This window comes from Callospermophilus lateralis, chromosome 3, assembly GCF_048772815.1.
Source record: "Callospermophilus lateralis isolate mCalLat2 chromosome 3, mCalLat2.hap1, whole genome shotgun sequence".
NCBI lineage: Eukaryota > Metazoa > Chordata > Mammalia > Rodentia > Sciuridae > Callospermophilus > Callospermophilus lateralis.
In genome coordinates this window covers 158,327,237-158,399,325 of record NC_135307.1, presented here as the reverse complement: position 1 = coordinate 158,399,325, position 72,089 = coordinate 158,327,237, and the positions used below count along the sequence as shown (strand labels likewise).

At 39.4% G+C, this 72,089-nt stretch overlaps 1 pseudogene; it reads right to left on the bottom strand.

Moving 5' to 3' along the window:
- Positions 1–43,587: 43,587 nt before the first annotated feature.
- Positions 43,588–49,144, bottom strand: LOC143394853 (zinc finger BED domain-containing protein 4-like; annotated as a pseudogene).
- Positions 49,145–72,089: the final 22,945 nt, after the last annotated feature.

Below are 72,089 nucleotides of genomic sequence, written 5' to 3'. Positions count from 1 at the left end.
ATTACAGGGATACTGCCACATCGATGTTCATAGCAGCACAATTTACAATAGCTAGACTGTGGAACCAACCCAGATGCCCTTCAATGGATGAATGGATTAAAAAATGTGGCATCTGTACACCATGGAGTATTACGCAGCACTAAAAAATGACAAAATCTTGGAATTTGCAGGGAAATGGATGGCACTAGAGCAGATTATGCTTAGTGAAGCTAGCCAATCCCTAAAAAACAAATACCAAATGTCTTCTTTGATATAATGAGAGCAACTAAGAATAGAGCAGGGAGGAAGAGCAGGAAGAAAAGATTAACATTAAACAGAGACATGAGGTGGGAGGGAAAGGGAGAGAAAAGGGGAATTGCATGGAAACGGAGGGAGACCCTCATTGTTATACTAAATTACATATAAGAGGTTGTAAGTGGAATGGGAAAATAAACAAGGTGAGAAATGAATTACAGTAGAAGGGGTAGAGAGAGAAGATGGGAGGGGAGGGGAGGGGAGGGGGGATAGTAGAGGATAGGAAAGGTAGCAGAATACAACAGTTACTAGTATGGTATTATGTAAAAATGTGGATGTGTAACCCATGTGATTCTGCAATCTGTACTTGGGGTAAAAAAGGGAGTTCATAACTCACTTGAAGCTAATGTATGCTAATGTATGAAATATGATATGTCAAGAGCTTTGTAGGGTTTTGAACAACCAATAAAAAAAAAAAGAAAAAAAAAGAAATTGATCTGTTTAAATTGTGTATATTACCCTGATTCAATACGGGCAAATCATATGACTCTAGAAATTTGTCGATGCCTTTGATATTTTTTATTTTATTGGAGTACAGGTTTTTAAAATAATTTTTAATTATCTTCTGTATTTCTATAGTGTCTGTTGTAATATTTCTTTTTTCATTATGAATTTTAGTAATTTGAGTTTTCTCTCTCCTTCTCTTCATTAGCATGGCTAAGGGTTTGTCAATTTTATTTATTTTTTTCAAAGAACCCACATTTTGTTCTGTCAATTTTTTCAATGTTTCTTTTGTTTCAATTTTATGATTTCAGCTCTGATTTTAATTATTTCATGTCTTCTACTGCTTTTGGTGTAGATTTGTTCTTCTTTTTCTATGGCTTTGAGATGTAATATGAAGTCATTTATTTGTTGATTTTTTTTTCCTCTTTTAAGGAATAAACTCCATGCAATGAACTTTCCTCTTAGTACTGCCTTCATAGTGTCCCAGAGATTTTGATAAGTTGTATCTGTGTTCTCATTTACTTCTAATTTTTTTAAAAAAAATTCTAGCTGTAGGTTGTCATAATGACTTTATTTTTATTTATTTATTCTTATATGGTGCTGAGGATCAAACCCAGTGCCTCACCCATGCTAAGTGAGTGCTCTACCACTTAGCCACAACTCCAGCCCTCTAAAATTTTTTTAATCTCCTCCCGATTTCTTCTGCAACCCCTTGTTCATTCAGTAGCATATTATTTAGTCTCCAGGTATTGGAGTAGCTTTATTTTTTATTTTATCATTGATTTCTAATTTCATTCCATTATAATCTGATAGAATGCAGGACAGTATCTCTATATTTTTATATTTACAAAGAGTTGCTTTGTGGCATAATATATGGTCTATTTTAGAGAAGGACCCATGTGCTGCTGAGAAAAAAGTGTATTTGCTCATTGAAGAATGAAATATTCCATATATGTCAGTTAAGTCCAAATTTTTTATTGTATTATTGAGTTCTCTAGTTTCTTTGTTCAACTTGTGTTTGGATGATCTATTCAATGGTGAAAGAGGTGTGTTAAAGTCACCCGGAATCATTGTGTTGTGGTCTATTTGCCTCTTGAACTTGAGAAGAGTTTGATGAATGTAGATACTCCATTGTTTGGGGCATATAAGTTTATTATTGTTATATCTTGTTGATGTTTGATGAATGGTTCCCTTAAGCAGTATAAAATGTCCTTTTTATCCTTTTTTATTAACTTTGGTTGAAGCCTATTTTATTTGATATGAGGATGGAAACACCTGATTGCTTCCACAGTCCATGTGAATGGTGTGATTTCCCAACCTTTCACCTTCAGTCTGTGAATGTCTTTTCCTATGAGATGAGTCTCTTGGAGGCAGCATATTGTTAGAGGTCTTTTTTTTTTATCCAATCTGTCAGTCTATATCTCTTGATTGGTGAGTTTAGGCCATTAACAATCAGGGTTATTATTGATAAATGATTTGTATTCCCAGCCATTTTTGTTATTTTTGGTGTTTAACTTGACTTGGTTTCTCCCAGCTTTTCCTTTAGTGTAATACTCCCTCTGCTGATTTTTATTGTTGTTTTTCAATTTCTCTTCATGGAATATTTTGCCAAGGATGTTCTCTAGTGCAGCTTTCTAGTTGTAAATTCTTTTAACTTTTGTTTATTATGGAAGGTTTTTATTTCATCATCAAATCTAAAGCTTAATTTTGCTGGATATAAGGTTCTTGGTTGGCACTCATTTTCTTTCAGAGCTTGATATATGTTGTTCCAAGATCTTCTCACTTTCAGAGTCTGGGTTGAAAAATCTGCACATAATCTAATTGATTTCCCACTTTATGTAATCTGATTCCTTTCTCTTGTGTTTTTTTATATGACAGCAGAATGCATTACAATTCTTATTACACATATAAAGCACAACTTTTCATATCTCTGGTTGTATACAGAGTATATTCAAAGCATTTTGTGTCTTCATACATGTACTTTGGATAATAATGTTCATCACATTCCACCATCATTAATAACCCCATGCCCCTCCCTTCCCCTTCCACCCCTCTGCCCTATCTAGAGTCCAACTATTCCTCCCATGCTCTCCCTCCCTACCCCACTATGAATCAGCCTCCTTATATCAGAGAAAACATTCAGCATTTGGTTTTTTTTTTTTTTTTTGGATTGGCTAACTTCACTTAGCATTACCTTCTCTAACTCCATCTATTTACCTGCAAATGCCATGATTTTATTCTCTTTTAACTCTGAGTAATATTCCATTGTGTATATATGCCACTTTTTAAATCCATTCATCTATTGAAGGACATCTAGGTTGGTTCCACAGTTTAGCTACTGTGAATTGTACTGCTATAAACATTGATGTGGCTGTGTCCCTGTAGTATGCTGTTTTTAAGTCCTTTGAGTATAGACCAAAGAGTGGGATAGCTGGGTCAAATGGTGGTTTCATTCTCAATTTTCTGAGAAATTTCCATACTGCTTTCCATATTGGCTGCACCAATTTGTAGTCCTACCAGTAATGTATGAGTGTACCTTTTTCCCCACAACCTTGCCAACACTTATTGTTGTTTGTCTTCATAATAGCTGCCATTCTGACTGGAGTGAGATGATATCTTAGAGTAGTTTTGATTTGCATTTCTCTAATTGCTAGTGATGATGAACATTTTTTTCATATATTTGTTGATTGATTGTATATCATCTTCTGAGAAGTGTCTGTTCAGGTCCTTGGCCCATTTATTGATTAGGTGTCTCATAGTTTTTAACATTCTCTCCTTATTTTGTATGCTAGGCATTTTGATTATAACGTGCCTTGGTATGGATCTGTTGTGATTTGTACGTTTGGCATCCTGTAAGCCTCTTGTATTTGATTTCCCAATTCATTCTTCTGTTTGTAAAATTTTCTGATATTATTTTGTTGAATAGATTGCTCATTCCTTTGGTTTGGAACTCTATGTCTTCCTCTATCCCAACAACTCTTAAATTTGGTCTTTTCATGCTATCCAATATTTCTTGAATGTTCTTCTCATAGTTTCTTACCATTTTCACTGTGTGGTCCACATTCTTTTCAAGATTATATATTTCGTCTTGATTGTCTGAGATTCTGTCTTCCAAGTGGTCTAATCTGTTGGTGATGCTTTCAATTGAACTTTTAATTTGGTTTGTTGTTTCTTTCATTTCAAGGATTTCCATTTGGTTTTTCTTTTAGAACATCTATCTCCCTATTGAGGTAATCTTTTGCTTTCTGTATTTGTTTATGTAGCTCTTTGTCAAAATGATCTTTTGCTGCCTGTATTTTCTCTTATATCATCCTTTAATTTGCAGAACATTTTAATTATGTACATCTTAAACTCCTTCTCTGTAATTTCTTCTGCTGTGCTGGCCATGGATTCTAATAATGTGGTATCTTGATTTGTTTGGGGTACTTTCTTTCCTTGTCTTTTCATATTGCTTGTGTGTCTTCCCTTCTAGCACATCCATCTGAGGCATTACCATTTTTACCCTATAGGCTTGTAGTGCCCCTGTAGGAATCCAATATTTCTCCTTTGAAGTGAAGGATAATGTTAACAGATATAAACAATATACACCCTAAAAAACAAATGTTTGCTATTAAGATGTTTACAGTTTGGTCACAATGTACAGAAATGGTGAATTCAATTATTACCTACAATATACTCAGTAGGTTTGTAAAAGGGTTTACAGTTTCTGATGGTGGACAAAGAACTGGTGGTGAGAAGTAGGATGATATGCTGAGGAGGTATGAGGTGAGGATATAGAGTTATTATACCTTAGGAAATGTGAAAGAGAAATCTAAAGAGAAAGATTAGTAGCAGGAGAAGGGAGAGGAAGTAATTTTGAGTGGACAAGTAAGTGGGAAGACAGTAGAGTACATAAAGCAAACATACATATATTAAGAAAAATTAAAAATGTTAAAATAGTAGAAACTGGTGAAGAAAAAAAGAAAAAAGAATATACAGCACAACTGTAATATACGATTCAGATATCCCAGTCCTCAAAATCCTAATTCATGCAAAGTACTTGGTTTCACATATGTTGGGGATGTGAGGGTGGGAGAATAGAGAGGGAGCGGGGAAAATAAATCTTGAAGGAAGAAACAGCATAGCTTTTTTTGTTTGTTTGTTTTTTTCTTTTTTTTTAAATTAATTTTTATTGTAGGTTGTTCAAAACATTACATAGTTCTTGATATATCATATTTCACACTTTGATTCAAGTGGGATATGAACTCCCATTTTTACCCTGTATACAGATTGCAGAATCACATCAGTTGCACATCCATTGATTTACATATTGCCATTCTGGTGTCTGTTGTATTCTGCTGCCTTTCCTATCCTCTACTATCCCCCCTCCCCCCTCCCCTCCCCTCTTCTCTCTCTACCCCCTCTACTGTAATTCATTTCTCCCCCTTATATTTTTCCTCCTTTCCCCTCACTTCCTCTTGTATGTAATTTTGTATACCCCTGAGCGTCTCCTTCCATTTACATGCAATTTCCCTTCTCTCTCCCTTTCCCTCCCACCTCTCATCCCTGTTTAATGTTAATCTTCTTCTCATGCTCTTCGTCCCTACTCTGTTCTTAGTTACTCTCCTTATATCAAAGAAGACATTTGGCATTTGTTTTTAAGGGATTGGCTGGCTTCACTTAGCATAATCTGCTCTAATGCCATCCATTTCCCTCCAAATTCTATGATTTTGTCATTTTTTAATGCAGAGTAATACTCCATTGTGTATAAATGCCACATTTTTTTTATCCATTTGTCTATTGAAGGGCATCTAGGTTGGTTCCACAGTCTTGCTATTGTGAATTGTGCTGCTATGAACATGGATGTAGCAGTGTCCCTATAGTGTGCTCTTTTTAGGTCTTTAGGGAATAGACGGAGTAGGGGAATAGCTGGATCAAATGGTGGTTCCATTCCGAGCTTTCCAAGAAATCTCCATATGCTTTCCAAATTGGCCGCACCAATTTGCAGTCCCACCAGCAATGTACAAGAGTACCCTTTTCCCCACATACAGGATAGCTTTGGTTGGAGATCAGTATCTTTCCTGCTTCCCTTCTCATCCAATAGGTGGGGTCGTCTGTGGTTAGCTGGTATCTTCACCCTCAGAATGGTGAAGGTAACCAGGTGTCACTGTGCCAGGGTAGTGGCAGTTGGGGAGAAGTGGAAGTTAGAAACTGGGTACCTGGCCAGCATGAGTTTCAAATTGGGAGTTGCCCCCACTGAAGATGGTGGTGAAGGTGGCCCAAGGTGGAGGCACCTGCTTTCAGCAGTGAGGTGTCAGGTCAGGTGGGAGGAGTCAAGCGATGGTGTTGGACACTGAGTTCAGAGACAAGCTCTGTAGCTTGCAGTGTGTGGCTGTCGGCTGACTTTAGAGCCTGTGTGAGGTTCTCAGGTGCAGGCAGGCCACTGCACATAGAGGACTATCTTCACTGCTGCAGAGTCCCAAGATGGCAGCAACTGGGGGAGCCCCACGTTGGTAGATGGGGGTCCACACAGGTGTGGCAGCTGGAGTTCCTACTTGTTGGAAGCTGCCGGGTGTCCTGTGTGGGAGCAGCATCTGTGATATCTGCTTGGGTGGGGGCCAAAAGTTTTTTTGCAGGTGCTGCTGCCACAGATGGTCTTACTTGGATACTCGATAGTCTTGTGTGGGTGCGTAGTTGGGAGGCCTACTCTGATGCTGAGGCCTGGAGCCCTGGATGGGCACAGGACTGTGATTCCTGTGTGGGAGCAGGAATATCGCTCACAGAGAAGCAGTATTCTCACTTCTTGAGTCCCAGGTCACGGAGTGACACAGAATACTGTCTCCCTCTGACCCGCCATCTTGGATTCTCCCCAACCCTTTTTATCCCCATTAATTCTTCTGGGTTTATAGCATGCAATTGTCATGGTTTGCTCAAAATCAGTGATTAAATGGGTTAAATAGCAACCTCTTAATTTATGATCTAGGAAGATTCTCCTTTTATTATGTTTTTATTAGTACATTATAATTATGCACAATAGTGGGGCTCATCATGACACATTCATATATACACACAACAGTGTTCTCCCTTTCATTCTCTAGTACTTCCTCTTTCCCTCCCTGCCTCCCTCTCCCTGATCCATTCTGGGAAGATTTTCCATAATTTGAGAAAAGACAATAAATAACGATAACTTTATAATCACTGGCTGAATGAACAAATTTCTGTTGACTGCATCTAGAGCAGGGTGTTGACCTGCTCAGTCTTCACTTCATCATGTCTCTAAGTTTAAGAGGCTAGTGAGCACACACTATGCTTTTCATACTTTCTTCTGATAAAGGAGGCAATTAGGTTCTGTCAATTAGACTGTCTCACCCCAGTGAAAGGTTCATGGCGTGAAATGAAGACCATCTTCCTGCACTCACTGTGGCTGTCCTGTGGGTAAACAAGGAGATGGGTGAGGAAACTGTATTTTATGAATTTGATGATAAATGTGTTTTTTTCTTATTGAATGTTATGTAATATGTTAATATTTGGAGGTCTACATGACTTGGTAGTCAGTGTTTTCCAAATATCCAAGAGATAATGTTACAAAAATCACATGTTGGTAACGATCCATTCAAAATGCAAGAGAAATCAATTAATTTTAATGTAACAAAAAAGGAAGAGTTCTGATATATTTACAGATTTCACTGTGCAATTAAACTTCAAAAACTATCTTCAAATTTTGAAGTAGTACCAAAAAGATTAACCACATTTGAAATGACTGTACATTTGTGTGGGGCTGGATTTTCTTCACATACTTCAATCAAAACTATACCTTATACACACTACCTACGTGACTCTACACACATTCAGCCAGAGGGAGGAACAATTTGTGCTCCATTTTGTACAATGTGTCAAAATGCATTCTATTGTCATGTATAACTAATTAGAACAAATTTAAAAAATAAATAACTAAAATAAAAAACCTCTAAAACAAAAAACACAAACCCCATATACTCGAAATAGATGGAAGGTAGTGGCAGGTATGAGAATCCAGGTATCTTTTATTCAGTCATATATCATAGATTGTAAAAATGTAAAACAATGGATTTTTTTTTCTCACTAATTTTATCATTTGGAAACCTATGCTACTTTTCTTAGAAACAGTGTTTACATTCATAGGTAAATGGATTTATTATTGTTCTGTTCATACATAAAAAAATATTAGCATTTTCTCAGTTATAGTTTATAATACTATAAATATGTATAGAAATCACCCATATGCTTTAAAATTGTTTTGAGTCCTCAATAATCTTTAGCAGCCTAAGGGGTGAGGGGTTCTTTGAGGGAAAACAAAAACAAAACTCGGAAAAGGATATTTTAGAGATCATACAATTCAATTCCACAGTTGACCAGGAGATGCCGCTACTAACACACTCCTCACAAGGCTTAAACTCCAGGCTTCAGTTTTTTCAGTAAGGAGAGTGATTTACAACATGGATTTAATGAGTTCAGAATTTTGTACCTTACTTGATAATTGGGAAGGAGATAATAAAGAATGGAAGATCGTCTCTAAGTCTTAAAAGAACCCAAGAAAAGCTTATGATCAGATGGAGGGAGAGAAAGAAGAGAAAAAGTGTGTGGACCAAAGCCACAGACAGGAGGCTAACACTGTTGATTGGCACTTCTTGTTCCAGCCAACACTGACCCCTCTGCATTGCACATCCAGGGTGGAGAACAAAGTGCAAGAGGTTGTAAATGAGGTTGGGCTTTTCCCAAAGGAAACTTTTCCTCCTGCTCTGATTGTTCTTTATACATAGAGAACAATTCCTTACCATAACTTTCTAGCTACCATGAGAATTGGCCTGGAATCCTTGCTAATGGTACACCCGCCATTATCCACAAACTTGATTTCCCTTGCCAAATCCATAGAAAAGTTCTTTGAACAATATTTTACAACCCTGTAGCTATGTTCTGATTAGAAATGTCAATTTCCTAGAATCATAAAAAAATTATATATTCATGGAGTTTATTCCTCAGGACTTTTTTTTTTTTTTAAGCCACATCATTTGGAAGATGTAGTGCTTAGCCACCTGGGGTATTATTGATTATTGTAGGCTATTTTTTGTGAATTGTCCATTCCTAATGCTCCTGACCCATTAGCAATGCTTTAAAATAAAATGTATATTTCTCTTTTGTGTATTCATAGCAGTGAACTAGAATATAAACTGTCCTTTCTAATTCATGGTAGCTTTGATATATATAGGAAATACAATGCTATTCCTATGCTAAGACTTGGTTCTGGAGCAGAGCCATTTCCTCTACCGATCTTTCTTCTTTATTTCCTTTTCTGCATATGAATTCCTTTTGCTGTACTGATAGGCTCACCATTTTTTTTCCTCTAGATTTTAATTTCTCTGTCTTCCTCAAGGGAATCCCTCTGCCTTGTACTGATTTAATATCCTCAGCCTTGCTCTGGATGACTCACACTTACTCCTCTTCCACCCACTGGCTGATGAAAAAAAATGCAGAGGCTATTTCTGCAGAAGAGGAACCTCATCTGGTCCCTGCTCCTACAAAAGAAGGAAGTTTAATGCCCTGGTGTAGCTCATTTATCACAGTCTTTCCCACCCTGCCTTACAGAGATCCTTGCAAACTTGCTTGACTGTCAAAGCTATACCTGGTCAATGTCAAGACCTACTCTGAACGATCGTCTAATGATTTCTGAAGGCTTACATTTTCAAGCTCTGCTCAGTCTCCAGGATCTTGCTTCTTATTCTTCTAGTGTCTGTTCTGCTCTAGGAAGCATGAAACACAACAGCTCCTTTGAATTTTACCAAAAGCCCTCCTGCCCAAAGCACTGGTAAGCACTAGTAAGTTTTACAGGACATTTTAAGGGAGTTCAGAGGAGGGTGGTGATAGAATCCATTTTCCAATGGAACCATAAGCAATATCTTTTTCCTTTATCAGACCTCCCTTCCTTCACCTGGTCCCAGCCACCTTCTACTTTACTCACTCTTTCCCCCCAATTTCCCTTCTTTTCTCTGACATCAACCCCTTGGCTTCCTGGATCACTATGTACTTTTCCTTCTTTAGAAAGGAGCATTGCATTTTCCCACCTCACAGTCTCCATTGGAAGGTATTAAGAGGGTGAGAATTTGACCTGGGATGTGTAGAGATGGGGCCTTTGGCAGGAGATTAGGCTTAGATAAGATCATTAAGATGGATTCCTATGATTGACTAAGAAGAGGGAGAGAAACCAGAAGAGATATGCATACACAGACATATTGCTTCTTGATGCTGGACACCACCCTGGGACTCTTCCAGCAAGAAGACCATCACCATTTTTGTCCCCTTATCCTTGAACTTCCAGAACCATGAGCCAAAATAAACCCCTTTTCTTTATAATTGACCCAGTCTATGGTGTTGTGTTATTAGCAACAGAAACTTGGAGCATATGTACACACAAGCTAATACACGATGATCATTTTCCCTATCTCCTTATTATTTTGGATTTGTAGTTTCTCTTAAATTTGGATTCCTCACATGCAGATCTCCAGTCAAGAACTTTCACAAAATTGATTGTTTGAACGTGACAATGGAAGGAAGTGTTTTTGTTAGCTTTTTCATCACCAAAAAGGACCTGAAAAGAGCAATTTAAAGGAGGAAAATTTATTTGTTACTCATGGTTTCAGAGATCTCAGTCCATAGGCAGCCAACTCCATTGCTCTGGGCCCAAGGGGATGGCAAAACATCATGGTGGAAGAATGTGGTGAAGGAAAGTGGCTCAGGACATTGCAATGAAGAAGCAAAAAGACACCGTGCTTTGCTCAACAGGAATAAAATATATACCTCAAAGGCATATGCGAGTGACCTACCTCCTCCACCCACACACTACAGTTATCACCCAGTTAATCCCTATCAGTGGATTAATGCACTGATTAGGGTAAGGCTATCAGAACCCAATCATTTCATTTCTAAACTTTCTTGCATTGTCCCACACATGAGCTTTTGGGGAGCCTCATATTTGAACCAATACAGGAAGGAAAACAATGGAGAACACAAACTAGCAACTGATATATTTCCACTCTCCAAAGATACTAAGAATATTCATGGACATGTAGGATTTGAAATATACATCAATAGATGTACATTTAACTCTTAAAGAGACTGCCCTGCTTTCCCAAAGCTTTTACATTGGCTTTATCTTGTTCATGTGAGGGGTCTAGTTCTTCCAAGATCTGTAAATTGAAAAATGCAAAGCATTTCTGGGAGAAATGAAAGATCTAAATAAAAGGAGACATAAACTGTTTTTTTATGGGTCAGAAGACTCAATCATGTTTTGTTCATTTTGCCCAAACAGAACCACAGGATCAATTCAATCCCAGTTAAAACTCCATCAGACATTTTTCTAAGCAAAATTGATAACTGGTTCTAAAATCATACAGAAATGCAAAAGACAGTCAAAGCAACTGGAAAAGAACTGGAACTAAATGGAGGATCAACACTAGCTGCTTTCAGGAATTGTTATAAGTACAGGAAATCCTTTAAAAGCTCTGAAGTTAAAGCCACACTAAAGAGCAATTAAATCTCAGGCTGTAAGTGTGCAGCTGAGCAGCATTTGAGTATTTGAAGCTGTCCAGATAATTTCTTTCTGAAGCACAGATTAAAAACAGTCCAAGATTCTTACTTGGACATACTCAATTCAACCTGTAGAGGGCACCCCAGGCTTACAATTTACAATCTAAATAGGTGATGATCCCAAATTCTGAAACCTGTTTTTTCCTCAGCTCATCAGATAATGTGAGTTAAAAGAGGAAAACATCAAGAATTTAAGACTGATGGTCACTTCCCTGACAAAGTCAATCTTGGAAGATTCTTGAAATGAGATGAAAAATTCCAAGTCTCTTGGAATGTTTTGGACTTTTGATATAACTAGACAGGGCAGGGAAATCAGAGGATTTTATAATATTTCAACTGTTATAAAAGAAAGTTGAATATTAAAAGAAGACTGACTGTGACTTACATTGGTAGTAGTCTTTTAAACATATATTCAGGATTTACCTTGCATGGGGATTGGGAACACATTTTTCAGTTTTTGATTCTGTATCAATAGCACCTGGCATGAAGGAGAACTCATAACTCACAAGTTTGAAAGTGATGTTGATAATGAATAGAGCTTTAGATTCGGCCTGGCATTTGGAATATTATAACACTTGGCTCTTGACTGACCTTCTGAGCAAGCTCCTCTGTTTTAGCCACACTAGTCTCATCACCTCTTTCCAAATTTGACAGCTTGCTGCCTCCTACGCCTAAGTGTCCAAAGCAGGGAAAGCTTAAAATGCATCTCACCAGGTTGCTTCTGGTTGTCTCCAGCCCTCAAGGTCCCCTTTCTCCCCAGAGCCCTGTAGCACCTTTCTGGATGGTCATTGAAACTCAGCATGTATTACCCTGGATTATCATATAACCCCTCCTCCCTACAATTCGAATTGTTTCAGACCTTGACTGATCAGATTATTTGCTTTTTGTGTCTTGGGACCCGGTTTTTAAAAACTATCAGTAGTACTTGTATGTAAATTGTTGGTTGATATTTGCTTGTTGAAAATATTTGTTATGATTAGATGAGGTTAATGTGAGTTTGGGGAAAAGGACCATGGTTTATCATTTTATCTCTAGTGCCTGGTACAGAGCAAGCACTTGATACAAGATCGTTGCCTGAGATAAATGCATCCATGTTTAATTTATACTTGCATATGAATGTGATCATCTTCAAACTTATTTATATATTTATTTTTTGTCTGAAACAAATTTATTAAAAAAACATCTCAGAACAATCAGAGAAAGGACAGAGGAGCAGGATTGGGGGAGTGTCCCAGGGAAAACAGTCTCTGATGTCTTCTGCAGGTGGGGGCAGAGGAGACTCCTGATGTCCAGGTGGATACAGAAGCGCTCTCAGCTAAAACACGGGCAGAGGAACCTCAGGTAGTTGGGACATGTTGCTCCTGCAGCTGCTCAGAGTCCGCATGACCAATGCCCATGCAAGGTGTCAGGATCCAGAGCACAGGTTCTCTGGCTGTGCACTGGTTTATTCTGGACACCTCTCCCCTTCATTGGAGCCGCACTTTATGAATCTGGCAAGTTTCTCCTCTTACATTGGAGCCACCTTACTGCTGACACATGGCATGCAACAGCACTGTTGTAGGACATAGGTAGCACTCCTCCCAGTCACCGGCTTCTAGAGCTTTTTGTTGCCCAGAGTTAGTCTGGGAGGCTAAATCAGGTGTGAAGATCCTTGTAGTCTGGTAGCACAAATGGATAGCAGGCCGGCTGGCCTTTCTGATGTGCTTCTGCTATGACTGTTGGGTCTCCTCAGGCAACAAAGGCTCACGGGGTAAGGGGAAGGGGTGAAGGGCAGGCTCACTGGGACACCTCCTTGGGAGGACAGGGGAATTGGAAAGATCCAAGGGGCATGGAGAGGCTTAGCCCTTGGAGACACAGGCTTCCCCTGGAACAAGCAGCCTGACCCCTGGCTTTTCTGTGCTCCAGTATAAGGTAGGTAGCCATGGCCACTTTCAACTTTCTCTTGGCCAGAGACACCCAGGTCTCGTGTAGATCATAACCCACATCCAACATTATTGTTAGTATGTCAGAGTTTGGGTGTTTGGGGAGGGCCACACCAAAATCATGGGGTAAATACTGCTCACTCTGTGTCAGCCGTGGGTGCCGAAGGATCTGCTTGGCTGTGGGCTGCTTCCTGGGGTCCAAGTCAGTATTTGGCAGGTGAGTATTTGTGCTGACACAGAAACACAGGGAGGATTGCAGTAGGTTCCGAGCACAATCTGCCTCAGCAATTCCTAAATGGGTACCTCTGTGTCAACATTAAATACAGAATGACACCTAGGCTCCAGATATCCAGTCGGGGTCCCTCATATGCTTGTTTCAGGATAATTTCAGGGGCAAAGTGTGAGAGAGTGCACCAGAACTCGTGCAGTTTCTGCCCAGTGTGACTGTGGTACTGAAGCAAAAGTTGATAAGTTTGATGTGACCTGTGGCATCCAGCATGATGTTTTCTGGCTTCAGGTGCTACTGCCTTGTCATGGCAGTAGCCCATGGCACATACTACCTGCTGGAAACGTCTGTGGGCCTCTTTCTTCTGCATGCCACTCTGCAGGACATGATCCAATAGCTGTTTCCCACCTGCGTGCTCCATCACCATGTAGATATTTTTATGGGTCTCAACAAACTGAAATGACTGAATCACATTGGGATGCTCCAAACTCCTCATCATAACTGATTTGGAGAGGACCAAGAGGTTCTGCACTGGCTTGGGGTGATGGCGCGCCAGTTTTATCTGGCCAAACCTGCCATTCCCAATGTCCCTCAGGACCTCATACTGGTCCCCCAAGACTGCCTTCTTGCAAGAGCTGGGCCCCTACAATACTACACCAGTCCCACTACTCTGGCTATACATCCTAAGCAGGAACATCACCTAAGGATGCTAGCAAAAAACAAACAAACAAACAACAACAAAACTCAGACGAAACAACAAACCCAAATCAAAAACACAAACAAGACCAAACAACAAACCCAAATCAAAGAACCAATATCCAAAGGCCACCACAACCAACCGGTAACCATCAACCACCAAATGCACTATAACCATCTGGGAGTCTGACAGGTCACCACCAAGAGCTTCCTGTGCTTGTGGACAAAAACCCAGCTGCGGCCACTCTCTTATATACCTGCACTTGATGGCTCCTTGTGACATCAGAGCAAGTCAGTGCCCAATCATGCCTGGCTATAAATCCCAGTGGTCATCTCCCTTTTGGGCCTCCAAAAGGGCTTCCGTTTGCAGAATAAGAATAAGGAAGAACTCTTTTTTTGTTTGTTTGTTTGCTTTAGTGGGTTATGGAGACTGATATTTACTTGTTTAGAAATTAATATTTGTATAGAACTTCAATGTACTTTTCATGTTCAGCCCCAAAATCTGGAATAACTTTTTGCTTTGAAGACATTATGTACAATCAAGATATTCCATTTCTTCTTCTTCTCACTTGGAATAACTGGTGTCAAAAGGGTGACAGCACCCCACTCACATGTTGATATAGCACCAAAATGCTCTGTTCCCTAAGACACCATAGAGCACAGTATTAACACCGTGGGGATGAGAAGGAGGCTTAAAGTTTCATCATAATTTCTTCATATAGTCCTATACATAACGCATACACATCACACTGTGACATCAGTAACTGAGGGGGACAGATAGAGATGTCCAAGAACAGCATTTTCTGGTACTGAAGCTATGCTGCTATAGGTTCACACCTAAAGGGAATGCCCTGGGGAACTGCACACAAATACCTGTATGATATACCTAAAATGAGGATAGAAATTCAAATATTTCGTGTGAAAAATAAACTAGAGAGAAGAGAAGATAATCATTAGTAGATAAAGGCACAGAGAATCAGAAGCACTCCTTATAAGGTTACAAGTCCCACTGAACCAGCCACCTGCCCTCCTCTCCTTATAAGGACACCAGTCACACTGAAACAACAGCTTGCCCTACTTCCTTATGACCCGTCTTAGGTAATTACATCATAATATTGCCAATTATGAAAAAATGTCCTTCTTCTGATGTGTGGGATTGGAACCTATACAAATGCTCTACAAGATATAATTCAACCCATAACATGCTTTATTCTTATTTTTCTTCTTTTTTGATTTGTTATAATATATTCATATGTACACACAATAAACAGCATAATTTGATCAATTTCATTCCCCAGTACTTCCCCTTTCCCTCCTCTCTCTCCCCCGGATCCCCTTCTTCTATTCTACGGGTCTCCCTTCTATTTTTTTAATTGGTGCTAATTAGTTACAGATGACAGTAGAATGCCTTTTGACACATTGTATACGAATGGAGCACAACTACTCATTCCGCTGGCTGTACACAGTGCAGTCACACCAGTAGTGTAATCATACACGTATGTATAGGGTAATAATGTCTGTCTCCTTCCACCATTCTTCCCATCCCCACAGCCCCACCCCTCCCCGCACTTCCCTCTGTACAACCTAAAGTTCCTTTATTCTTCCCTACCCATGCCTCACTATGGATCAGCATCCGTTTATCAAAGAAAACATTTGGCCTTTGGTTTTTGGAATTGGTTTCTTTCTTTCTTCTTTTTTAAAGATTATTTATTTATTTGTTCTAATTAGTTATACATGAGAGCAGATGCATTTTGATTCATAGTTCACAAATGGAGCATAATTTTTCATTTCTCTGGTTGTACACAAAGTAGAGTCACACCATTTGTGTCATCATACATGTACCTAGGGTAATGATGTCCATCTCATCCCACCATCTTTCCTACTCCCGTGCCCCCTCCCTTCCCCTCCCTCCTATTTGCGCTATCCAAAGTTCCTCCATTCCTCACATGCACCCCTCTCTCTTATGGATCAGTATCCACTTATCAGAGACAATATTCAGCCTTTGGTTTATTTGTATTGGCTCACTTTACCTAGCATGATATTCTCCAACTCCATCTATTTACCTGAAAATGCCATGATTTTATTCTCTTTTAATGCTGAGTAATATTCCCTTGTGTATATATACCACAGTTTCTTTTATCCATTCATCTATTGAAGGGCATCTAGGTTGGTTCCACAATTTAGCTATTGCGAATTGTGCTGCTATAAACATTGATGTGGCTGTGTCCCTGTAGTATGCTGTTTTTAAGTCCTTTGGGTATAAACCAAGGAGTGGACAGCTGGGTCAAATGGTGGTTCCATTCCAAGGTTTCTAAGGAATCTCATACTGCTTTCCAGAGTGTTTGCACCGATTTGCAGCCCCACCAGAGTGTTCACCTGACGATGGATGGAATACTCTACACACGTCTGTCTAGTCTAAACCATTGATTATATTATTTGGTTCTGTGTTTCTTTGTTTAGTTTTTGTTTGGAAGATCTATCCAGAGGTGAGAGAAGTGTACTAAAGTCACTCATTATTATTGTGTGATAAATCTTAAATTTGGTCTTTTCATGTTATCCCATATTTCTTGGAAGTTCTGTTCATGGTTTCTTACCATCTTCTCTAGAAGGTTGACTCTATTTTCAAGAGTATATGTTTTGTCTTCATTGCCTGAGGTTCTGTCTTTGAAGTGGTCTAGTCTGTTGGTGATGCTTTCCATTGAAATTTTAATTTGGTTTATAGTTTCCTTCATTTCAAGGATTTCTGCTTAATTCCTTTTTATGATCTCTGCCTCTTTATTAAAATGATCTTTCACTTCCTGTATTTTCTCTCTAATACCATCCTTTATTTTGAAGACCAGCCTAACTCTGTATCTTCTGAACTCCTTTTCTGATATTTCTTCTACTGTATTGTCTATGGATTCTATTGTTGGGACATCTTGGTCTGATTGAGGTGCTTTGTTCCCATGTTGTTTGTGTGTCTTTCCATCTAGTGGTATGCATCTGAGGCAGACAATCTTATAGTGTCCCTAAAGGCTTCCAGTAGCTCACCTTTAAAGGGGAAACCAATATTAACAGCACCTAATGCAAACAATATATACCTTCAAACCAAATAGCTCCTATTAAGGCATCTACAGTTTTATTGCAATAAATAGAAATGATGTGTTCAATTATTGTCTAAAACATAAACAGCAAGTTTGTTAAAAGGGTTTACCATTTCTGATGATGGCGAATGAGAGAACAGAAGTAGTATGAGGTATAAAGAAGTAGTGTAAAGGCTGACTGTTAATATGAGAGAACTGAGAAAAAGAATCCAGGGAAACATAGGGATGAGAAAAAATATATACAGATTTTTTTAAAAAGTAAAATATAAGGACACACAACAAAACTGCAATATACTATTCAGATGTTTGATTCCTCAATAAACTGATCCATGAAAAATATTTGGATCCAAAGATGGTAGCAATGTGAGAAAGGGCAAAAGAAAAAGAGAGAGAGAGAGAGAGAGAGAGAGAGAGAGAGAGAGAGAGAGAGAGACTCAATGGAAAATTGAAGGATAGCTTCCATTGGCTTTCTAAAGTTTTTGAGCTTCCCTTCTCCCCCATAGGTGGGGTTGTCTGAAGTTTGATGGGAGCTCCAGTCTGGTGTCAGACAGGTTGGGTGGCCAAGCCAATGGCAAGATGCTCTCACAGCCTTTTCCAGTCTTCCCACTTGTCATAGCCAGCTTCTTCTGTCCCCATGCACTTCAGGACTCACTGAGCTGGAGAGAGCCTGGTTTTCTCCAGTTTCTCGAATGTGTGTCACAACTGGCCCCCAACTGCCCCTAATGCCTGGTGTTCTGCAGGCTTGCTAGACCCAGACTGGCCCACACAAACCCAGCTGTAATCTGATGGAACTGGGCTTCAGATTCCCCAGCCTCTGCTTTTCTGCAGTCCCAGGATCTCAATGCCCTCTCAACTTTGCAGAGAGACCACCAGGGGTGCACTCACACAAAGGAGCAACCCTGCAAAGAGGCAGTCAGTTGGTGGCCACTAGCACACTCAGCAGAAAGACCTCGGGTGCAACCAGACTTGCAGGTACCCCGATAATATATCTCCAAGTCCTAGCTGGTATCTTCACACTGAGGTGGCTGGGTCCCAAGATGGCAGTGGTGGCGGTGGCAAACTTGCAGGTTTCCCAAGATTGGGGCGGGGGGTGTGTGTGGCTGCGTGTAACCGAACCTGTGAGTACTGTGATAATTGACTTCCAGGCAGCAGGGGGCTATCCCCTGATGATCTGCGGGTGGTTGGCAGGCTAACTGCAGGTGATCAGTGGGTGGAGGTCAGGCGGCAGGTGATGGGCAAGCAAGAGACAGGTACATGGGCAAATGGTGGATGATAGGCAGCTGTCAGCAAGCGATCTGTGCTCAAAGGCAGACAACATGCTGGTAGAGGGTGGGCGATCAGGGCAGACAAATGGAGGTAAACAGCAGGGGATCAGTGGACAGCATGGGCTGCCTTGCAGAGGAACAGAATTTCCTCTGTTTGAATATGCAATAAGAAACACAGCCTTCCTCTAGATGGCCATCTTAGATCCTCAAACTTATTTCTTTTCCCTTCCCCCATCTCATTTTACTTCTGTTTTTTTAAAAAATATTTTTAAATATATTTTTAATATATTTGCTTTTTAAAAATATATTAATTTTAAATATATTAATTAATATATTAATTTAAATATATTAATTTTTAATATATTTATTCTTAAGTTTTTAGGTGGATACAACATCTTTGTTTTACATTTATGTAATGCTGAGGATCGAACCCAGTGCCTTGTGCATGCTAGGTGAGCACTCTACCACTGAGCCATAACCCCAGGCCCCTTTGCTTCTGTTATTTAAAGAGAGACCAGTTGGTGTGGGTACATACTGTTCCCTACCTTTTTGCTCTGGGTTGCTCTCTCTTTCCCTTTTCTCTCCTCTGTATTTCTTACCTATGAAGACCTTCACTGACACATTAGATAGCGAGATTGATTGAAATAGTGATGAACATGAGTAATATTTGAGATCTTTGCAACCACGCTCACGTGGCCTACACATATCTGATTTTATTGATTGGGAAGTTGTAGGCACAGTCAATAACTGCCCAGATTTATCAACCTATAGTCACAATTGCACAAAATGTTACATTTAGTATTAGTGAAAATAAAGAGGTAGTTTACCCCCATATACATTCATCTTAATTCTGCCCAGAAACCCTCAGTGGTAGGGGAGGTTTATGGTATCCTAGGTTAATAACTTTCCTTCTAGAAAAAATATGTAAAATACATTATTTTTCTTTAATAGTCAATGATCTCCCTTCCTTCCTTATTCCTTCCTTCCCTTCCTTACTTTCATTTAAAAAAATTTTAAATCTTCAGAAAAGTTTCTATCTTAATTCCTATGGGAAAGTTGAGACTCCCTCGGTGGTTCTCCAACTTCAGTGTGCGTCAGAATCACCTGGAGGGCTTATTCAACCACAGATGCTGGAGCTTCACTCCTAGAGCTTCTGATTCAGGTGGGGCCTAAGGTACCGCTCTTCTAATGAGTTCCCAGGTGATGCCAATGTTGCTGGTGTGGGATGCCTCTTCGAGAACTACTCCCTTGTACACAGTTTGACATTCTGACATTGTGAGAGTTTGAATCTGGCAAGTGACCATCTTGGAAGAAGAATCTGATTGGTTCAGGTTAGATTGGAAAGAGCTCCTCGGATGTAACCCCTGTGGTAAGGGAGCTGTGGGAGAGTTCAGTGTGGGCACCGGAGACAGGACTGGCGTGGCAGACGCTGTGGTGGTGTTACTGCTCGCTTCTGTTTGACGTCAGTATGTAGGCAGCCTCCAGAATGCCGGTGTATTTCAGCCAGAACTTTCACCTGCATCACCAGGGTCTTTTCTGCACCCAGGTAAAGTGACACCCCTGAAGGCAGTCATTAGCTGATGGGGTAGGGGGTCTCTAAAATCCTCAGTTCTAGTCATGGGTGCCTCTGTGTGGTACTGTTGAGATCCCCAGTTGGTTTGGTGGGAGCACTGGTGCTTACAGAGGGACTACCCACTAACTCTCACTTTTATTTCACCAATTTCACTTTCCCTGCCTCATTCTCTCTGCAGTCTCTCAGGCAAGCCCTTCAGATGAAGTAGATTTAGACTCCTTTTTTGGAAACCCAATTCAGTACATATTTAAATTCTAACCTGCCACTTAAACTCTGGGTGAGCCTGGCTATGGATTAAATCTCTGGCATCCCATTTTCTTGTGGGGACAATGGAGAGAACACTATCATATCCCAGGGTGACTGTGAAGGTGGACTGAGATAATACTCAAGAAGGACCCTGGGCCCATGCCTGGAAGTGCAGTATAGATGCTCGGGTATGTAACTCACTCTGTGATAGTCACCTGTCTATTATGATAGCAGATACCTGAGATTATCAGCTCATAAACAGAGAATACTCATTTCGGATCACAGTTAGAGGTTCCACTCCACGATCCGTTGGCCCCATTGCTTTGGTGGAGCAGCACATCATGTTAAGAGTGTGTGGCAGAGGAAACTGCTCACCTCAAGGCCAGGGAGCAAAGGAGAGTAAGATGAAGGGATTGGGGTCCCATAGTCCCCTTTAGGGCATGTTCCCAGTGACCAAAGACCTCCCACTAGACCACACCTCTTAGGACTTCCACCACCTCCTGATAGTGCCATCCTGAACACCAAGCCTTTAGCACAGGGGCCTTTGCAGAACATTCCAGATCCACTTACAGCACTCTACTGCCTTGAGGCTGGTTGCTTTTTGGAAGGAAGAAGGAAGATGGCAGAGGAAGGAATTAATCTGCTCTGTCCATGAAACACACAAAGGAGCCACAGTGAGATGCATGTGAGCCAGCACATCAATTTCTCCATCACCCAAGAATGCAGCTCCTTCTCTTAGCTGGAGGAACAATGAGTATGCTCCTGGTGGCCGTGGATGCTTTGAGCCATCTTGCTTCCATACTGGGATTTCAATCTTCATCTGTAACATCTTTTTGTTTTGTTTTGTTTTGTTTTTAGTTGAATATGGACACAATACCTTTGTTTTACTGATTTATTTAATTTATGTGGTGCTGAGGATCGAACCCAGTGCCTCACATCTGCAAGGCAAGAGCTCTACCACTGAGCCACATCCCCAGTCCCTGTAACAACATCTTTGACAAAGCATAAAGCATATTTGATGTTAGCTGTTGAGTTTGGGGTAGAGAGGACTACCTCATTAGCATCCCTTTTGTTCTTCTCCCTCCCTCTCATTTCAGGAAAGGTTTTGTTTCTTTTGTGATTCCAATAATTTTAGAGCAGAAATATTAGTGAAATGTTTGTCGTTCTCTCATTTGTTTGAACATTATTGATGGTTTAATTCTGTAAATAGGAAGATAAAGAAAACAAACAATTATTTTCAGAATTCTGTGTTCAGCAATTCTCCCTGCCCTTCCCAGCTAATATTGCAATGTTGAAACAAAATCTGAGCAGGAGACACTGACAGGGAAGGCAGATCAATACAGGCTGCCTCTTTCTTCTCTGTCCACTTTGTGTGAGTTTCATGTGGGCTCCTCTGTGAGGAGGTACATTTCTAAGTGTATTCTCTGCAGGCAGATATGTCTGAAGGGCAGAAGTAGAGCAGGACAGAATACAAAGAAAGTAGGAAATGTAAGAGAAATGAAAACAAGTACAAATTTAAAGTGTAATTATGTCTTCATAATTACAAATAATTTAAAAAATCAATTTTAATGTATTCAAATTCAAAGGGAGAGACTCCTTCTGAGAGAATTCTATATGCACCTTGAGGCCTGGGGCTGTGGACTCTGAAGTGGGTTTTATCTGGCATTCCATCCCTCAACTCTGTTTCGGGCAAAAGGAGCAGCAGAGAGCACTGTGGGGTTCATCTTTCCGGCTCCTGGAAGAACAATGGAAGATGATGATGGGTCAGGGAGATTAGGGCGCATTTTAAATAGACAAATGGAGTTTGAGATGCAGATAATTAAAAAGCTCAGGAGCTGAAGTGAATTAATTCTCCCTTTGATTGATTATGAAAGCCTGTTTTCTTTACCCTGGTAGACTACAGGCTCCTTATGTCCAGGATTCATATCTGATGCATCATTATTATTATTTTTTTGTCCAATATGACTGAGGCCTTGAAACGATCTTATACAAGTAGTTTCATGTTCAGATTCCATTGCATGATGTTCTGGTTATGCATTGGGTTTGAATGCAAGTATATGTGTAAGATTCCAAGTGTCAAGTAGATGCATGTGTACATCTCATGTGCACAGTGAATGTAAGAGAGAGAGAGAGGTTTAAACATGGAGATCAGAAATGTACATTTAATTCAATTGGCTCCAAGGTCCCCTGAAAGTTCGTAAAGAGAAGATTAACAAAATCAGCATTTTATTTCAAGAAATTTACTCTGGCAGAGGGTGAATTAAATATCTAAGAATTGCTAAAGATTGATGGTTACAAACAGAAAGAATAGTTTAAAATTTCTTGAAAATCAGCTAGGTAAGAAGTAAGAGATAACCTAGCTACCTCAGCAATAGGAACAGACACAAAGAATGTATCTGAGAGATATTTACAGAATCGGATGCTCACGACCAGCAATTCCATGTGGGAGGGATCAAAGGAAGAACTATCAATATTTTAGAAATGTGATGTGTCTGTCTATCTCTGAGTCAGGACCTCATTAAAAGATTACCATCCCCAGTTATTTAGAATGTTGGAAAGACCTTCAGAGGAGATGCAGTTGCCTTCCTGATTACTTCTGTCTTCTAGCCCATTCTTGGTTGGTTCAAACAACCATAGATCAAAAATATTTAGGAAAAAATAATGACTTCAGTACTGCCCATAGGCAAGCTTTTCGACTTGTCATTATTCCCTAAATAATGCAGTACAATAACTGTTTGCATAGCATTTACATTCTATTAGACTTAGAGACAATTGGAAGTATATGGGAGGATACGCATAAGATATATGGAAATATTAGGCCATTTTCTATAAGAGGCTTGAGCATCCACACATTTTGGTATCCATGAGGGGTACCAATAACTGCCATAATTGAACAACCATGTGTTGTCCAATGAAGTCTGAGTGGCCAAGCCTAGAACACCACAACATTCGTATTACCTAATCCTCTGAGGATACTGAGGGATAAATATGCTCCGTTTCATATGGAATTTGGTTTCACTCTATAAGGACAGCTGAATTAGCTCAGAGAGAAGATGACCTTCTTATCAATAGGATGGAATGAAGGTGATTTAGAGCACTCAGAAGATCTAACTCAAGCCCTTAACCTCCCTAGGGATGGCAGGACCTACAGAGAGAAGTGTCTGCATGAATGTTTTTGAAGACTGAGCACTACGCACTGTGGCCTGGAGGAGCAGAGACAGAGGTTCTTAGTGGTCCAGTTTGTGGTCAGTGAGAGGACACTTGTGAAGAACAGTTTTTCAGCACCAGACTCTTCTTAATTTCTTTATGTCATATAACCTGGGTTCTTTATAATCTAATACAGGTGGTGAAAGAGCCCGAATAAAGACTGATCTTAGACATCTTACTGGACTTTGCCAAGTGAAAATGGAGATAGACTTAATTTGTTTTAAACAAATGAAGAAATGGTGTGATTTATCTACCCAAATACAATGAACCACGGGCACCTGTTACAATGATTAAACTGCAGTACCCTGAACTTTTATTAGACTAGTTTTTCAAAAGTGCTTTCGATAGCTGATTTAATTGGATTTGCCTTGCAGTAAAACTCTCAGCTGCATGGACTTACCAAGCTTAGAATGGAATTTACTATTATTTGTGTTGTCAGTGGCCTGGGAAATGTAAGATACACTTTAGAAAAATTTTTTTTGGACCCTTGTTAAAGGTGTGTGAGCTTTTAAGTTCTTTTTGAACATTGCCTACGATAATTCCATGCCTGTTATATCATTCTGAAATTGTAATTAGGCATCTCTAATCTTTGGTATGGTTGATGTGCTAGAGAAGTTCAAAGTGAGTCAGCTTGGGATTGGAAAGCTTTAGAGACAGGAATAAACACAAACAAGAATCTGAAGCATTTTCCCAGCTATTGCCTAACTGCAGTAATTCACAACCACGCATTAGCCAGTGAAATTTGAGTGGCCAAGTCCAGAACACCACAACATTCAAAATGCCGGGACATAGCTCACCTTCATGCTGTGAGCACTGGCCACAAGTTCTTCATTGGAATGCCTCCTATTTGCTGTCTCTGAGAACATCAGGGGTTGTAAGAGTCAGATTTGAGTGTGCCCTATTCCTGTGGAAATGAGTCTTCTGAGAACTTCCCTTTTGAATGTCTTCCATATCTTTTTTTTTTTTAGTTTCCTCTTTTTTTATTCATGCATTATAGTTACACATCATATTGGGGTTCATTTTGACATGATCATATAAGCATGGAATGTAATTTGATCCATTTAGTCTCCAATACTTAACATTTCTCTCCCTTCCCCCGACCCCTTCTTCTCCCTAGTCCTCTTTTTCCACCCACTGATCTTCCTTCTATTTATTCACATTTTTTTTAAATTAGTGCTTTATTGATAGACATAAAGGTGAAATTTATCACTGTGTATTATTTATATTCGTACATAGCATAATAAAACCAGACCCAGAAAGTCAAAGTTTGAATGTTTGCCCTCATGTGTCTTCCACATCTTAAAATTAGCACCTGTTGTTAGTAAAGAATGAGTGCATTTCAGACTTTATCATCTGTGTGGTTCTGGCGTGCTTATGACGTTCCTGTCATAAATTGATCAAGACACAAATTGTTGGTAATGTCTGAGAGGTTGTAATGCCCATCATCAACCAATAGCTTCCAATATACACAGGACTTTAAAGAGCTTATTTGGAGCTCATTATAGGCTGTCAGGTTAGTGTCATCTCCTCTGAAAAAATGGGAAGTCACCTTCAGGTGACTTTCAGAGAAGAAACATATAAATAAGCTAGACAGTTCCCATGTCTTTAATTAAGGTATAGTAAGATGCAGCTTTGTCCTTTCTTTCTTAAAAAGAAAAACAAGTATATATGTGTGATATGGGGTTACACAAGTGTATGTATGTATGCATGCTCAACAATACACATGTCTACACATGTTTAAACAAACCCCTAATCCTCCAAATGGTGAAATGACTTGCTTAGGATCTTGTAGCAGGATTTCTGAATAAAATCTGGAAACTCTGTGCTAATCCAGAAGGTATCTTAGACTAATGAGGAGAAATGACTCTGGAAATAAACTTGCTATGTGAACAAGCTTTCTTAAGAAGATGATACAACTACATTTTCATGATATACTGTGTATTAAAAAATCCCAGTCTCTCCCATATGATATCATTTGTAGCAAAGGGAAAAATGCCTTTTATGCACAGTAAAAAAAACAAGCTTGATACGATTGAGTTTAGAATAGCAATAATGTGCTTTTCTTTTTTACTTATCTGTGTTTTCTAATATGTATCCACGAGTTTGAATTTCTTGCATCATAAATATAGTAACATGGAAAAGGAATAAAAGGGTGTTCACTCTCGGTGCTGTTCAAAGTTTTGGTGGATCATGAGTCAATAAGCCACCCACTGTCACAGTGATATGCAGAAGTGAGTAGGTTCATCAAGAGGGATTCTGTAGAGGAAGAGCTTTCTGTTTGTCAGTGGGAAAAATTGGCCTCTACTTTCCAGTCCAGTCCTAAGATTCTGTAACTTGAAATTCTTCTCATGTGAGCCATTCCCGGAACTCGATTCTAAATACTCAGATAATTAGGGCTTCCTGGTGACATAAAGTGAAGAAAGTGTTAGAATATTGTTCACCAGAGTAAAATCTAAGGTATCCTAAATATGTTCTTTTTTCCCCTGTGTGAACAATATGAGAAAGGTACAGAGGTTTGCAGAGGAGCCCGGCTGGTTGCATAGTAACTGCCGGTTCCTGAAGCAGAATTACCTTCTCCTGGAAGTAAGTTTCAGTACCCCTGAGGACAAGCCATGTTAGCAACCCTGTGGAAGATTGCTAAGCCCTCTTTCTATGAAGTAAATAAAATTGGCAAATAAACGATAACCTGTACAGATCCTGTTTATCCTTTATTGCCCTGTAAGCATTTGAAATGTTAATGATCTTCCTTACTCTAGACAGGTTTAAAAAGGAAAGGAGACCCCACCACAGTGTCTGTCCATGGGGAAACTTCTAGAGCAAGGCATTGACTTCAGCCACTCTGCTTAGAACAAACACCTTGCTTTGTGATAGAAATGAAAAAGACTATTTGTAGGAGACCCAAGAAATTCATCCTCCTCTGGGCAAACCTGAGCTGAGGGTTCTGTCCAAGGGATTTTCACCATTTCCTGGGTCACCCCCACTTCACATAATGAAAAAATGAAAGGAGTCTTGTGAATAGAAACACCAGTTCATTAAGCACCGCACATGGGAAAAAATATTTTAAAAATATTGAGCACATTTTCCTCCTGTTCCTTCAATTTTTTTTTTCTTAGACATTTATGAGGCCAATAGAACATTCAGGGACTGACTGGCTTCATATTTATAGTTCCTGCCAAGGAACTCCTGCAGTTCTCTGCTTGTTCTGAGTAATCTATCAAAAAACAACTAAGAAGTTGATGATCGCTACTGTGTGGGACATAACCCATCTCTACATCATCAACCATGTTCTGGGAACATTTTTTAAGATAAAACAGTGAAGTTCGACCAACAGGAGGTGTTTTATTTGTTTTTTCGTCATGGTTTTCCTTTGCCATTTTGCTATGTTAGGCAAGGGTTACAAATTACATTATTGTATTATGATTGTTATGATTATTTTGTTAAATAATGATAGGTTATTTTCTTAACAGCTGTGATTAGCTTCACCCTGAGCCTTTCAACCACACAAGGGAGTAAGGTTTCAAAGCCTGCAAGTTAGCTCTGCTCATTAATTGCCCCAAACCAGTTCTGAACAATGGGGGCACTATGTTAGCATACCCAAGAACATACATGTGGGTAATTTTCCATTTTCCCCTTCTGTACACAATGTAATGCAATAAGAGCAATGCAATAGAAAGGAAGACATTATTTTTAAAATAAAGAAATACCATACTCTCTCTCTCTCTCTTTAAAAAAAAAGAAATACCATATCACCATAATCAATTATTTTTATATTATTATTCTCCCTTTTGCTCCTTATGTATGTTATGTATGGAGAATGCATATTTTGCAGAGATATAGTATTTGTAGAATAATTTATTACAGGTTTAAGAGAGTCTATTCTCAGTTTTATATCAGAAACACTTTTTTTTCTATGTTTAATGGTTATTTGTAATTGTTTGGTGACATAATGTCATAGGATGTGATATACCATAAATTTCCTAAGCCTTCTCTTATTATTGAACTTCTGGGTCATTTTATAGCCACGTCATTATAGATAATGATGTAAAAATAGGCTTTCTTTACATTTTAATAAAGACCCAAGCTATTATTGCACTCCTTAATGGGTTACTAAAGACACCGCTGGCTGTGTAGTTGTTTGTTAGGGTCCTTTATCTATGATTATAATGCCATTAGCCTGTTTTGTTTAAGGCACATGCTTTCTACTGATTGGATTTCAGGGAAACTAGAACTGAAGCACTGGCCCCTGAGTGCCTCTCATGTTTGAAAATCAAGTCCATTAAAAAGCAGTTTAAGAAACGCAAAAAAAAAAAAAAAAAAAAAAAGTCAACCTTGATTAGCTGGAATGCCTGAGTGCAGAGTGTTCAAGTTAATTGAATTTCCTGATATTTGCTACCAAACTTATCTTAGTTTTTATTTATATAGAGTTACAAGTTGGAACAATTTTTAGGATGTAATTTCTTACATCATGTGCTTTGGGATTGGTCCTTCTTTGCCCTGGTTCCCAGTACTGTGTGTGAAATACTTGTCTTTGTGTCAGGGCAGCGCCACAAAATGTGTCTTATGTGAATTCCATCTCATTAAAAGTTTGTCCCTTTGAAAAGGTGTCTCCCAGACCTACCTGGTGTCATTCCAAACACAGTGATGGTGTAATATTGTCCATGTAATTTGAGTAGAATGGTCTCAAGAGGTGAAAGGTGAGAATTATCTGGGGGACCCACGGTCATCTTTGCAGGGATGATTGTTTTAACAAAATTCCAGACATGAGCATACTCATGCATTACAAAAATGTTTCTATTAGCAATGAAACCCCTATAATTATGGTGGTCCCCTAAGATTATAATGGAGCTGAAAAATCCCTCTTCCTGGCGACATCATAGGTCTACACATCATTCATGTACTTGTGATGATTCTGTTGTAAACCTACTGCATGACCAGTTTTATAAAAGTACATCTCAGGCCAGGTGTGGTGGTGCACACCTGTAATCCCAGCAGGTGGGGAGGCTGAGGCAGGAGGATCATGAGTTCAAAGCCAGCCTCAGGAAAAGCAAGGTGCTAAGCAATTCAGTGAGACCCTGTCCCTAAATAAAATACAAAATAGGGCTGGGGATGTGGCTCAGTGGTCGAGTGCCCTTGAGTTCAATCTCCAGTACTTAAAAAAAAGTGCAGCTCATAAATCATATATATTATATGATATGATGAAAATGAGCAACTATGTTATTGGGTTTATGTATTTGCTATACTCTACCTTTTGTGTGTATTTCTCTACTTTTAAAAAATGTTTGCTGTAAATCAGTATACCTTATTTTGCTGGCAGTAACTTCATGCATTTTGTGTTTATGGTGCCTCTTGATTCCATCATTTTCTCTAGTGTTTGATCTTGTACTTTTTTGCTTATCATGGTCCTGGGAGCAATAGACAAGACCATGTTCATACCATATAGCTTAGGTGTGTAGTAGACTATACCCTCTAGGTCGGTATAAGTACACAACATAAAGTAATCAGGGACAAATTTCTCAGTACATACCTCATTATTAACTGGTGCATGGTTGGTTTTGAATCTGTTTATTTGCTCTCTCTTTTCACAGTGGACTGCCACAAAAATTCTAGTTAATTGAAAACTCCAGAGCTTGTTGAGAGATCATGATGATTATGTAGGTATATATTTAAAGCCCATGGGAGTCATGGGTTTCTTGAAGAATTAGGACTTGACTTAAAACCTGAGAGTTGTGATGTATTACCTACTTCTCTTTCTCTCACGTCATGACTATATTTAGAGTTTTATTGCATATACTCTCTCTCTTTTTTTTTTAAATAGCCAGGAGTAATTGATGGGGTATTATTCAAGACATTCACAGACCTTATTTTCGGTTTTGCTCTTAACTCACTCAGCAAGTCTGCATTAAGTAATAAAAAACGGATGGGTGACTTTGGTGTCATTCTTTTGCTCATTTGGTAATCTCTTATTCTATACCAACATTGTGTTAGGATACTTGTGAAGTGCCTAGAACACAGGAACAAAAGACACCATAGTGAGGCAATATGGGACGGTGCTCAAACACACCAGGACTTGGACCCCAGCTTTGTTATTTATTAGCCATTAACTTAGGAAAATTATTTGACCTCCCTATCTATGTAGTGAGTAACAGAAAAAAGTTCAAAAGATCAGTTTATTCCTCTCCAATCTTCACACTCTCCATCTTATGAATTAAGAAGTATTTCTAAAGGGCGTGTGATCTGGTCTACCCTATCTCACCTCAGGAACAGGGTGATGCTTGGGTATCTCTGATGAGAAGATGGGTAGTAGATGGCAGTGTGCCACCCCAGAGGCTGGAGGGTTCAGGAACATACTTGGCCCCAAGGAGAATTGTTTCTGTTACCAGGGAGGCTGTCTCTAGAAGTCATTTCCTGCCACCACAAACTCTCCAGGCCAATTTGGCTTCATATCTTCCCACCTGAATGTAACTCACAGGCATGGGCTCTTAGAGACCTCTTGGGATCTTGAAAACATTCTTCCTCATCACCTATCTACTAGTGGCTATTAATACAGATGTGTTCTTGATTTTCTGCTGTTAACTCTCCATGTAAATGGAGAGTTCTGCAATTTTTGAGCTTTCCTTTTAAATTTGGGAAGAATTTTTTAGTCCTTGGACAATGTTATGGTTTGCATATGTCCCTCAAAAGCTCCTGTATTAATGCAGGAATGTTCAGAGGTCAAATTAGACTAGAGTATGAAGGCTAAAATTCATTAGTCCATCCTGGTTTAAATAAACTGACAGTGGTAACTGTAGGCAGGTAAGGTGTGGCTGGAGAAGGTGGGTGCTGGGGGTATGCCCTGGAAGGGTGCATCTTCCCTGTGGCCTCTTCCCCTCTCTCTCTGCTTCCTGACCCCATCATGAACTGAGCCGTTTTCTTCTTTTGAGCCCATTACCCATGATGTGCTGCCCTGCCTTGGGCCCAGAGCAATGGAGTTGACCATCTATGGACTAACAGCTCTGAAACCATGACCTCCATATAAACTTTTCCTCCTTTAAATTATTCTTGTTGAATGTTTTGGTCACAGCGATGAACAAGCTAACCATAACAGAAAACTTTTGTAATTTTTTTTTTTTCCTTTCAAATAGTTTGAGAAAAACCCGTCTCACTTCTTGGCATGCAAGGTTGCTAGTAGAGTGAAGTTCAGAATTTACAAAAGGAGTGAGAGGCCTGAGATAGGAGGGACTCCAGCTTCCTCAAATTTCAAGGTGAAATGCAGTTAGGATGCACTGGGTTGACTGATCTAAACCCAGAGGCAAGAAAATGTGCCAGAGACACAAAAATAAGGCACAAAGAAAGGTAGACCAAGGAGCTGCACATAGCACTGCTCTGAAAGGAATCCGGGGGTGGCTGTTCCAGGTTCCAAAAGTGGTGCAGGCAATCCTCCTGGGAACCAGATTGGAAATTTAGAAGATTATGTAATGCTATAATTTTATAACTATGTGTGTGTGTGTGTGTGTGTGTGTGTGTGTGTGTGTGTATAACAGAGAAGCTCTATTTCAAGATTTTTCTGCCACAGTCTATATTAAGATATAACTGGCAACTTCATAAGGGAATAAAATAGCCATGAATATCACAAAAAGAAGCCTCTGAAGGGCATTCCTTTTGAAAGACCTCTTGCTACCCATAACTTGAGCCCAGGCTCAAGACCTAGAAGCCACCTCCACGTGGCATCTTTCAGTTAGTACTCTCTGCCGATCTCCCTTAGGGGCTCTGCTGTGGTCCTCCTGCCCACCCACTCAGCCTGTTATGCTTATCCTAGGCTACCTTTCTCTTCACTCCATCTTTCTTTCTTTCTTTTTAAAAATACCTTTCTTTTATTTATTTATTTTTATGTGGTGCTGAGGATCAAACCCCTCGCAAGTGCTAGGTGAGCGCTCTACGGCTGAGCCACAACCCCAGCCCCTTCTCTCTCTCTTTCTTCCTTACTTCTGATGTCACTGACTCACACCCAGGTATGGTGATGCTACCTTCTGGCTAAGGAATCTGTGGTGGACCTTGACTCCTACAGAAGATACTCTAAGCTGCTTTCTTCTGCAGTTTGTCCCATGAACCTCTATAGCTTATATCCCACTACTTCCCAATACTTCTTTACTGCTCTCACAGCTTCCTGGAACTGTTGACCTCATTGGTCCCTGTGGTTCTCTGCTACTGGAGCACCATGACATTTTTTTTTCTGCCTTTTGAAATTTTATCTTCGATATTCTATTTTCCCCTATGAAACAATCTTTGATCTACACCTTCTCTCCACCTTGGAAATGATCCTTGTCTACTTTGTATTCCCATTACAAGTTGTTTAGACAGTCTTCCGTTAACCACTGCTGAGGTCCTGCCCAGGTTCATAGGTTGAAATCTGAATTCCTAAGGGGATACTATCAGGAGATAGAGTCTTTGGGAGATGACTAGGTCATAAGTTGGGGGGAGGGGGGCCTCAGGAATGGGATTAGCGACCTTATAAAAGAGGCCTAACAGAGACCCCAAAACCTCTTCTACTCTGTGAGGACACAGCGATAAAGTGCCATCTCTAAACCAGGAAGTAGGCACTCACCATACACTGTGTCTGTCTCTATATTGATTCAGCCTCCAAAACTGTGAGTAATAAATTTGTGTTGTTTATAAACTACCTAATTTATAGTATTTTATTATGGAATAAGACAACTATGTGAATACGAGAGTCAAGAACCCAGAAAAAAGACCTATGTTAGGAACATACATTTGAGAGTTGTCAGTATACAGATGGTCTCCTGAAACACTCAGGAGAATAGTCAAGACAGATAAGTGGGCCAGGAAGCACCCAGTATTTAGAAGCCCAGGGATATGGTTCTTATTAAATCATCATCATATAAGCATGGAAGTCTAGCATAGAGCAAGAATTTGAACATTGATTGAAATTAAAATGGAGTCAATACTTCCTAAACCTCAAATTTCTAATGTTCAGAATTTTCCTGCACAAGGGCTAAAAGAGGTCTTTTCTATACCCTTTTCCAGTTTGCTGATCCATGAGCCATGTCTTTCCCACTAACCCCTTCTGTAAGAAATAATGGGTCTTAGATAGCATACATCCCCTCAAAAATACAAAGATGATTTCTGTAATATGCACTGGGGATAGAATAATTAATATAAAAATGAACTGATGAGATTTTTTACAAACGTGAGAGTGACAGACATGGAAACATGTCACAGTTACAATACACACAATAAATTCTACCACTGGGGCAGGAATGAGCAAATTTGTCTCTCATCCAGCCTCCTACAGGAGAAAGAGACACGAGGTAGGGTTTTATTTGCAGGTCAGTGTGGGGACACTATTTTCCAGCAGGGTTGTGAAAGACGAATGGCTCTCAAATCTTGATGCTGAGTCTTCTCTCAGGGGTTGAGAGAAATCATGGTGTAGAGATAAGTGTATTAGAATCAGACCATTCGAGTCAGAAAAATCTGAGTTTAATACCTGGTCTTATCATTTATATGCTACTCAGGGTGAGTTATTAAACCTTTTCAAAACTCAGTGCACTTCTCCCATAGGTCTATGGTGGAGATGAATTCCTGTGTCAGGGCATTTCATTCTTAAATTTGTCATTGTTGTTGTTTTTCTATTTCCTAAACTTTGAGTATAGCAGAAGAGTGGAAAATAAACAGGAAACTCTCTAGTACTTTACTTCCTAAGGATGTACAAATTAAAAATTACCTGAAATCTGAGAAAATAAAAAGAAAAAAAAAGAACTTTTAACTGGTGGGCAGAGGAGTGAAGAGCCTTTTTATTCCTATATTCAAGTATATCCAATGCTAACTAATAAAAACTTTTATTATATTTGTATGGAAAGTTAAATGAGTCACCTCCAGAAGCAATGGGTAGAATGAGTGATTGTGAGACAGGCAAAATATTTCTGGGTACCTCTTCCTATTTTTCTAATAAATGAGTCACAGAAATAAAATATGAAACTGACTCTTCAGAAGCAATCCTGTGAAATGGGAGAAAAAAAAACTCAGCCCAAAGCTTACTAAGAGAAAAAAATACCACACATCACTCTCTCTTATGGGAGCTTGATGACACAGTTGGGGTCAATGTATATTGTTTTTGAAAGCAGAAGAATTGAGATACAACCTCTCCTTATTCTCAGATAATGAAGAATAAAATTGGGGCTTGAAAAGAGGCTTTCTGAAATCAGTTGACTCTAAATAAATGCAGTGATGCTGTGCAGCCCCAAGTTCCAGAGACCAGCATCCTACCGGGTTTATTTTTAATGATTCTAATTATTTATTGCTATGCAAGAATCAGTCTGCCATTGAAGACCCATAATGTAGAAGAAGAAGTTCAAGAAGCCGATTGAAGGGATAGATAAGGGGAGGCAATGCAGAATGAACTCTTAAAAAATCATGTCCTGTGCATATATAGGTAAACCACAGGAAATTCCACCTTAAGGAATAAGTAGAAAGAAACAATCAAATATAAATAAATAGATGCATGTAAGGAAGCCTGGTAGAGTAGAGGAAGGAGAATGGGGAAGGGGAGGGAAGGAGAGAGGGAAAAGGAGGGAATGAGGAACTGAAATTGAATTCCATGCATGTTTGAGTTTGTCAGAATGAGCCCAACTACTACGTATGACTATAAAGCTCTAATTTAAAAAAGAACCAGTCTCTAATCTTGATTGCTTAAAACAACAAACCATCATCATCTCATGATATCTTAGGCTAGGAATTCCGGAAGGGACAGGATAAGAATTTTCTATTCCATGTGTCATTGACTGCAGTGATTTGTTGGTATTCATCTAGAAGAAGGACTAATCTGGAAGGTCCAAGATGCTTCCACTCATGTTTCTGGCATCTTGGCTCGGAAGGCTGGGCTCCGCCTGGGCTCTGGAATGGAATGTCTACATGTGGCATCCCATGAAAAGAGGTCTGTGGGTCAGTCAGATTTCTCCCATGTGTCTCTGAGTCCCCAGAGTGAGCGCTCTAATGGGATGGATAGAAGACACAAGACTTCTTATGCCCTGGGTAATAAGTCCCAGGACATTAGTTCTACCACATTCTCTGGGTCAAGCTCATCACTAAGGGAATGCTGTATTTAAAAGGAGGAGAATGAGACTTGACTTCTTAATGGCAGGAGTAGCAAGAATTTGTGGCTGTCTTTATTCTTTATTATCTTTATGCCTGGATGAGAAATGCTAGGGATATTTATAACTCAGGGTTTTAAATAATGTACTCTTCTGTAGCTCTGTATAAACACATTTCTGCATGTTCTAGTGGCTTGTGGCTACAGTCACCTATAACTCTCTACCTGAGTGTTTCCTCTGGCCACAGTATTTTTCTCAGCTCACTTCAAAGGTTGGGCTGGAAAATCTAGGTACTTACACTTACCTTAGCTCTCAGGTAATTATTAGTAGGAGAGGGAGAATAAATATCCCATCTTCTTGCCCCTTAGGTGGGACAGCTTTAAAATGTGTTTAAAATGTGTTCTACAGAGTTGCCCAAATGTCTCTGGAATGATTGAGCCCTAGTTGCCCAGAACAATAATCTGCTTATCAATCAACTCAACCTTCATTTCTTTCTTCTCCCTGTTTTACTTTTCAATTCCCCTATCAGTGCTTTCTGGTAGCTTCTTCCAAATAAATTGTGTATACTGCTTGTTTCTGGGAGAACTATTGGATACTACATATGGATAGATTTTTTTTTTTTTTTTTTTAGAGAGAGAGAGAGAGAGAGAGAGAGAGAATTTTTTAATATATATATTTTTTTTAGTTTTCGGAGGACACAACATCTTTATCTTTTTATTTTTATGTGGTGCTGAGGATCCAACCCAGCGCCCCGCGCATGTCAGGCGAGCACGCGACTGCTTGAGCCACATCCCCAGCCCCTGGATAGATTTTTAAACACAGAATTATGGTATCTGTAGATTTGTCTGGATTTGGGAGCGATATCACATCTCTTTAGGATCCAATTAAACCAAATATAATTTAAATGGTTATTGACTTGATAGAATTCAACTGAACCCGCTCCCCGGAAAGGACTTCTGACCCCTGGGTCACTGTTTTCGTCTCTGCAGAATGCTTAGGGTGCAGCAACTCCTTGGTTGTGGGTATTATACTTATGGAGGATCAGTAGCTAGGGCCTGAAGTAGAGGTAGAGTTGGTGCAAAATGAACACAATTTGGAGCCAGTTTTCCCTGCACTTGCTCATTGCACTGACATCGTGTTACTTTCTTTGGGCAAGGACAGGAGCTAGGTTGCACAGGGGTTGCTTGTTCTGCATTCCAATGATTCACAGGCATTTCCTGTATTCCAGTAGTTTATGGGCACTTTTCTTTTGAGACTCAGTATATTGTTCTTTTTCTGTGCCCCTGAATTTCTATCTCAGGGTGATACAATAAAAATGTGTGTGTGCACATGCTTACTGTGCCCTCAGTAATTAGCCTACTTTGGTCATTTCGCTGGTTATGGCTACAGTGTATTCTGCTTTTTATCTATTTTTTTAATAGAAAAATATAAATAATAAAAACCTGAATTTTTTGTCCTTTTTTTTTTTAACTCTCAAAAGAACAATGAGGACTTTTTTTTTTTTTTTTTTTTTTTTTAATCTTATAACCAGTGGCATATCCAGAGCATTTGGAGCTAAGCAAAACTATTTTTTAACATCTCTCATTTTTACAACAACATTATTTTGAATAATAACCATGTAATTGATAGACCCAACCTGATCTTTTCTTAAAATTGGGCATCTCGCCACAAAACCATGAAAAGATAATTTTGGCTTTACTATAAATTACTGCAAATTCTGAACCTGCTTGGAATGCCTGCCCGTGCCTTGAACTCACCCATGCCTGGCTCTCTGACCAGATAGCAGCCCTCTCTGAAACTTTAGTGACACCTCATAAATATTGGCCTTCCCTGGCCAGACAATGACCCTCTCTGAGGCTCTAATGGTCCTCATAAATTCTGATGTTGGGGCCAGCAAAAAATGTAAACTACCATTAGTGTGATGCTTGTCAGAGTTCTGTTATCTGTAACCCCCCTTTGTGTAACTTTCTGGGCTATAAAGCCGGGCTGCAGGAAAGCTGGGGGACTGTCTTGTTCCTGCCGTTTTGGGAGGGAGAGGCAGCCTGGCTGGTTGAAATAATAAGCTTGCTTTAATTTGATTTTAATTGGAGTCAGTGGTCTTTTCTTGTGTCCTGGTCTAACAGTAATAATCATTAAAATAATTATTCTTTTGATCTAGTCCTATCATTTCTAGGTTTAGTCTTTGGTTTTAAAACAACTCATAATTAAAAGAAGAAAATAACAATTTAAAAAACAGTCTTCAAATCCAGTAAAATATTTCATGTGTGGGCTAAAAATTTGTCCTTATCAAGCAAAATGATTACACATGCAGTTCATGTGTTGATTCTACTGTTTTAAATTTCAAATACAAGTGAATACTCCAGGGAGTCATGTAAGATAACAGAATTGAAATAATTCAAATGTTTCTTTGCCTTTACCATTGCTGTGCATCCTTGTTTATTTTGAGTCTTTTGTTTAGCTCAGGCCTGTGAAATGCTTCGGGAGTCAGACTTAAGATCTGAGCTCAACAGACAGCCAAAGGAAGCTGCAGACCTTCGAGATCTTTATGAACTCACCCTCAAAGCAGCTGCAGGTAACAGAGTCCTTGTGTGATAGCAGTGGAAGGTATAACTGGAGATCTTTGAATTGGCTTTCATGTAGAACATAATGCTTATTAAATGATAAGTAACTAAAATGTACAATTTGAAGTTAGCCCACTGAATTGCCAAAATCCAGCATTCCATAATTACAATAATTGTTTAGAATTTGGACCAACAAATGCTTGTTTCTGGGAGCACATGGTGACACATGGTGATGAGTAAAAGCAAATGGACATTCAGCTTCAGTATTGTTTTCAGATACAAATGCAGGTAATGCATTGCTCTTGGTCCCACTCTGCTCTTGGTCCCACACTGCTTAGGACTCTGATGGGATATTTGTCTTTGATTAGGGAGCAAAAGAGGAGTTTAGGCTTCCTTCCCTCCGATTTCAGCAGCAGGATGGGAATTAAATCTGGGAGTTCATTATATGCATGGATTCTTATTATCTGTGAACAAAGAATTTGGGCAGGCAAAGGACAACGAAGCCTGTTTGTCAAATCCTGACACTTGAAGAAGATATTTTAATTTGGTACAATGTGAACTCTTTGATTTCATTGAAATTCTTAGATTTTATCGAAATCTTTTGAAGAAATTGTGACATAAGTGAAAGGACACATGCAAAGTCCACGCAAAGTTGAAGGACCACACCACACACCGGAATCTCACTTGAGAGATTTATTGTCAGAGTATGGAGCAAACTGACAAGGCTGCCCCTCCGAGGAGAGCAGCAGCCTGTCGGCACTCCCAGGGCAGCTTTATAGCCCGAAACAGGACTTTGACAAGCATGCTTAGGGGTTATGTTGTGGGCTGGGGTGGGGTCCACTCTTTAGCAGGCACATGTTCTCATGGGAGGCTGAGCAGCAGAGTCTCAGGATCTCTAGATAAAATGGCTCCTAAATTGAAACTTAGGAGTTGCCTAGATAAAAATCAGACCTAAAATGGCGGATCTGATGCCAATGTTGATCTGATGCCAATAGTAGTAAGCAATGGAGATGGGATGCATTCCTGGAAGAAGGAATGGGTGGCAGGTGTGTGGAGAACCTAGTCTCAGGAAGCACTCCTGGTCTCCATGGGATGGAGATAAGAAGTCTGTGATAAGAAAGAAACAAGTTTGGACCAATTATTAGCAAAATACTTCTGTATGTCTTTTTACATGTCAGTTTACATGTTCATAATTGTTGTGGAAATGTGATGATTTATCACTTTACGGGGCTTCCCACATCACATTCTCAAGGTCAGACAGTATCATCCCATATCATTTCTATGAGTCAAGTTCAAGTGATAGGTAATAGATGTGAGCAGTGGGAGCATGAGGTTAAGAAATAATTCTATACACTGGGCCCACTGTGCTGATACTTTCTTTAAAAACAAAACAAAACAAAACAAAACAATTTACCTGCGCCCTCCTTCCTGGTTTAAGTTAATAGGATATGTTACATTCCTCAGAAAACAAGCCATTATCTGCAGGAGAAATATAGGCCTGAAATGTGGTAAGAAGAGACAAGTTACCTGAAGGGGGTACTTTTTTTTGACCCTGATACAGAGCAGATCCAAGAACTCAGAGATGAGGGTAATTCCCCTTCACCATAAAATCTGTAAGAACAATTTCCAACTAGAACCAGTCAACATGGACCAAAGTGACCTAATGTGGTCATGTGCAGAGGGAACCTGAAAATCTGATGTCATTCTGCTGTCAGTCAAAAGTCAAGAGATGGACGAGGGCAGAACTCTCTGGAAATTTATTTGGGACACCCAATAAAAAGGAAGGGCAGGAGTGTCATGCTGTTCTCCTCTCTGAGAGGACCTGTTCCGTCCTTTGAGAGTGTCCTCTTTTCCCCTTTTCCATCCTTTCTAATAAACTCATGTCTGCTACTCTGAGTGACATGTTCAGAATATTTCTGGCACAATTAAAGAACCAGTGAGAAAGAGGCCACCTCAGCTCTGTGGTAGGCCCTTGCCCTGTGACACCAGACTTTTCAGTTTAGTAATGTTTTAATGTAAAATTTTTATTGAGATACATAAAATTGTAACAGGTCACAGTGTTGTACTCACTTATTACCGATATCTTTTTATTAATGAACACAGCTCTCAGATGGAGAGCAAAAGTTTAACAGCCACCCAAGAAAACACATGGCCCTTCCACTAGACCCTCTCTCCCCTGCAAGGGTTACCACTCTCCTGACTTCTAATCTTACAAGTTGGTTTTGTCTGTTTTACTACTTTACCTAGATGGAATCATGAAGCATGTGTTTTTCTATATGGCTTTTCTGACTCAATGTTATATTTTATTGGTTGTTTAAACCATTGCTACACCTAGTAGGTTTATTTTATTGCTAGACAGATGATCCTTGACTTAGGCTGGTTTGGTTTAAAGAGTTTTCGACTTCAGTAGAAACTATACTTTCAGTTTTGATCTTTTCAATGAATTACATGAGACGCGTAATGTGATTATAAAATAGGTTTGTCATAAGTTGATTTTGCCCAAATCTAGGCTAATGTCAGTGTCATGAGGATTTTTAAAAAGACTGGGCTACCCTGTTTTTCAGTAGTTTTTGCGTATTAAATGGATTTTCGACATTATTTTAAATTGACAATGGGTTTACTGGGTGAATCTCTGGCTTTGGTTTTTATAGTTTTTGGAAGATACAGGCATTTTTGTTGGGTGTACACTAAGTAGTGAATGCTGCTGCATATTCTGTTGAAATGCATTGCCCTTTCTTTTCATCCCTAAAACCCCTTTTTTATCTCGGAGCTTCAATTAATTCTCTCCTGAGCCACTGTGAAACTTTCTGGTTCAAGTAGGTTCCTTTTTCAGGTCATCTGTTCACACTCCTCACCGTTTCTGTCTTGAAACTGATATTATTTGGGTGCCCCTCTTCTACACCCAGTACTTCTTCTGTAGTAGCACCCCTTCTCCACAGAAAATCTTAATTACGCTTCTCCAAGAGACCCTTACCATAACTGTCCTTAGACTATCGGCAAGAATTCCTGCAACAGAGTTTTGTTGCAGAAGCAGGATGTGATTAAAAAAAAAAAAAAAAAAAAAAAAGACTAACCCAAAGCCTGCACAGAGGTATTTGCACTTCAATAGACAATAGTCAGGTCCTGTGGAGCTAGCAGGTGGGAGGGAAGGGGAGAACTTCCCCTGTTCTGGGTGCTGATTCCAGCAGAGAAAGTTCTTGATTTTGTATCCAGGTCTGGGATCCACTGTTCTGGAAAAAGCTGAATTTGTGTGGATTTCTACGGATTGTGAGCCTCTGAGCCTTTCTCCCTTCATACTGGGTATAAAGGTCTGAAACTTTCTGAACTCGGGGGTTAAGAGGGATTGATGGACTGTGGTGAAAGCCCCCCTTCTGAACCTGGCTGCTGCCAATCAATCTGCTCCCTTCTTATCCTCTATGTCCAGCCGCCTCTGTTGGACAACACTTCCAAATAGGGAGCAGGGTTCAAGTTTTCCAAAACCTGGTCTGACAGGTCCTCCTGGCTTCCACCAACCACCACAGTCTTTTGCCCAGTTTATTTACCAGTCATTACCTTATTTATAGTTCCTAAGTTGCTCTTCTTCCACCAGCACAGTATTTTTTTTCTTTAGCCCAAAATACTGACTTTCCATTTTCTAGATCTTGAAGAATCTGATGAAAGAATCTAGCACAAAATAGATTATATTGTAGAATATCACAGAGGGGACATCTGTAATAGATACCTGATAGGCATTGCCAACTTTTGACTCATTCCCTCTCTGCTTTTCTTTATTCTATTCCAGCTACAGATAACTTCCATTTTCTCTGAACTCCCTAGATCAGAGATCACCTTTATATCCTCTCAACCCAACTACTTTTCCCCATCCAATTTGGGATCCAATTCTGACTCTCTGCTCCCCTGAAAAATACATAGCTCCAGATCTGACCCTTTACCTTCTTGACACTTATCAATCTGATACTACCTTCAATGTCTCCAGCCTGGGCTGAGGTTCTCTTACCTGGTCCTCTTGCTTGCTTCCTGGTGTCCCTGTGGTCAATTTGCTACATCACTCATTAACAAAACGAATCGGTTCATGTCCTTCCTCCATTCTTAAAACACTGAAGTGCTTTCTACTTACCTTGGAATAAAACTCAGCTTCATTATTGTCACCTGGAAAACTGTACTGTTTCTCTTCTTCCCTGATGTTCCTTCCCCTGAGATGTTTTCTAGGTCCACCACCCCTGTCAACTCACTCTTCACCCTCTTACCCTGCTTGGCTTTTTAGAGAGCTCTTGCTAGTGACTGAAACTGTAGTAGTTTTTTTTTTTTTTTTTTTTTTGTCTCCCTCACTAGCATGTAGCTCTAACATGCAGGGCAGCACTTCATCAATGTTACCACTGTACCCCCAGTGCATATAATAGTGCCTGGTCCATTGTAGGCACTGAATAAATATCAGTTGAGTGAATGGATGTGCGAATGAATGAAGATATGCATACATACACAGTCCCCTAGTTCCTCCATTTGTGTCAAGACTCATGATAAAGCTCTCATTCTCCCATAATCTTCCAGGATGACCCTACAATATGGTCTCTCTTCTTTCTAGAATGATTCACATTCGCCTTTAATGGATGACTTATTTTATTCTGCCTTATAAAAATACTTGCTTGTCTGCCTCCCCTCTGGGTTGTATTCTTCTTGAGCAGGGCCTCTCCTTCTCAGCTGTCTGTGATCCTGAATAGGAATTGCAAATGGGTTTTCAAGCTGCCTGTCTTAATAAAGGGTTTAATTGATGTGAAAGGGGTTCTGCCATTTAAAGAAACTGTTTTATGTGCCATGAAAAGGATCTTACAAAAAATCAGCATTCTTAAGTGTGTTAGCATTGCAAAAGATGTTTTTTGGCCTTCAAGTCTCTTCTAATATTCACTTCAGATAAACTCTGCCTCAGGAAGTGCTGGGTGTCAGGACTCAGTGGCCCAGTGCTGACCTGTTTATTTTCAGCTGAGTGGACATTGGGATATTAGCTTGAAAATTTGATTAGAAAGACTTATGTTTAAATGTACAATATCAGATAAATCCTATGTTTTTTCTCTCTATTGGAAAGTTCAGAAAACCACAACCCCTATATATTTTTTTTTTGAAAATTGAAAATAAAAAGTTTAATTTCAGAAACTGAATTCATCATTTATAAATACACTAAAGCATAGTCCACTCAAAATTAGATTAAGTATAGGTTCAGTATTTCAACAAAATGACAACTTTCCTAAACAATCATAGAGCAATTTCTCTCAACCAGGATACTTAATGATTTGAAATGAAAAAATGAACCTTTTTTTTTTTATGTTAAAGCGAAAACTTTGAAGACATATTGTTAAAAGAATATGACAACTGATATTTCATTCTGATGTCCTTGGGATTCTAAAATACTCCTGTGGTGACAGAATCTTCCCTATTGTAAAAAAAAAAAAAAAAAAAAAAAAAAAAAAAAAAGAAAAGAAAAATCTAAAAGCCTGAGGCTAGCTAGCCCCTCCACTGCAAGGTGCCAGACACCCCTTCTCAACACCACTGGTCAGCCAGCTGCCTCTAGGGGCTCCTGGGCTTGTGGTCTCAGCACCTTGGGTCAGCGCACATAGCAGAGCTCCACTGCTCAGGGACTCTTGGTCAGAGTGCAAAGACCTGATCCACAGGCCCCCTGCTGCAAGTTCTGCTCTGCACTGGCTGAATCCTCAGTGTGGACACACACCTGGCTCTGATTTCAAGGAACTCAGGATACTGGCCATGTAACCCCGAATGCAAAGACATGAAATGGGAATGTTCCATGACCACATAACTACAACTGCACACTCCATGACTGACTGAAGTATAATTTTGTTTTCAAATGTTTTATCTCTGTCTTAAACAGCTTCCAGAACATTCTCTTCACTTCGCTACATACTTTAGAGTCTGCAGTTAGAAACTGCTCAGTCAGGAGGGCTTAACCTCCACCTCCTATTTACAGCCACAAAAAGCTGTTTTGTTGCAATTAAAGCAATATTTAACTAAAATACAATATCTGATTCAAGATTTTTACACAATTAAATAAAAAGCCTACAGGATAAATTGTTTTCATCTTGTCTTCATTCTAGTAAACAAACTACTGACCCCTAACTTTTAAAAAACATTTAGCTATGAATTAAAACCTGATCATCCCACTTCCTAAGTGGACTGCTGCTTCTAGTGGACTTTCAAACACACTGTAACCTGGCCTGAGACGAGTACAGCACATGTGACATTGCATTGCAAGCCTCCAGGTGGCCTCAGACACTGGCCTGGTGTCCCACATGGCCCCACTAGGCAGGCCACAGTCCTGGGATGACAGCCAGCCAGCCCTACAAAGAGCACTATCTCTCATCTGGCAGCTCCATCGTGAGCTCAATACTGAAAGTGTGTCAAGGGAAGATTCCCTTTCAAAAACATAAGTTTTTCAAAATGCTCCATCTTGAGCCAGAGCTGGCCGATTTTGCCATTCTCCATGGATGTGCTGAACAGCTTTTCTGAAGGAACAGTACTTGGGGGACTGCCCCCAAATCCCATGGCCAAAGTTGACAGCCTGGACCAGGATGATCTCTTCAGGTTCCAGTGGGTGAGCGGGTCACAGCTGGGCTCCTCCAAGCACCATGTCTTCAGGCGGCTTCTCCCCTGGTCTCTTCTCTTCACCTTGGCCACCAGCGAACACAGGCTCTTGCCTCCACCAGAGTCTCTATAAGGGACCTGAGTCACAGCCATTGGAGGCAGCTGTGTCCTCTGAGGTAGAATTCAGAATTTCTAGCTCCCTGATTAAATCCTGCTCAACCTTCTCCTCTGTGAACAGGGAGGCTTTGTAGCCAGGGTCCAGCTATGTGGCACAGACGTACCTCGGGCTGTGGAGGGTGGTGAACAGGTGGCTCTTCCTGGCTTCCTTCAGTGACTTCTGCATGGTGTCGATGCCCATCATCTCCCCAAAGAGCATCTGGACCTTCCTGCTGAGGATGTGGATCCTGGGGATGACCTGGCACAGCAGTGTCAGAGGGTCTCAGTGTGTGACACATGGACTTCATGACCTCTCACTGGCCGGGGTTGATCAGCTCTCGGAAGCTGCACTCTATGGGCATCTTGGTAATCCTGCTGCAGCTCTGCCAGTTTCCCCTTTGCCTTGAGGGACTGGGGACCTGCTTGCACAGCTTCCGAGGGATGCTTAGTAGATTCTGCACCATCCTCTGGCTCTTGATGGCCTCGTTTGTGATCAGGTTCACTGTGTGGCTGAAGCGCTGATGCTCAAGTGCTCTGCCTCATTGAGAGTCTTGTAGATGCTTGGATTGTTGGTGACCTTGATGCCCACATGCAGGCCGATGGAGGTCACCCAGGCTTCCCACCAGCACTCCGGCTGCTTCTGGATGCTGTTGCTGACACGTCTGAAATGCTGACCTATCCCAAACTGCTGAACAGTGGTGGTCTTCACAAGTGTGGGTGAGCTAACAACATGAAAGTGACCCAGCGAGTGGTGAGGGTCAGGTACCTGTGAGTCTGGGTGCTCATCCATATTCCTGATGTGAAGTGGACCATGCTGCTCTTGGCCTCTTCAGCTGTGACAGAATCATCGGCTTCACATTGTTGTTCATACCCGGGATAGCTGTCCTGAGAAGTAGGAAGGGGAGGGCAAAGAGTAGTGAGGTTTCAAGTGTTCCAGCAGCCTGTTCAAGCCAACGTTGTCCACAAGGAATATGGCTGGAGGTCAGGTGAGATCATCTCCACTGGTGATATTTTTGGCAACTGGGTGAAAGTCACAGAACTTCTCAGTGGGGTCATGGAAGGAGGAAGTGCCTGACAACTTAGTGTTCAGGGGCCCTGGATACCTGGAGAGCGGGAAGGGGTGATCTCAGATGGACATCTGCCTTGAGCACGTGGTGGACGAACCTCTGCCGGGGCCTCAGGAGGTAGCTAGTGCCCAGGTTGATTGGGCCTCAGTGCAGGCACACCACCTGGGTGGAGTCGGTAGAGCAAAGGGAGAAGTGGTTCCACAGCATTGAGCTCTTCTTGCTAACAGGAAAGGTGGTCAGGTGGTCTTCTGACCACCACTGGCAAGCCAGGTACCTTGGGAGAGAAACTTTTCACAGAAGCCAAAGTGGCATACAGAGAGAGTTCACCAAACCCACACCCAGGAAGCCCTTCTGGGTCCTGACAACCTCAAGGTAGCATCTGAACAGATGCCACATCAAATAGCAGGTGCCTATGTCCCCCTTCTCCCAACTGATGATGCAGCCACAGTACCAACACACAGCCTTCAGACTGTCCCTGGGGGCCGGTAAGAAGTGGTGCCAGACCTCTGACTTCAGTCTTTTCAAGACCTTCTTATTCTACAGAAGACGGCACCAGACGCACACCTTCCACAACCCCTGTATTGATGAGTGCTCTCTGCTCTTATTGACAGGCTTCTAACTATAACAAAATCATCTAAAATTCTTATCCATAAGAAGGGGAATTAATTTCCAGATTGGATGTCTTTTGTTTGTCTGTTTCCTTGTTTAACAAATCCAAATGCCATTTAATCATCATAGGATTTCCAACATTGGAACTTCGTCTCAATTGTGGGACACAAATGCTCTCCTTTTGGAAGCATGCCAAAGAAACCACAATAGAAAATGCGTAGCATTGACCAAATACACCTGCCTTGCAGAATCTTACATCCGGCCTAAGATGAAATTACTGATGTAGCATTTAGAGCCACTATGTGTTTTGCTTGAAATATTTCTGTTTTTCTTGATTCTAAAATGAGATGTCTAAGATGACCTTAGTTCTCTCATCTGAATTTGGAAGGAAGACATGAGAAGAAAATATCATTTATGCATAGTATACATGTACATTTATTTACTTTAAAAAATAACTTTGATTTTTAAATAACCAATGGGAGAAGCAGAGGAAAAGCACTTGTTTTCTTTTTGAGATTTCCCAATAGAACATTTCATGAGAATTAAAGATACTTTGTACTTAAGGAAGAAAAGATAACTAACTTTTCAAGCCACAATTTTAATTATTTTAGCAATCAACTAGAGTTTCTTTCTTTTTATCCTTCATTATTCTGCCACTTTGAAAATAGGACAAATAATTAGGTCATCAGAATTAGAAAAGGAAGTCTCAGATAAAATCCATTACATTGCAGATTCCAACATTAGTGCAAATGTAAAAAGCAGCAAAACAGGTATTTTATATGAATTTCATGCTAATTTAGAGACAGTAGCCATATCTGTAAAATAATTTGAGATTGGATATTCCCAGAGCTTTAATCATTTCCTACTTCAATTCATATTAACATATCTCTAAAACCAAATCAATGCATTTATGCTAAAGTTAAGGAAGTGACATTAGCTTATTATAAGAATAATATTTCAATAATAAATATTTATTTGGGAAAGTTTACTCTAAAGTTGAGATGTCTATGAGTAAGGGAATCTATGTATGACAGAATAAGTTCCTATCTAGAGGCAAAAGGCAAAACTTTCCTTTGATGGCAGTCACAGTTTGTCCCAGTTCTGGTCTCACGTTTTGCTATTGACATAAACTTGGATGGATTACTTGGCTTTGCTTAGGGTTACTCGTTTCAGGCAGCTAAGACTCTTGCTAACTTGGGCTTAGGTGGACTTAATTGGGAAGGCTGGGCATTGATAGGAAGGCTGTAAGTTAGGTAGAGAAAAAGACAAGACCAGGAACTCTACCTGGCCAGAACCATAGCCTACATATTATTCCAAAATCTTCTGGTTGGGGCTCCTATCCTCATGTTTGGGAGTGTTGCTACAATTGCATTAAGTACCATCATGGCCACCCCTGCACATGGATTTCAGGAGAAAGGCAGGAAGGCCTCTTAGTGTTGGAGAATCCCGAATACAATCCTTGGTCCTCTGCTCATCAACACCTATACTCAGTCCCCTTTGTAATCTCACGGCTTTAAATATAATCTATTTGATGTTGATTTCCAAATTCATTTGTTTATTAATTTATTATTATTATTTTTTAAATAAATTTTTTATTACACATATAGAACACAATTTTTCATATCTCTCGTTGTATATAAAGTATGTTCACAACAATTTGTGTTTTCATACATGTACTATGGATAATGATATCCATCACATTCTCTGCTTAAATCCCTTCCCTGAACCCCAAACTCACATCCACCCAACTGCCTACTTTAACATTTCCACTAGGATGTTCAAGAGAAAACTCATGATAACATGTTTTCATCAATTTTTTTTTTTTTTTTTTTTTTTTGCCACTGTGACTAAAAGACCTGACAAGAAAAATTTTAGTGGAGGAAAATTTTATTTGGGGATTATGGTTTCAGAGGTCTCAGTCTTGCTGACTGTGTACCTCTGGGCCCCTGGGTTGAGCAGAGAATATCATGATGGAAGGGTACGGCAGGGAAAAGAAGCTTAGGACATGGCCACCAGGAAGCAGAGAGAGAATCTACTGTCCAGAGACAAAATATATATTTCAAAGCTACATCCCCTAATGACCCTCATCCTCCCTAGGTCACATCCTACCTGCCTATTAGGACCACCTAATTAATCCTTATCAATCCTTATCAGTGCATTAGTGTCTTCATTAGGTTAAGGCTAACATAATACAATCATTTCACCTCTAAAGTTTCTTGCATTGTCTCACACATGAGCTTTTGGGGGACACCTCATATCTAACTGTAACATAATATGTCTAGAAATAAATTTCTTTTCTTCCCCTCATCCTCTGGCTTGCATCTGGTCATTCTCATTCCACTTAAGCAAAACCTATCCTTTTCCTTACTTAAATACTTTTCTTTTTCTTATATCTCACCTCTAGTCTTAGAAAATTCTCTTGGCTTCATCACGAATATAAATTCATTATCTTATATCTTTTCTTCCGCTTTGATCTCAGCCACCATCATCTCTCATCTGGATTATTTAACCACCCTATCCATTGTTTCTGCTTCTAGCTTTGACTTTATACTCCTCTCACATACTACATACCTAGCATAGCAGCCAGAATGATCATGTTAAAGCATAAGTTGGGTTTGTATATGAACCTTGTTTTCAATTAACTTGGATTAATATCTAGGAATGAAGCTCCTGAGTTGTATGATAAGCATATAAGTAAGACTATAATTAATTGCCAAACTGGATTCCAAAATGGCTGTACCATTTTTGCATTCCTACCAGCAATGTCTGAGAGTTCTAGTAGCTCCAATTTCTCTCTAGCATTTGGTATTTTCAGGTTGTATGGGTTTTTAAAAAAATTTTTATTCTAGTAAATATATTGTGATATTGCATTGTGTTTTTTTTTGCATTTTTCTAATGACTTGGAGCATCTTTCCATATGTTTTTTTTTTATCATTATATATCTTCATTGTTCAAGTGTTTATTTAAATCTTTTGCCCTCTTAAAAACTGGGTTGTCTTATTGTTATTGAGTTCTGAGAGTTCTTTTTTTTTCTGCCCCTTTCAATGCTTTATTCACTCAAATTACACAATATAATTTCACTCTATAAGTTCTTAATAAAAAAAACAGCAAATCTTATTGCTAGGCACTGCAATATACATAATCAATTCACAGCAAAAAATTAGATTAATTAATCACAGCAAACAATTCTAGATTATTTTGCAGTTTTATTCTAAGAACTGCAAAACACCCTTAATCATGACAGGCTAATGACAGACATTCCTCTGCATGCTATGTTCAAAAGTCTCAAGCATTAGGCTTTATGTCTAGCAGATGCACACTCACTCAAACCATAGTAATCAGGTCCAGAACCAAGGCAGGATTTCCTGGCATGCAATGGATGCCCTGTTGAGGAGAGGGTCATAGGAAGAAGTTGAGGCTCTCACCAAGGTCTGGATGAGGTTATAGAGTTTGAGAGAGATGAGGATCTCACAGAGAGTCAGGAGAATGATGACAAGTAATGAGATGTCAGTCCAGTTCCTCATCAGGCTCTGAGTTCTGAGAGTTCTTTATATATTCTAAATACGTTCTCAGTCAGTTATGTATGTTGCTTACAATATCTTCTCCTAATCCATGTCTTGTCTTTTCATTCTCATAACAATGTCTTTTACAAAGAAGTTTTTAAATTTGATGGAAGTTCACTGTATCTATTTGCTGTTTTGTGGATCATTGTGTTTTGTATGCTATACCTAGGAAATATTTGACCAAATGAGATCATAAAGATTATTCTTAAATTTATAGTTTTTGTTTTCACAGTATAACTATGATCCATTTTGAGTTATGTATTTTTTAGCTTTATTCATATTTGCTGTAACTAGAAACAATTCAATGTCTCTCACCTGGGAAATGGAGCAACAAATTATCATATATCCATACCATGGTTATAAAAGCAAAAGATAATTACTACTACCCATAATGGTATAAATGAATCTCCAATGTATTATGCAAAGTGGAAGAAGTCAGGCTTTCAAAACTACACATTATTTGATATATGATTTCATTTGTTTTATATTCTGGGAAAACTGAAAAAAGATCACTGAATTCCAGTGACTAGAAATGGGATAGAGGTGGATTTCAAAGAGAAATGGGAGAATTGGGGTGATGATGGAATCGTCTTTATCATGATTGTGGAGGTGATTGCATGACTGCATTTATCAAAACTCACAGAACTATGCACAAAAGAGTGATCTTTATTGCTATAGTTTGATTATAAAGTATCTCCCAAAGGCTCATGTATGAAATAATGCAAGATGGTACAATGATTAGATTATGAGAGCTAGGTCTTGTCACTGGATCAATCCATCTGCATGACTTAACTGGTTCGTAACTGTAGGTACATAGGGCATGGCTGGAGGAAGTAGGTCACTGGAGGCATGTTTTGGGGTTTTATATCTTGTCCCCAATGATCTAAGCTCTTTTTGCTTCCTGCTGTCGTGTCCTGAGCTGCTTTTCTACACCACACCCTTCTGCCACAATATTCTGTCTCAACTTGGCCCCAGCCAACCATGGAAGGTATCTCTGAGACTATGAGCCACAATAAACTTTTCCTTCTCGTCAGGTCTTTTGGTCATAGCAACACAAAGCTGACTAAAACATTATATCTTCAGGGGAAAATCACTGAGTTGTACATTTGTTACAGTTGATAAAGCCTTACCACCCAAAGTCTAAAGTATATCCACACATCTGGTGGTGTGCACTATAGGGTTTGGAAAAATGTGTAAGAAATGTAGGTTGATTAGCTGTAACAAATACTCCACTCTGGAGGGGGATGTTGAAAACAGGAGAGGCCACACAAGAGAGGAGGCAGAGGGTCTATGAGATAAATAACTGAGATATGTTCCTCTCAATTTTGCTGTGAACCTAAAATTACTGTAAAAAGTCTTTAAAATAGCAGATAAATCCTCATTTTGTAAAATAATAATGTAAATAATAAACCAGATCATTAATTCCTTGTATCAGAACTGTTTTGAGTGGAGTAAAAATTCAAATTCTTGCAATGATCATATTCCTACTAGTTTCATGTTCACTCATCGCTCCTGCAGCAATTCTGGATCCCTTGCTGTTTCTTAAATGTTCCTTCCTCAGAGTATACACGGACTGCTCTCTCTGTCTAGCTCCATGGCTCCCAGGGTGTTCACTGGGTATCATGAGGCACTGAATCCAATTCACAGTGGTGCTGAGAGATATTTTAGAATTCAAGGGAGATACAGTGACGTCTTCAGAACACATCATCAACTATGTAAAGGGAGTTACTAATTTCAACATTCGATTGAGCGACATTACTTTTGGTGATAGAATATTGAAAAGATATACGTGTGTGTGTGTGTGTGTGTGGTGTGTGTGTGTATAGTTCAGTCTTGGACGTTAACCAGCAAGCACTGTGTGAAAATCAATATAACACAGGAAATGAGAGTAGAGATGTTCAATCTGAATTCAAGGCTGTGGCATGTCCAAGAGGGCTCACATCCTGTTAGAAAGTAATGGTGGTCATTTAAAAATAAAATTTAAAAATTATTGTTATCTTTATCCGTTTATGAAATCTAAGTAAACAAGCCAAGCTCCTTCCAGAGAAAGGATCCCACTGTCACAGCCTCCTCAGTCTTTTGTGGTGGCTGGTGGGGTCAACCCTCCATTGGAATTGATTCAACAGATGCTTTCCTAAGTGCAGAGACAGGGTAGAGGGGCACTAGATAGACAAAAGGACAAATGGTCAGATTATGACGTGAGCTATTTGAGTTTCCACTTACTTAAAGTCGAACAACCAATAGCACTTACCCTTCAAGGGCATTTTAAAAATGAAACCATCTGATGTCTAGAGAGGAGGTAGAAAACGCTAGGTTCTCCAAGTACATGGGTAATCTGAATGTTACTTTGTCTTTAGGATCCATTTAGACCATCTGAAATGTGTAGGAGCTGTAGGTTCATGGGTTTATCAAGAGAAATTTGGAAAACTCATATCTCATATCAGACTCAGCCACCTTCAGAAGCTTAATTTTCATTAGGTCTCTCCGCAAATGGCAGTTGAATTTAATCAGCTAATGAATATCTCTATTCAATGAAAATGGAGCAAGATAATCTCTTTCACTGGACATTTTATCATTCAAAATGGATGATAATTTATATAAAAAGTACAATCTAATTGAATACTTGGGCATGTGTATAGAAGAAAGAGAAATGAGCTTGGAAGATTAGAAAAAGGCTTTAGTGACAAGCTCAATCTTGTCACTGAAATGCTTCCTGCATCCAATGATGTAGGGATTTGGGCATGTATACCACTAAAGTGGAAGGGATCTTATTAAGTTATGAAATTTATGGCTGTATACAGTTCTCTTATTTCACTCCATTGAAAGAAGAGAATGATAATGTCAGCCAAATACTTGTTTCTCTTCTGTATACATTCTGGTTGGTCCTGGGCTGACTTTCTTATATTTTAAATGATCATATTACTTTCCTGTTGCACAAAATTCTGTAGTACAATGCTTGATTTTACTGATACACCTTTAGGACTCTCTTTAGGACTCTTATTTGTCTCAACTCTTCTCTTCGTTTCTCCAGAGGGGTTTGTTTGTTTGTCTATTCATTTATAATTAGTAAACGATTTTATTTGGTAAGGGCATACAGAAATGTTTCCATTACTTTTAGGGAAAGGAGATGATTCCTTAATTTTTTTTTCATCAGAAGTTCAAAATAACTCGCTAATATTCTTGCCGAGTAATTTGCAAATATTCTAATGCTAAAGAAAAAATTTTCAAAAGGTTTTCTTTTGGAATATTTAAAATTGTGACATAATTTTCTCTTTCTCTACCTAATATTCTACTTACCTTCAATCCTTATTTCTACTCCATATTGCCCGAGGCAAGAATACTCATGTACATGTCATGGAACCCGCTAAAATATGTGGCAACTGTTTGTCCATATTTGATGTTCACCGAGAATTTGTTGGTCATAGGGGAAGCATTTATTAAAGCCCCTCTTGTGTTTGCTGATTTCTTCTCCTTTGTGTTATTTCCAGAATTCAAGCCTCTCCTTAGTTTGCTGTTGCTTCCTAATCCAGAGCTTTGCTAACAAGATTCCCAGCTGCTTTAAAAAATGCTTTGAGTAAATGCCAGAAGGTATAAGTGGCATTTACTCAGAAAATATTTTTAGAGCAGCTGATGGTGTTTACAGTTTGAGTGATAATTGAAGGCATCGTTTTCAATTCAGAAGCAAGTAAACAAAAGGGTCTTCTCAGCTTGAAATGTGTTGTCTCTTTAAAACATTTGTCTAGCCTGGAGAACAGCAGTATTAACTCCTGTCTCATCTTCTACTTTTCACTTGACACCAGCAACCACATTTCTACTTAGAAGAAAACCACAGAGTCCCACAGTGTGAATTTAATATTTTGTGTTTTAATGTTTTAACTAAAAATATTCTGAGTAGATAATATGTGCATGAAAGAAATATAAAAAGTGAACAATTCATACAGAGGACAGTAAAACTATTTTCTACCATGTCTGCCATCAATTTTCTTTCCCTTTGACCACCTCTATTAGTTGCTTCTTGTGTATTCTTTCAGCTAAATTTTAAATATGTGTATGTACGTCTCCATATCTGAACCAAATGAAATACATCATCGTGCTTTGTGTTTTGGTCCTATTGCATCACGATATGCAGATCTGGATGATCTTGGTAATGCTGGTGCAGCCTGCCATCACGCTGATAAAGGTTCACTTACTGAGTTTGCCCCCACTACTAAATCTTTGTGCTGTTTACTATTCCAAGCAAGGCTGCAATTCATATCCTTGCACACATGTCATTTTTCATGTCAGCAACATATTAAAATGAATTTTCAGCACTGATTTTCTGAGTCAGTGGGCATTTGCATTTTTAATTTTAGCAAAGAGAGAGACAACATGCCTGTGAGAGATACTGTATTCAGATCCTTCAAAGGACTGCTTCTCTGTAATTCTCCCAGGATCAGATCTGTTGATTTATCAATCTGATAATTAAAAAGCCCCACATAATTAACACATAATTTCATTACAGATTCATTTGAATTTCTGTTATTGTAAATGAGGTTGGACATTATTTTATATGATTAAGGTATCCTAATCCCATTTTTTTCTATGGGTTGTGGTTCCCTCATCAACTTCCCTTTGTGGGATCTCTTTGTATCTGAGGGAAATCACCTCTACTAACTTATGTATTAAGGAAATGGCTGCTGATTTTCCAGAGAACGTCATTTGCGTTTTGGCTTTTTAAAAGAATGTGATTTTGTGAGGCCAGAATGATAATTTGTATGTAATCTCACCTCCCCATCTCCTCCCCCTTCCTTCTTTTATTTCTTTGTGCTTAAAAAGATTTTCTCCACCTCAAGATGATAAAAAACAAAAAACAAACAAACAAACAAACAAAAACCACGTGTTTGTTTAGTGCTGTGGGGACTTTGTTTGTACACTTGTATTTTTATCTCTCCAAAATTTATTAAGTACAGGCTGAGAAACAAATATGAATATTTTTTTAAAACATTTATTTTTTAGTTGTAGGTGGACATAATATCTTTATTTCATTATTATTTTTTTAATGTGGTGGTTTGAACCCATTGCCTCACGTGTGCTAAGCGAGCACTCTACCACTGAGCCACAACCCCAGCCCCACAAATACGTATCTTTTTAAAATATATATATATATTTGTTGGTGAACCTTTATTTAATTTATTTATTTTTATGTGGTGCTGAAAAATGAACCCAGTGTCTCACACATACCAGGCAAGTGCTCCACCACTGAGCCACAACCCCAACCCCACAAATATGTATTTTTACTTTCAAGCTGCTTAGTTGTTTCTGTTCCACTCAGTGGATAATTTGTCTTTCCCACTGATATGCAGAAACATCTTTATCATGTACCAGCTCTCAGTAAAATTTGAATTTGCTTTGTAATTATTTTTTCCTCTTTGTGTCTTGTTTTTAAGGATTGTATTCGACCTTCAAAATACGTTTTAATATTTGGTTGTAATAGTTCTTCTTCATTCACATTCTGGTTGTTTTTTTATTTACTTTTTCATATAAACTGTAGAATAAGTTTTAAATAATTCAGAATTCATTCTTTAAAAAAATCTTTTTGGGATATATATATATATATATATATATATATATATATATAAAATTGTTTTATTTTATTAGTTTTTCTCTCTCCTTTTCTTTTTATTGGTCCTATTCAGTTATACAAGACATTAGGATTCATTTTGACATTATTATAAAAGCATGGAATATAATCTGCCCTAATTCAGTCCCTAGTACTTCTTCTCCTTCTTTCTTCCCCCTCCTCCCTCCCTCATTTTTTCCTTCTACTATTTACCTAGTTTTTTTTTTGTTGTTGTTCATGTCTTATGGATACATATTTTTTAAAAATATTTTTTAGTTGTAGATGGACACCATATCTTTTATTTTATTTATTTATTTTTAATGTGGTGCTGAGGATCAAACCCACTGCCTCACGAATGTGAGGCAAGTGCTCAACCACTGAGCTACAACCCCAGACCATGGATACATATTTTTAATGAGTTAAAATACATTACTCATCCTTTCTATTCCCAAATGGTGCATGAATTTTGCATATTCTTATGTAGCATTCTTTAAATTGGTTATTCTTAGATATATATGACAGTAAGATGCATTTTGACATATTATACCTACATGGAGTGCAACCCATTCAATTGTGATCCTGGAGTTACACTGATCATGTATTTATATATGAGCATTGGAAAGTTATGTCAGACTCATTCTAGTGTCTTCCTTATTCCCACCCCACCTACTTCCCTTCATTCCCCTTGTGTAAGCCAATGAACTTCTATACTCCTCCTCTCTACCCTCCTCCTTTATTATGGTTTAGCATTCACATATCAGAGAGAACAGTGAGCCTTTTGTTTTTGGGAACTGGCTTATTTACATAATATGATATTTCCCAGTTCCATCCACTTACCTGCAAATGCCATAATTTCATTCTTCTTTATGGGTGAGTAATATTCCACTGTGTGTATATATACCACATTTTCTTTATCCATTCATCTGTTGAAGGGTACCTAGGTTGGTTCCATAGCTTAGCTCATGTTAATTAAGCTGCTATAAAACATTGATATGGCTGTGTCACTGCAGTATGCTGATTCTGAGCCTTTTGGGTAGAAGCCAAGGAGTGGGATAACTGGGACAAATGGTGGTTCCATTCTAGATTTTCAATGAAACCTCCATACTTTTTTTCCAGAGTGGTTGCACCAATTTGCAGTCCCACTGGCAATGTGTGAGTGAACATTTCCTCATATATTCCCCAACATTTATCTGTTACTCGTATTCTTGATAATTGTCATTCTGATAGGAGTGAGATGGAATCTCAGTATAGCTTTGATTAGCATTTCTCTAATTGCTAGAGATGTTGAGCGTTTATTCATATATTTTTTGACCATTTGTATTTTTTCTTCTGTGAAGCATCTGTTCAGTTTCTTTGCCCATTTATTGATTATTTGTTTTTTGGTGTTAAGTTTTTTGAGTTCTTTGTATATCCTGGAGATTAATGCTCTATCAGAGGTGCGTGCAGATGGCAAAGATTTTCTCCCATTCTGTAGGATCTCTGTGCATGTTCTTGATTGTTTCCTTTTCTGTAAAGAAGATCTTAGTTTGATACCATCCTATTTATTGATTCTTGATTTTACTTCTTTTGCTTTAGGAGTTATTGAGGAATTTCATTCCTGAGCCAAGATGATGAAGAGTTGGGCCTATTTTTTTCTTCTAGTAGGTGCAGAATCTCTGGTCTAATGCCTAGGTCCTTGACCCACTTTGAGTTTTGTGCAGCGTGAGATACAGAGGTTCAGTTTCAATCTACTATATATGGATTTCCAGTATTCCCAGCACCATTTATGGAGGAGGCTATCTTTTGTCCAACATATGTCTGTGGCACCTTTGTCTAGTATGAAATCGATGTATTTATGTGAGTGTGTCTCTGTGTCTTCTATACTGTTGCATTGGTCTTCAATTCTGTTTTTGTGCCAATACCATGCTGTTTTTGTTAGTATAGCTCTGAAGTATAATTTAAGGTCTGGTATTGTGATGCCTCCTGCTTCACTTTTCTTGCTAAAGGATTGTTTTGGCTATTCTGGGTCTCTTAGTTTTCCAAATGAATTTTATGACTGCTTTTTTATTTTTATGAAGAACATCATTGGAATTATAATGGAAATTGCATTAAATCTGTATAGATCTTTTGGTAGTATGGCCATTTTGACAATATTAATTCTCCTATCCAAGAACATGAGAGATCTTTCCATTTTCTGTTGCCTTTTTCAATTTCTTTCTTTAGTAACCTGCCATCTTGCCCCTCCTCAGGTAGTATTTTAATGATCTTCTTCATGTAAATTTACATGCTAAATTTTTTCTATAACCTGTATATTACTTCTATACTCTCCATATACTAATATTTTAGTTGGGATTATTTCTTCCTCCTATTTTCTATTTGGTGTAGTTTACAGGGGCAGAATGTTGACTTTTTTATGTTGGTACAAGAGATTGAACCCTGGGGATGCTTGACCTCTGAGCCTTATCTTCAGCCCTTTCTTATTTTGAGACAGGGTCTTGCTAACTTGCTCAGGGGCTTGCTAATTTGCTAAGGCTGGCTTTGATCTTGCAATCCTTCTGCCTCAGTCTCCTGAGCTGCTGGGATTATAGGCATACACCACTGTGCCTGGCTAATTTTTGTATATTAAAATGCCCAGGCAGTTTATTAAATTCTGGTTCTGGTTATTATTATTTTCCAGTATATTTCCTGAGTTTTCCAGGTATTATAGAACATCTTATATTCAATTCATATAGTTTCACTACTTCCACTTCAATTTTAAAATATCTCTAATTCCTTTCTCTTGCTTAAATATAATGACTAGGATGTATGGAACAGTGTTAAAGAATAGCAGTGGTTGTGTACATACCTGCCTTGTCCCAATTTCATTTTTCCTCCAATTAACAGGAACTCTCTATGTTTTATGAGCTAGATAATACTAGTAAGGACATAGTCTTTCTATTTAGGAGGCAGGTTCCTTGCTTGTTAGTAAAAATAGATGATGAACTTTATTAAATGCTTTGCAGTATCAGAGATAGTCTTGATTTTCTTTTGACCTATTGCTATCTTGAGATGTAACAACAAATTTCATAATATTGAAACAATCCTGAGTTACTAGAGAAAATAGCACTTATCCAGGTGATATTGCTCTTTAAATGTGCTCCTACTTTTTAAATTAGGATTTATGCATTGAGTTTTGGCACCACTGTTATTTGTAAATAGAATTTAGACTTTCCCCTTCTTTTTCAATGCTTTGAAACCATTTTAATTTCCATTTAAATATATATTCTTAAGTGGTTTTGTAGACTTCTTCTGTGAAAATACCAGAGCCTTGAACTTTCTGGGAGGAGCAAAATTCTTATATGTCTTTCTCATTTGTTTCTATGGCATTTAGTCTATTTATATTTTCCTATTTTTTTTTGGGGGGGGGGTCACTTGATTGTTTTTATTTTCTAGAACATTCCTATTTTTAAATGTTAGACTTAAGCAAAACAATCTGCGTCTTCAAATTCTAGTTTTATGATTCATTTGCTCTTATTTTTTGTTCTATTTGTACATTATTATTTTATTTTTCTGCATGCCATTAGCTAATTATTTATCTAATTTACTTTCTCTAAAACATAAAGAAAAAAAATCAGTTGTAGTTTTTAGTATTTTTTTTTTTTTTTTTTTTTTTTTTTTACATTTTCTTGCAGCAGTGCTGGGTATTGACCCAGGGCCTTGCACACGCTAAACAAATGCTCTCTCACCGAACTATATCTCCAGCCCTGAAAGTCAGTTTTTTAAAATTAAGTTTTACATTTTAACTTATTTATTTTATCAATTCCTTATTTATTTTATCAATTTTTTTTCATTCTGATTTCCATAGTTCTATGTTGTTTTCCTACTAACTTCTTATTAAAATTCCTAATTAAATATATGTTTGTATGTATATATTTATATATACATTTGTTTAGGTATTTGACTATAAATTTTACCCTTAGCACTGCTTTAGCTGTATCTTGTAAGTTCTTATTTATTTATATCTTTATAATCCATATTTATTTATATAATATACCTAAATTATTTTACTACACTTTTCTAGATATTTGATAATGATAATTTTGATTTTTCCTATTTGACACAACAATAGTTTGAGGAAGTATTTTTTACTGAACTGGTTACTATGGCCAGAGAAATCCTCTGGTTGTCCAGACCTGACTTCAGTGTCCTCCTCTGGAGCCAGTTTCACCGAATGGATTCTATTCAGTTGAAAACTCATAAGCAAAGAGCAGGGGAAGAATTGGCTTCCAGAGGAAATGGGATGCAGTGCCCAGAAGCAGTTGTAAATGGATTTGGAGCAGAACCAGGAACAAAGGTAAAGCCAATGAAACAGAACTTTGCCAGGCACCTGAAAGATAAATCCTACCTCAGAACACTCATTGAAAGTTTGAAGGACCAAAGTAGCAAGCGGTACAATTGCCCTTTCTGCATCTTCCCCATCCACCTGAATTTTCTGCAGCTGCAGTCAGCAGCGCCCCCTACGCTGAAATCTTTTATTCTCAAGTGTTTCCATTTATTTTTTCTGCTTCAGGGTTTTCATTAGCACAGTGGCACAGGGAAGCCCTGAAAGGCAAGGGAATGAACCCCTTTAGGAATACATTTCAGACAAAGGATAAATGACTTTGGTGGAACACACCCCATCCTTCCCCTCCTCCATGGAGTTGATGCTGAGGTGTGTTCTACACACTAACTCAGAACGTCCTCAGCAGCTTGGAGCCTCAGTTTCTCATAAAAGTAACTCATCTATCTGTTAATGCACTTGGGTTTTTCTCCCTTTTCTGTTTCATTCTTCCCTCATGATTTTGAATCCCCACCCTGTCCCAACAGCATATAAACTAACCACGACAAATTCCTTGGTACATGATGCTGGAGAAAATCAAGATAAGACACAGGTATCTTATGAGGAATCACTGGAGAGTGATGTCATGTGGTATTTGTCATAGATGGTGGAAGTGAATTCTGGCTGAAAGGAGACAGCGGTGCTTAGAATGACTAGAAATACAGGTGCTCCTTGTCTTAGGATGCGGTTACCTCCTGAAAAACTCCTGTAAGTTGAAAGTGTCATAAGTTGGAAATGCATTACCTCCACCTGACCTCCTGAACCTGAGAGCTTAACAATACAGAACACTGTAGAGTGCCTTTTGTGTTTCTTTTTATTTTTCCCCCCTCATCATCACAGGGCTGACTGGGAGAGCTAGGCTCACCGCTAAAGTCCAGCATCACAAGAGAGTTTCATAATACATATTTCCAATCTGGGAAGAGATCAAAATCCAAAATTCAAGTACAGGTTCTACTGAACATGTATCATTTACATACCATTGTGAAGTGGAGAAATCATTAACTTGAACCATTATGAACTGGGGACTGTCTATACCAGAAGGAGGAAAGAAAAATGGAGAAGTGTATGATGTGTTGCTGGAGCATTATCTTAGTAGCTGACTACCAAGGTTCTGGAAAGTAGTGGAAAAGCATAAGCTAGGTGGGATAGCAGGAGTGTGTTACACCAAGAGTCGGTCAATCTATTCACAGAGGAACACATATTTGTTGAGGGCCTATTAAATGCCAGACTTTGTTCTAAGTGCTAGGCTGTAGTGGGGAAAATCAAAATCTCTCCCTGTATAAGTCTGTATTCAAATGTGGGCAGGATGTACATAATGAAGAGGGGTACAGTTAAAACACCAAACTTTGGTGGTTTGAGATGGTAATAAGTATGAAGAAATGAACTTCTGTCACAGGCACTATGGTAGAGATAACTAGAGTACTGGATGGATTTTAAGGTAGTCAAGGGAGGCTTTTCTGAGGAGGTGACTTTTGAGCCTTGATAATTGAAGAGTGAGGTGGAACCAGCCATGGTAAGATCTGCGGCATGGGGAGAATTTAGCTAGGTGAAAAAGCAAGTTCTTCAGGGCATGACGCATAAGAGAATTTCATGTTTTAAGAATGCAACAGTAAATTGCTTTTACTGTAAATGCCACCAAGAGCCATTGCAGAATTTTGAGCAGCTTATTAATATAACCTGGCTTGCTTTTGAAAAGATTTCTCTATGGCAAAAACAGAAATTAGAGGGATGTGAATGGAGACAGACTGATTTTTAAAAGGTCCTACAGGAAATCATTTCACTGTGCATATGGGAAGGGTAGTTGTGCTGGATGGAGTGTCTCCATGATCCTCCTTCATGGCTGGAACACTCCTTGCTCCGGCTGCTGACACTGTTGCCTGTCCATGGTCCACACTCTAGTCATTCCCCAGGCTTGGCCCTTGGATGAAGGGAGCGGCCTTGGCCAACATTATTCTCTCTTCTCAGAAGTAGCTAGAATTGAGATTCAAAATTGTGCATTAGAGGAAGACCACATTTTCAGTCGCTCTGTGGCTCAGGGTTCAAGTACTAGGAGTACTGCATCTCAGCATGGTGGGTGAAAGAAGAATTTCACAAAAATTCAATATTGAAGGGTCAGAGTGTCTTAGAGACACAAAAATCCACGTGTGTTCAACAAACAACAAGAAAGGGTGCACTGGAGCCAAACTGGCTGTGGCAGTGGAGTGGCAGTGGTGGGATAGCACACAGAGAGAAACACAATGGACTGATTTGGCATGAACAGAACCTGTAGATCAGAAAAGCATCATGAACTTTGTTGACCCACATGCTTCACAGTGAATTGGTGTTTGGAAAGTGCTCTGTATTTCTCAACTGACAAATGGAGAACTGAGGCAGGATCCAACCTGAGCAGGCTACATTGCAGCTGGCTGCATCCAGGACCCAAAAGATCATAGCAAAATTGCCATATTGCCTCAGCAAGTGCCTGGTGTGTGTCCTAGGGTGTACCTAGTGAAATGTGGGTGAAACAGGCATGAAGAAGATTGGCCAAGTTATTTTCTCTTCTCGAAAGTAACTTGCAATGAAATTCAAGGGGATTCAAGTCAGAAAAATAAAAGGGAGCCCAACTCACTTTCCCTTTGAGTCTAGCAGTTCTTATGACCAGCTGAAGAGGGTCAGGAGTCTGAATGGGAGGGTATGGATATACTCAGACACTAAGCCTGGGAGGGCTGTATCTGTGGGCAGGAATGTGTGTACAGGATTGGCTCTCCTGTCCCCATGAGTTGAATTCCTGGGAGGCTCCTGAGATCCAGACTCCCAGCAGAGATGGGCATCTGCTGGGCCTCCAGTGTGTGTCCATCTAATCTCTCCAGAGCAGATGCTGCCCCACCAAGCCCCTCAGGGCTTACATCTCAGCCCCAGCCTTCAGAAATTTCCTCATAGAACTCTGCAGCAGCTCCACTCAGGGAGTAAGTGCATCCATCTCTGCGTGGGCTCTCTTTCGTCCAGAAAGGAGGTCCTTGGAACAGGGTAGAGGAGAGTGTGGCTGCAGAGTCGCTAATCAGGACCTCCGGAGCCCAAGCAGGAAACAGGTCTGATTTTATTGCACAGTTACCTAAGCAGATTACAGGCAGCCACCAATGCAATGTCTGCTAACTGTCCTTGCAGTGACCAATGGAGGAGTGGGCCATGGAGCAAGTGCAGGGACTGCAACACATGGCCTCACACCCAGAGCTGTGGCTTCAGGGTAAGCGGTTTGCCACTCAGATGCCGCCCTTAATGTATGCCATGTATGCAGTACTCCATGCACTTGTTCTCACAGAGCTCGTCCGTGCAAAAACTCCAATCAACCATACTCCCATCCCATTTTACCTGCTACTGGTGAGAAGGGAAGTTGAGAGTATTTCAACCAGCTGTCCGCTTGGTGAGCAACTGGAGAGGAGGAAGGGATTAACAACTCCCAGTCCTTGCTGTCTCTGCCTCTCAGTACACAGACCAAGAGGAAAAGGAAAGGACAGGTGGACATAGGCAGTGTCTATCCATACTCATTGACTGTTGACCACCTCAGTGGAGATGATTCTTCCCTTTTTTCATTAAGAATATTTTATTTATTTACCTACTTATTTATTAATTTATTGGTGTTCTTGCTGTGATAATTGTTCCATGGATATATATATATATATATATATATATATATATATATATATATATATATATATATATATATATATCTTTCCTCATTTTTAGCATTTTTTTAAAGATAAATTATTTTTCCTTTCCTTCTCTTTTGAAGGTTAGGATTTTTTATTTGTTTATTTATTTATTTTTATTTGTTTCTCTTTCTGCCAAGTTCTCTTTTTCACTCTTTCTCTCTCCCTTTACTTTGCTCTTCCTATTTTTTTCTCCTCCTTCTTTATAACTGTCACTTGCCTCATCTCTTCTGCATTCTCTATGGTCACATTTTGAACACTCTAAACTCTCTTCTATCTTCCTATCCCATGTTCTCTTCTCTTAATGAACTGTATTTTTATCATTTTTAAAGAACTATTGGGTTTATATGACTCTTGCCCCCACCGTTCATGTTTTTGTAGTTATCACTGCTGTGGGTGACATAGGTGACACCTGCTATTTACTTTAATGGCAGATCTAGTTCACAGACATATTATGAATTTCCTGTGAAAGGGGCTACATGGCAAGGACCTGAGGGCAACCTATAGGAGCTGAGCAAAGGCTGAAGAATCCCGCTCTCCTGGAAGATTACACTTGGGCCATATTATTAACTGGCACCAGAGGGACCTTGGAAGTGGCTTATTTATCTTCCATTCTATGAGAATTGGGGAACCATGAGTAGAATAAGGTGGTGGACTGACCTCATGTAAAAAGAACATGGCACCATGATTCCTATTGTAGGATTATTTCTGAATCACATTTCATAATGGAATCACCTGCGAACTATTAAGAAACACAGATCCCAGGATCCCTTTACAAGAGATTTGGATTGAATGACTCTAGGGGAAAGGTTAGGAACTTGTATTTTCCAAAAATTTCCAAAAAACTGAGATAAGTTGGATTTGGAAACCATATTCTTCTATGTTCAAATCTTATCTGTAAAGTGTCAATAAAGGGAGAGAACATAACTGACTTCAAATTTTACTACTGAGCTATAGTAACAGAAACTGAAGGTACTGGCATAAAAACAGATAGATAAATCAGTGGTACAGAATAGAAGACATAGAGACAAACCCACACATTTACAGTCACTTGATCCTTGATAAAGGTGCCCAGAACATATACTGGAGAAAAGACATCCTTTTAAACAAGTTGTACTGGGAAAACTGGTCATCCATATATAGAAGAATGAAAATAGACCTTCACCTCTCACTCTGCAAAAAAATCATCTCAAAATGGACCAAAGATCTAGGAATTATACCAGAAGTGACCCAAGTCCTGGAAGAAAACATAGGGTCAGTACACCAACATATAGGGACAGGTAATGGCTTTCTCAATAGGTCCCCTAAAGCTGAGGAAATTAATAAATAGAATTGTATCAAACTGAAAACTTCCACACAACAAAGGAAACAATTAAGAATGTGAATATAGAATCTATAGAATGTGAGAAAAATCTTTGCTATAGCTACTCTTCTGACAGAGGATTCACAGATAGAATATGAAAGTTTTAAAAAACCTTAACACCCCCCACAATAACCCAGTTAATAAATGGGAAAGTGAATTAAACAGACACTTCTCAAAAGAAGAAATGCAAATGGCTAACAATTATATGAAGAAATATTCAACACCATTAGACATCAGGAAGATAAAAATCAAAACTACATTGATATTTCATTGCACTCCAGTCAGAGCGGCAGTCATCAAGAATACATAAAATCATAAATACTGGAGAAGATGTGGAGAAAAAGGAACACTTCACACTGTTGGTGAGATTGTATATTAGTACAACTACTATGGGAATCAATATGGATTTTTCCTCAAAAGACTAGGCATAGAACCATCATCTAACCCAGCTATACACTCCTTGGCATTTATTCTAAAGAATTAAAGCTAGAATACTATAGCAGTTCATGCTACCCATGTTTATAGCAGAACGATTCACAATAGTCCAAACTATAGAACCAGCCTAGGTGTCCATCTGAATGGATAAAGAAAATATGTTATGTATACACAGTAAAGCTTTATTCAGCCACAAGGAAAAATGAAGCTATGACATTTGAAGGAGAATGGATGGAACTTGACATCATCGTGTTAGTGAAATAAGCCAAATTTAGGTCAAGGGTTATATGTTTTCTCTCCTGTGCAGAAGCTAGAGAGAAAAATGGATAAGAAAAGCGTGGGGGGGAATCTCATTAAAAAGAGAGATCAGTAAAGTAGAGGAAAGAGATGTGGGGAAGGGAAAGAGGAAATAACCAGGGAATGATATTAGCCAAATTATTCTGTTCTATTCTCTGCATGTGCAAATATGTACCAGCAAATCCTGGTGTTATGTACAACTATAAAAGATATTGAAAAAAGAAAAATAATCAAGGAGCAACTTTTACCTAAAGACAGGTGATGAAAGAGCTTCAAAGGCCAGTTCTCTTACCTCTATTTAGGAACTATCTATTCCAAACTCCTCATTTGATCAGTGAGGCTTTTGAAGAAATTGAATCATAGTTCAACTCTTTTTAAATTTTTTTAATACCTTTATTTATTTATTTATTTTTATATGATTCTGAAAATTGAACCCAGGGCCTCGCAAGTGCCAGGCAAGCACTCTACCGCTGAGCCACAACCCCAGCCCCATAATCCAACTCTTAAAATTTTTTAGGTTTGTTTAATTAGTTATACATGACAGTAGAATGCATTTTGATACATCATATATCATGGATTATAATTTTTCATTCTTCTGGTTGTACATGATGTAGAATCACACCAGGTGTATAGTTATATATGTGCATAGGGTAATAGTGTCTGATTTATTTATTTATTCTACTATTCTTTCTACCCCATATCCTCTCCCCTCCCTTCACTGCCCTCTACCTACCTAATCTAAAGTAAATCTATTTTTTCTCTCTCCCCTCCCTCCATTGTGAGTTAGCATCCACATATCAGAAAAAACATTTGACTTTTGGTTTGGGGGATTGGCTTATTTCACCTAGCACGTTCTCCAGCTCCATCCATTTACTGGCAAATGCCATAATTTTATTGTTCTTTAAGGCTGAGTAATATTCCATTGTACAATCCAACTTTTGACAGCTTAATTCTTCTTCCTTTACTCCTGTGCAGGTGTGTAACACCCAAGAGCCCTCCCCTATAAAATACCTACAGATAGTTCTACAATTGAACTTCTAGAAAATTGGTTCTGGAAGGGGTATAAGAATCCCAAATGGGGTATTGGAGCTGGGTCATTCAAAATGTGACTGGAGAACTTCATCTTTAGAGGTGGGTAGAGCAATTGCTATAGTCTCCAGCATGTTGTACTCTGACAACAAAATTATTAATATTTTATCATTGGTGACCTGAGGTAGGATTCTTATAGAACAGAATGCTCTAGCAGGTACAACATGTCAGGCATTTTAGAGGCACAGGGGAAGGAGTAATTATAATGACTTTGGAATTGGATGTTACTTGCTAAGTAAAAATGATGCATTGTAGAAATTCAGTGAAAGGTCAAGAGTGATTAGTCATCAATTTAAGGCAAAATGTGAAAGTCAGAGGGCCTCTTTTCCATTGTGTAAAAAAAATAGGATATTGTGCTGCTGTGTAGTAAAAATCTGAGAACCAAGCCTATAACTTAACTAAAAGGAGAGAAGAGCTCCAGAGAAGGTGGTTGAAATATCACCCACCTGGACATCATGCAGTATATTGGTCCTCCATGTTGATGACTTTATAATAGTTGAGCTAAATTAATAAGAGTTATCAAGTTTACTAGAGGTATTATTAAGACATGAATGTTCCAGCGGGTGGGAATAAACTCCACAAAGATTCAGGGGCCTCCTATATCAATAAAATTTTGGGGAGAGACTGTGGTTTGGAAACATGCTGGACATTCCATTCATAGCATTGGGTCTCCTATTTTCCTGACTAGTGGGAAGGGAACTCGATTCTCAATAGGACTCTTACTTCAAGTTCACATGTTTCTCTGACCCAGTTACTGTGTGAAAGGAAAGGTTGCCAGTTTGAAGTGGGTACTGGTTTAAGAAAAGACACTAGCAGACTCGGGTTATGTAGCAAATAGTTGCTTGATCCGTATGTTTCATCAGACCTCGAGGGATTACAGGAATGCAGGAGGGCAAAGGATGCTCTGTGGATCTTCAGACCCTACTAAGAAAAATTAACTGAGACACCGAGGTTTCTGGGACAAGAGCATGCCATCTTCAGCAGAGTGGAAAACAACCCCTTGCATGTTGCCGTAGTTGGTAAGAAATGAGTAGGGAGGCCTAATATAATCACTAGACTATATTTGTCTATCATGATGTGGGTTGTGGGTTCCACTACATCTAACCAATTTATAAGTGTTCAAATGTTGGCTAGGCCCTGAATCAATACTGTAAGATGGAAGCCATACAACTGAATCGGGTATAAACAGAGACAGGAGGCAAAAATAAACTGAGTTACCAAGCAAACCAGAGCCTCATACTATTCAGCACCATGACACAAAATCCTCTCTTTTGGTTCACAGCTATGGTGATGGTGGTAGTGGGGTGTGTGTGTGTGTGTGTGTGACTCACATATGACCAGCAGACAAAGGAGAAAAATGGTGTAACCTTAAAGATATCTATGAGGGTGAAATACTTCCAAAGGACACAAATTTGGGCAGTGTGCCTGGTCACCTATTTTCTGTGGAATAAAAAGTGGCCCCCCCATAAGATATACACAATTCCTCAGCTGTGGGAATGGCTTTGCTGATTGGTCAGGGACCTGGGAGAAGAGGGATTTGAAAACAAAGAACATGAAAGCCTGGGTAAATAAATGTTTATAGGTTGATGGGAAAGGCACAAAATGTGCAGGGTTTTTTGTTTTGTTTTGTATAGAGAGCACCTTCTATGGAAGAAGTACAAGGCAACCAAGTGGGCAGAATGATTTAGTCAGTTTAAGTTGATCATCCTCTGACACTGACCATCTTCTACTGTTGGTACAGTGAGCATAGGAATGGAGTAGCCAAGGATGAAATATACAGGTGGACCCTGCAACATGGAGTCCCAAAGGACAGATCATCAGTTTAATATGTAGTGAAAGAGCTGCAGTGTAGTGAAAGAGCTGCAGTGATGGGTCTGCGACCGTGTATCCCCATGTGTGGCAATCCATATCACATTGGCAATCCAGATGCTACCAGCCTCATCTTGACTTCTGAAGTTATAACTGAGGAACCAGCTTAGAGGTGATGCCCCACAGGGACAGGGCATCATCTTCCAAGATGCAATAACACAACCTCGATCCATGCATCCATCATGAATAGAATTCATGTGTTGCAAATGAAGAGGAAGATGTAGGAGTGACCTTACTTATATATGGCCCATCTGGGAGATTTGTGCTTTCTGTCTCTTAACCTTTCATTCTGATGGGTTTGAGGTCATGGTTTCCATTGTGGTAATGCTTCCACCAGGAGACCCTGAGTCCCATGGAACTCTGAAGAGCTCCTTTCCTCTGGTTTCTTCTGACTTTTTATGTCAAACAGCAGACAAGGGAAGGAGTTACCACACTGGCAGAAATAAGTGACCCTGATCATCACAGGATCTGGGGCTGCTGTTATACAACGGGGAGACATATGTTTAGAGTCCAGGGAGTCCAATGTCTCTTGGTTCATCCTGTCCATTTGTGACTGGGAATGGATAAGAGTAGCAACCCTGACCTCAAAAGGGCGTGATGACCAGTGGCTTATTCCCCGTAGGGATGATAACTGGGGTACCCATCAAATAAATAACTTAGTTTATTGCTTTGCTAGCCCAGTGTGGGGGTGCCAGAGGGGAAGACTGGAATAGAAATATAAAAGGGAAATGATAAATATTCTGCAGTCCTGAGACCAAAGCTAACCTTTGTCTTGTAAGTTTTCCCCAAGAAAAGTCACCAGCTCGGATTCTGAAGGAACTGCTCTCAGGTACCTTTAACTTATTAATTGAAGCAAGCAGATCCAAGAAAAACAAAGATAGATTTAGTAGATGCTGTGATGTTGCTCCAAATTCCTCTTAAGAGCCAAGGAATCTATGCCCACTGGGTGCATTAACTTCCCATGTGTGGCAATCCACATCACATTACCCAGATGCTACCTGCCTCATCTTGACTCATCACCCTTCAGCTGAGTCTCCCTATAATTGTCTTCTGCCAAAGGCTGATGCCCATTGCAAAGCTGTACCCCAGCCAGTATCCAGTCTTTTTCCATGTCTAGGAGAAACTGACATAAAAAGGCTGCTACCTACTGCCAATACCTCAATTTGGGGCATTTTTGAAGGGCCATAAGCTCCAGAGCTCCCCTGAGGTTAGCTGCTATGGAGACTAAATCACCTTTTCACTTTCTCTCTGTCCATACCTGCTTCCCTTACTCTCTGTGGTGGCTTTTAAAGTATGTATACAAATACTTTAGTGCTCCTTCCCTTGAGAGATGGAGTTCAATTCCTCTTGTGTGTAGGCTGGACTTGGTGATTCATTCTAGTGAATGGATTACGACAGGTATGATGAGATGTCACATTCTAGTTTTCTAGAAAGACTTTGGCATCAGTGTTGGGTACATTCTCACCCTTCCTCCTTCTTTCTGTCTTAGTGCTCATTCCAGGGAAATCCAGCTTCCATGTCATTTGGACATCATTAAGAGGCCCATGTGGTGAAGAACTGAGTAAGACCAACACTATGACTCGAGCTTGGGAGTGATTCCTCCCCTGAACTGGCAGCTTGACTGCATTCTTATGAGGGACCCAGAGGGACCTCGATGCTTGATCCACAGAAACACATGCGTTTAGTCAGCATTTTTACTGATGTGACTAAAAGACATGACAAGAACAGTTTTAGAGGAGGAAAAGTTTATTTGGGGGCTCATAGTTTTAGAGGTCTCAGTCCATAAATAGCTGCTCCATTTCTTAGGGCTCATGGTGAGGTAGAACATCATGGAGGAAGTGTGTGGTGGAGGGAAGTGGCTCACATGATAATCAAGAAGTAGAGAGAGCCGAAGCTCCGTCCACCAAACACATACCACAAAGGCACACTCCCAGGAACCCTCCTCCTCCAGCCATACCTCATCAACCTTCAGTGACCACTACGTTAATCCCCACAAGAGATGAGTTCACTGTTTTGGTTAGGGCTGTCATAATCCAACCATTTTACCTCTAAGTGTTCTTACATTGTATCACACATGAGCTTTTGGGGGGCACCTCACATCCAAACAATAACAACATGAGATAATAAATGCTTATCCCTTTAAGCTTCAGAGCTTAATGGTAAATTTTTACATAACAATGAATAGCTAATACACTCCTTTATCAATGTCATCCTCAACAAAACTCTCCAGTGAGCTTCCTGTCTACAAATCTTCAGCTCAGAGTCTGTTTCCTGGGAAAGCCATCCTAAGACAGAAAGCAAAGACATGTAGATGTTAAAGGGCTTGCTCTTTCTGTTGAATAATTCATTGTTGTTGAGTGCACGGAACCAACATATAGCAGTAAAATGGTGGAAGCTAAGAAAGAAGATTTTCTAACCAGATAGAATTTGGCCTTCATCTTATAGGCATTTGGGAGCCACTGAAGTTTCTGGGGACAGAAAAAACATTTTAGAAGGAGAATAAAGGATATATAAAAGAGAGACCAGCAATAGCAAATAAAAATCTGGAGTCTTCTGTGATGTTTGGACAAGAAGCGAAAGATTATTAACTGCTCCCTAACTTTGATGGGTAGGACTAATAAAATAGGGCCAATAGAAGTATCTATCTTTTGGGGGAGTTGTTAGATTAAATGACTTAAAAATGGTAAAGGACTGAGAACAAAGCCTGGTATGTAGACCCACTATTATGGTTTGGATATGAGGTGTACTATGAAAGCTCCTGTGTGAAACAATGTAGGAATTTTCAGAGATAAAATAATTAGCCTGTGAGAGATATAACCTAATAAGTGGATTAATCCAGTTGATGGATTAAAATTTGAAAGAACTGGGTGGTAGATAGGTAGATAGAGTGGGCTGGAGGGTCAGTCACTGGGGGTGTGACTTTAGGGATTGTATTTTGTTCCTGTAGAGTAGAATACTCCCCCGGCCCCTGCTTTCTGGTTGCAATGAGCTGCTTTCCTCTGCCATGTGTTTCTACCATGATGTTCTACCTCATCTGGGGACCAGGGATATGTAGGCATTCAACTGTGGACTCAACTTCTTAAGCAGTGATCAACTTTTCTTCCTATAAGTTGTTCTGCTCAGGTATTTTGGTCACAGCTACGTAAACCTAACTAAACATTCACCATGTAAATGTTTGTGAAATAAAAACATGCTAAGCTGGGTGGCACTTCCTTGGTCAGAGAATTTACAAGTTAACATTGGAACAGGCCAGTGTTGGAGGGGGTGAGAGGATTGTCAGACAGGTGATGAAGTGATTCAGAATAAGGTCAGCATTCTAGGAAACTTCACATTAACAGTAGTTGGGTTGGGCCCATGGTTACCATTCTTGAGTTCAAAGCCTTGCTCCCTTCCTCAAATGCAGTTTGCGTTGTTGATAATATCAAGAGAGGCACTGACCCATCACCGTGGCAGTGAAAATATACCCAGAGCTCATGTTCTGCTGACACTGAATCAGAAATTGCAGTCTCCTGAGACAACAGTTAGGTGGAAGCCCATACCCTGCCCGCATAGCCTTTACCCTGCATATAAGGGGGACCCATTAGAGAGATGTCTCATGCCATAGGGCTTTACTGTATCTCCTCCATGAATAGGAAAATAGACATTTGATGCTTTAGCCTGACGAGTTCCTGCTAGCTCTTCTCACAGGTCACAATGGATTATTTTTCTGAAAGGCAATTTCTCACTTGCTCAGGATGTAGAAAGCTTTCTCTGATATTTGAGCGGCTGGTTTCCGCTAATGGGTGCGATTAGTCAGAAAGGTTATTGAATATCTATGTCATTAAGAAAGCATCAAATGTCATGTGAGGATGTCAAGGAGGAAGTTGATGACCAAGAAGATAAGATGGATAAATGCTCGGAAGTAGGCATCTTACCTGAACAAAGGGTGGCATTTTGAAATAAGGTTCCTTGCCTGTTTTTTTTTAATACCTTTATTTTATTTATTCATTTTTATGTGGTGCCAAGAATCAAACCCAGTGCCTAGCACATGCTAGGCAAATGCTCTACCACTGAGCCCCAGCCCCAGCCCCTCCTTGTCTGGTTTTACCCCTACTGGGCTCCAGAATCTTGACTGAAAATTTAAAGAGGCTGTGCCCAGATTAGTATTTTATATACAGAATCATCTAGCAGGAGTTCTTTAGCTTGTTACTTTTTAAAAGTGACAAGAGAAGATATGGAGAGTCACTGATCCT